This window comes from Apium graveolens, chromosome 6 (genome assembly GCF_009905375.1).
Source record: "Apium graveolens cultivar Ventura chromosome 6, ASM990537v1, whole genome shotgun sequence".
In the NCBI taxonomy this organism is placed as follows: Eukaryota; Viridiplantae; Streptophyta; class Magnoliopsida; order Apiales; family Apiaceae; genus Apium; species Apium graveolens.
The window spans coordinates 291900082-291972170 of NC_133652.1; the positions used below are offsets into that span (position 1 = coordinate 291900082).

General features: G+C 35.5%; 6 protein-coding genes across 6 annotated transcripts; 2 read left to right on the top strand and 4 right to left on the bottom strand.

Moving 5' to 3' along the window:
• The first annotated feature begins 2627 nt into the window (after nucleotides 1-2627).
• LOC141666220 (disease resistance protein RPP13-like) lies at nucleotides 2628-5270 on the top strand. Its single transcript, XM_074472215.1, has one exon. It carries the CDS (start codon nucleotides 2628-2630, stop codon nucleotides 5268-5270), a length of 2643 nt encoding a protein of 880 aa, XP_074328316.1.
• A 3587-nt stretch (nucleotides 5271-8857) lies between these two features.
• LOC141666221 (F-box protein CPR1-like) lies at nucleotides 8858-10023 on the top strand. Its single transcript, XM_074472216.1, has 2 exons — nucleotides 8858-9389; nucleotides 9488-10023. The coding sequence occupies exons 1-2, from the start codon at nucleotides 8858-8860 to the stop codon at nucleotides 10021-10023; spliced, it is 1068 nt and encodes a 355-aa protein (XP_074328317.1).
• A 430-nt stretch (nucleotides 10024-10453) lies between these two features.
• LOC141668113 (cationic peroxidase 2-like) lies at nucleotides 10454-11674 on the bottom strand. The gene is made up of 3 exons (XM_074474813.1): nucleotides 11285-11674; nucleotides 10971-11133; nucleotides 10454-10872 (listed from the first exon to the last, which is right to left on the bottom strand). Exons 1-3 carry the CDS (start codon nucleotides 11672-11674, stop codon nucleotides 10454-10456), a joined length of 972 nt encoding a protein of 323 aa, XP_074330914.1.
• A 1808-nt stretch (nucleotides 11675-13482) lies between these two features.
• Nucleotides 13483-14967, bottom strand: LOC141667293 (cationic peroxidase 2-like). Its single transcript, XM_074473719.1, has 3 exons — nucleotides 14550-14967; nucleotides 14172-14334; nucleotides 13483-14081 (listed from the first exon to the last, which is right to left on the bottom strand). Exons 1-3 carry the CDS (start codon nucleotides 14937-14939, stop codon nucleotides 13663-13665), a joined length of 972 nt encoding a protein of 323 aa, XP_074329820.1. The 5' UTR covers nucleotides 14940-14967; the 3' UTR covers nucleotides 13483-13662.
• Nucleotides 14968-26573: 11606 nt separating this feature from the next.
• Nucleotides 26574-28070, bottom strand: LOC141668679 (peroxidase N1-like). The gene is made up of 3 exons (XM_074475665.1): nucleotides 27641-28070; nucleotides 27262-27424; nucleotides 26574-27169 (listed from the first exon to the last, which is right to left on the bottom strand). Exons 1-3 carry the CDS (start codon nucleotides 28031-28033, stop codon nucleotides 26751-26753), a joined length of 975 nt encoding a protein of 324 aa, XP_074331766.1. The 5' UTR covers nucleotides 28034-28070; the 3' UTR covers nucleotides 26574-26750.
• Nucleotides 28071-52697: 24627 nt separating this feature from the next.
• On the bottom strand, nucleotides 52698-54025 carry LOC141667761 (cationic peroxidase 2-like). The gene is made up of 3 exons (XM_074474374.1): nucleotides 53617-54025; nucleotides 53319-53481; nucleotides 52698-53235 (listed from the first exon to the last, which is right to left on the bottom strand). The coding sequence occupies exons 1-3, from the start codon at nucleotides 54004-54006 to the stop codon at nucleotides 52817-52819; spliced, it is 972 nt and encodes a 323-aa protein (XP_074330475.1). The 5' UTR covers nucleotides 54007-54025; the 3' UTR covers nucleotides 52698-52816.
• Nucleotides 54026-72089: the final 18064 nt, after the last annotated feature.

Consider the following 72089-nt stretch of genomic DNA (forward strand, 5'->3'; position numbering starts at 1 on the left):
CGGTTCGAAAACGTAGAGACTGGGTTCTAAAATTCACAAATACTTATACCTTATAATTTTCGAAATCACAGTTCTTATATCTTATACGAAATCAAAAACAGAATTGAAATATCTTTTCCGAAAATTAAAAGTAAGTCAAAAGGTACTTACCTCAAAGCCTGACCAGATCTGAATTTACTCTTTTTGACCCTCTAAACGATATTTTCTTGAAAAACACGAAACACGAAAGCTGAAGATAACGAAAAGACCTTTCTGAAAAGTCCAGAATCACTGAATTCTGACTTACGATGAATTTTCTACGAATTTTATAAGACAGCTGATTTTTGCTGAGAAAGTCCTACGAATTTTAATGATAAAAACAAGGAATACGAATATGGTGTATTTATAACGATACAAAACCCTATATCTCAACTACAAGTTATCCATATTAGAATTGGATCCAAATTTTAGGCCCAATATTCTAACCCAATTTTAAATCCTAGTCCTTGTCTAATTTTAATCCTTTTTATTCTATTATTCAATTAATAATCTAATTCTAAAAATTACGGGATATTACATACTACCCTCCTTAAAAAGAATTTGGTCCCCAAATTCACAACAATCCTAAAGTTCGAGACACATCTACCACATCTACCCCCTGATCTACCAAAGGTCAAACTATGGTCCACAAGATCGAATCCTAGGGAATGTACTAGTCACATACCTAATACACTCCAAAAGACAGCCTGCTCTGGATACCAACTGTAACAGCCCGCACTTCCGGACTATTAAATTCTAAATCGAAAACTAAAAATAAAATATATTATTACTCGATAATTCTAATAGATCACGAAATTCAAAGCAGCGGTCAAACTCAATAATCAAAATCATAAAAATAGAGACGCAGCTCCACAAATCCGATAATAATTGTCTAACAGATAATTAAATTTATTCTCTAAAAACAAAATCTTTATTCTAATTCAAATAGCACAAAACGAAGCAGCACAGATCTCCACATAGTTCTCATTCCTTAATCTTAATATGCTCCAAATTCCGAACCTGAAATGTTAAAAGGGGTGAGCTACACAGCTCAGCAAATACAAATTGACTAACTTTTAAACAGAAACACAATGGGTGTTTTGATAAAACGATTTTTCTTAAAACAATAATAATTTTGTAAAACATTTTCTAAAATAAATCCAACCCAAAGTTTTATATTTTAAAATTCAGAATTTAAAACAGAACAGAGCAGAATTTATAACAGTACAGATTTTATAACAGATCTGAGCAGAATAAAACAGAACGAAACGATAATTCTTATAAATACCACAGTCTTGATCTACGGCCACACTTTGCCAGTAGCCGGCATCTAATTCTTATTCTTATTCTTTATACCACACTTTGCCAGTGGTCGGCATCTAAAGTTCAATAATTACGCGCCCTTAATAGGTATCTAAAGTTGCACACTTGTGCGCCTACTAAGGGTATCTAAGGCTAGTTCCGGAACTATAGCGTAAATTACGAACGGTTCGAAAACGTAGAGACTGGGTTCTAAAATTCACAAATACTTATACCTTATAATTTTCGAAATCACAGTTCTTATATCTTATACGAAATCAAAAACAGAATTGAAATATCTTTTCCGAAAATTAAAAGTAAGTCAAAAGGTACTTACCTCAAAGCCTGACCAGATCTGAATTTACTCTTTTTGACCCTCTAAACGATATTTTCTTGAAAAACACGAAACACGAAAGCTGAAGATAACGAAAAGACCTTTCTGAAAAGTCCAGAATCACTGAATTCTGACTTACGATGAATTTTCTACGAATTTTACAAGACAGCTGATTTTTGCTGAGAAAGTCCTACGAATTTTAATGATAAAAACAAGGAATACGAATATGGTGTATTTATAACGATACAAAACCCTATATCTCAACTACAAGTTATCCATATTAGAATTGGATCCAAATTTTAGGCCCAATATTCTAACCCAATTTTAAATCCTAGTCCTTGTCTAATTTTAATCCTTTTTATTCTATTATTCAATTAATAATCTAATTCTAAAAATTACGGGATATTACATGCATAAAAGCAAACATTATTATCTGTCGACTGTCGGTGATCGCATGTGGCCAGCCTAGAGCAACAAAACAGGTAAGACTAAAGCCACTAAGTTGTAGCATTGATTGAACGTGACTTGCAGTATTGAACTTTATTTATTCCACATGGAATAGTGTATTATCAGGGAAAATACCGGGATACTAAATTACTTCCCAAAAAAGTTACAAAATGTTACGTGTAAGGGTTTTATAGGCTATATAAAAATGGACCCCTGCATTTACATCAAAACACCAATAAAATCATTTCATACTATCACATCAGCATGACACATTATTTTGTAACAATTTTTTATAACCAAATAAACAGGAATAATCGTTTGGTTATTTCGAGTTTGGACACTTGTGTATACATCCAGCCTAACAAGAAATTTAAATCTCAAAGCCTTTAACTTTTACCACTCTCGTATATTCTCTCTTCTCTCCTCTTCTCTTCCTTTTTTTTCACTCAACTTTCCTTTTAATCCCCCTGCCTTGAGGTCCCCTGCAGCCTCACTGTCTTTCTCTACTCCATACTTCACAAGCAATACCATGGTTGATGCAGTTGTTTCTTTCGCAATCGAAAAACTCAATGAATTTCTTGTGCAAGAATTTAACATTATGTTAAGTGAGAAAGATGGCATAAGATGGCTCAAAGATGAACTGGGCTACCTCCAAATTTCCGTAAGAGCGGCAGAAGTTGTACACGATTCAGAGGTTCTCCTTTCGTGGACAAAAGAAGTCAGAAATGTAGCGAATGATGCGGTACTAGTTCTTGAAAGGTTTAAGGCGTACCTAGAAGAACATGCAGCGAGGGACCAGGGTGTTCTTGATTTTATGCACTGCTGTCCCTGCTTCAGCAAGAAAGAAGCCAAACTTTATATTGATAGCACCATGGAAATCGAGTCACTCAAGAGAAGAGTCGTTGAGATAAAGAACAGGCGAAGTGAATATCGTATTGATGAAATGGTATCTGTCTTTTACAAACGTCAAGAACAGAGGGATGTTGTTAAAAAACAGAGAAATAAAACATTACTACGATCAATTTCCTTGGAAAGCCAGGCGGATGTAGTTGGTTTTCAGGATGATTTTAACACCTTGTTGGCCGTGCTCGATGGACCGGATCCCTCCCTTGGATACATTTCCATTCACGGAATGGGGGGATTGGGCAAGACTACACTTGCAAGAAAATTGTATCAATCCAGCCAGTTGAGTCATTTTAAGAGGCGTGCATGGGTTTCTGTCTCCCTGGATTATCAAGTTAAAGATATTTTAGTGAGGATATATAGGTCTTTCAAGACAGAAGAACTCAGTCATGTAGAGGATGTGTTGAATTTGGATGAGGAAGAATTGGTGCTGCACATACGCGAGTTACTACTACATGTTGATTGCAGCTATCTGGTTGTGATTGATGATTTATGGGATTTAGGGGTCTGGGAAAAGATTAAAAGTGCTTTTCCAGACAATAAGAACGCAAGTAGAGTTATTGCAACAACAAGAATTAAAGGAGTTGCTGAGGGTGTAGATGAGACCTGTCTCGTGCACGAACTGCGACTTATGACGGAGGATGAGAGCTGGGAATTGTTTTGTAGGAGAGTAAAACCCACGCCAAATCTGGAGAACTTAGGAAGGGAAATGGTAGATAAATGTAGTGGCTTACCACTTGCAATAGTGGTACTTAGTGGCCTGTTATTACATAAGGAGAGTTATAAAGAATGGTTAGCTGTGAAAGACCATCTCTGGAGAACGTTAAAGACAAATTCAGTGGAGATTGTAGATATACTAAGCTTGGGTTACGGAAACCTGCCTTTCCAGTTAAGGCAATGTTTTGCATACCTCGCTAGGTTCCCCGAAGATTATACTTTTTCTGTTTACAAGATAAAGATGTTGTGGATTGCAGAAGAATTCATATCAGAAGCTGACGAGGGAGATGGAGTACTCATGGAGGATGTAGCGGATTATTGTTTGAATGAGCTTATTCATCACAGTATGATTCAGATAGTACCAATGGGAGGACAGGTTTCAGTTTGCCATGTCCATAATCTTGTTCGTGATCTTGCTATAGAAAAGGCTAGGGAGAACAAGATTTTGGGAATTTTCGACCCTAGCAAGCAAGTTTTAAGTCCCATCCGCTTATTGGAAGAGCAACACCGACATGCCATCTACAACGGAATTGGTGAGTACTTAAAATTATTTGGGTCTAATAATGATGGTTTAAGGTTGCGTTCATTGGCAGTGATTAATGAAACTAGATTTATGGAGTCAGAAGATATGAATTTGATGTACACCAGGTTTAAATATCTAAGCGTGCTAGATTTGACGGGTGTAGAGTCAGACGAGATGGCAAAAGAAATCGGGGATATGGTTCTCCTGAAATTCTTAGGCTTAACGGGCAATACAAATAACAAACCTTTGATAGTTCCTTCAACCATAAACAAGCTGAAGAGGCTACAAACATTGTTTGGTTCAGAGAATTCACATTACAACTTTCCTAGCGAAATTGGTGAGCTGAGAAAGCTGAGGCATCTTAAATTTTCCCATGCTACAACGAATTTGAAATTTGGTAGCCACCAAAGAGAGCTCCAGACTCTTGAAGTGATATCATACGAGGATTGGATCCAGATTGATACTGCCAGTTTTTTCAACCTTCGCACACTGTCTATAACCGCAAATGATGCATCACCAAATATCCCATATAGTCTAGACTCCATGGCTTATTTAAAGAGTCTCCGAACTTTGGCCCTCGATTTTCTTGCCTCTTCAATTATTCCAACAATCGGGCCTCTATCCGGTTGCAGACATCTCACAAGTGTCACCTTGAAGGGCATGATAGAAGATCCATCAGAGCTGAGGTTTTTGCCAGATTCTGTCACAACTTTAACACTACGCGGTAGCAAGTTCACAGAGGATCCGATGCCTACTCTGGGAAGCCACCTCTTAGGTCTTGCCTTCCTTCATTTGAATAAGGTGTACCAGGGGGGAGTGATGGTATGCGGTGATGATGTGTTTCCCTGTCTTCAAATTTTAAAAATAGACGATTTTCCCAATCTTGAAGAATGGCAGGTTGACGATGGAGCAATGCCTTCCCTGAAGGCTTTTCAAGTAGATGGTTGTGAAAAATTGAAGACGATTCCTGAACGGTTAAAGGAGGTTCCTTCAATATCTGTTACATTTCCATATTTGAAGTTTACATGAAACTGAGATAGTTTTGGTTGTTTCTGTCCAAAACAAAGTGTAATTGTTGCATCAACTTCAGTTAAGTATTCGGATTCAGATTGTTGCTTTTTCCTTGACTGTTTAATAACTGTGTTATGAGTTGGGGAACGTTTGTTCCGTTCAACTCTATTAATCAGGTTGAACATGAACTTGAAATATGTGCGATCTATAAGTGATTAATAAACGAACTTGAGCCAAGTTCTACACGCTTCAGTTTTTAATTAAAGCCACATTTCTTGAGGTTTGTTGCTCCAAGGACTCGTGAGTTCTAGGAAAATAGATGCACTCGATCAACATCTTGTACAAACATCTTCAAGATTGCAGGCTTTTCAATCTTTGTTGCTTCTGGGTGCCTAACCTTGCCAAATCATGTTACTATTAATATTACGGTGGTTGCCAATACAAAGATTTCTACTTCATCAATTTAAGAAAAATTGTGTAATAAAAATATATTAGATAAATACTCTCTCTATTTTTTATAGTCCACATTTCACTTTTTTACACCCATCTCAAAGTGTTTTGACTCTATAGTAAAAATATTATTTTTGAAATTCTTTTTTCCTGAATAAAAGTATGTAACTTGTACTAAAATTCAATTTTTTTTATTATCCGATCAAAACACTTTAAGCTAGAATTTTTTAAAAAATCCGAAACCCGAAATCCGATCCGATCCAGAAAAAAAACCCGAAAAACTTGATCCGGAAGAGCCCGGCCCGGCCCGCGGGCTTTAAATGGATCTTTTTTTTTTCTCGAAAATCCGACTTGGTCCGAAACCCGAAAAATCCGGATAAAGCCCGAATTTAACAAAGCCCGAATAAAAGTGCAGATCTAAAAAATCCTGGATAAAAGTCCGGTTCGGCCCGGATAAAAGCCCGATTAAAAAATCAAATTTTTTTATAAAATTTGAAAATATATAATGTTTTTTGTGATTTTTAAATATTACATTACAATAATAGAGCAATTAAGGTATATATGATTATTTATATCTTATATTAAAAAATAATTATTTATTTCGGTGTCTAAACTACTCTGTCTAATATATCAAGATATTATTTTTCTTCGGTATTTAAAACGTACCTTATATTTATTAGGTAGCCCGACCCTGCCTGACCCGATTTAAAAAAAAAACCGTTCCGATTCGTTTTCAAAAAAACCGGACTTTTTAAAGCCCGACCCGATTAACTTTTCGTGCATCTCTACTTTAAGCTGCACTACTTATAATTATACCATAAGTTCATATTCGATATTTAAGTGATTTATTTTAATTAATTACTGCTCATTATTTATTAGTTAGAAAATTACTAATGTGTATAAATCGTAATCTCCTAATATAATTTAGCAGCCGACAATCGATAGGGCAAAGATGCGAGAGATATGAGGGTGATTCAATTGAAAATGATTTGTACGTACCAGGATTTAGCAGCATATAATAGTGTCATTATATTATTATTAAAATATTAAATATTTTTTTAATTTTTTTATAAATTTATATTTTAATTAATTTTCATTTTTTGACCGATTCCTTTAAATACAATATTTTTTATCGTAAATAACCCGCGGCCGCTACCCTTTAAATACACAATAAATAAACCTTACGCGTTCACGTTATAGCGTACAAAGCACGTGAATCAAAGTAAACTACATTTAAATTCGGCTAAATTTTGACTCCAGCCCTTTCATAATTCTAAAATATTGATATGGGTGAAGCTCGCTCACCTCGACCCGATCCATTTCCCGTACGACCCGACCCATTATTTTTTTAACCCTAGTGGGCATCTCTTATGCTACTTAACTAATTTTACGCGACCCACCGTAATTATTGAACGTTCATAGTAAACTCTTCTTCACTCTCAAAGACAAACCTAGATCTGAAATATATATATACTTCTATACTCTACTATTTACATCTTCTTTTGCGCTTTTTTATATGTTGTTTTTTTATTATGCTCTTTGTTTTGTTTATTCTCGCTTTTTATAAGTGCTAATCGTGAATATTTGTTAGGGTTTTGTTTCGGTTTTAATTTTTTGGTACTCCTGTATTCTTTTTTTTTCGCAACTTAAAGAATTGATATGGGTGTAGATATTAGGGGAGAGCATGTACTGGTTTGGCTCGGAACGAGTTGTTTTTGGTTTATAAATAAAAAATCACAAGCGAAACTGAACCATCGGTTTCGGTTTAAAAACTTGGGTTTGGTTTAAATCGGTTCAATTCTGCTAATCGTGAATATTTAATTATTTATTAGGGTTTTGTTTCAGTTTTAATTTTTTGCTAGTACTGTATTCATGTTTTTTTTCACAATTTAAAGAATTGATATGTGTATAGATATTAGTGGAGAACATAGACTCGTTTGGCTCGGAAGAGTTGTTTTTGGTTTTAAATATAAAAAATCACAAGGGAAACTGAACCATCTGTTCGGTTTGAAAATTTGAGTTTGGTCAAATCGGTTCAGTTCTGAATACAAATAAAAAAATAAATAAAGCTTAATAAAAAAAAAATGAATATATTAAGCACAAAAAAAATTGCAACTTGAACAAATAAAGCTTAATGACCAAAATTATGTTGAACAGAGAAGCGTTAGGCCCATGCTAAATAGATAACATGGTAAATGAATTTATTAGCATTATGTTACTAAACTTAATAATATTAAGTTCCTTTCATGATAGTTACAGTGACGAGTGATAGTATCTTTTTTTTGACAATATGACTTAAAGCCTTACAAATGAGTATTTATTCTCGTAAATTTTCGGGGTGAGCGAGGATGCGAGGATTGAATCCAGGTCATGAGGTCATGACAGAGGATAAACTCTTAACCACTTGAGTTATCCAATGGTGCTTTGACGAATGATAATATAAAAATGTGAATTCTCATTTCTGTTGATAAACTTGTTGGGCAATTACAAGATAATTTAATTTCAATTTTAATTTTTTGGTACTCATATCTTCATGTTATTATGCAATATAAAGTTTTCATATGGATATAGATAATGGGGAGAGCACTCTTTGGTGTCCCAACCAACCTCAACTGAACTATCGGTTTCGGTTTGAAAGAGCCGGGTTAGGTTTATATTGGTTCAGTTCCGGTAAAAATATGAATCGCAATGACCAAACTTATGTTGAACAGAACATAGGCCCAGGCTATATAAATAACATGGTAGATGAACTTATCAGCATTATGTTAATTTTTCGAATGTCATTGCATGCTGTTGTGCAACGGCACCTAAGTACCTAGGTAGAGGCTGATGCTTTGAAACTTCACTTGCTTTTGCCCTTTTCTAATTTTAGAGCAAGTAGCAAGAAATGGCATAATATTCCAGAATGTAGCATGGCTAAAGTTCAAACGAAAAATTAAAATTATTTATTAAGTTGCTAAGCAAAAAAAGGGAAAAACTAAACCTATGTGTTGGAGTATATAGCAGTCCTAGGCAATAAGAATCGTTAAAAAAAGTTTACAAAGTATACAGTTCTCTCTCGATGATTAGTTTGGTGCATTTTTGCTTGTTAGTGATCTGATTATGATACTAACCAAAAATAAGTTCACCGGATAACATGCTTTTTAATCAGTGAAATGAAGGAAGGTGAAGGCAGACCCACTATGGATTTACCTCTAGAGATAGAGGCTAATGCTCTATCAAGATTGCCCATCAAGACAGCAGTCCACTGCAAATGTGTGTGCAAAAGATGGCGTAGTGTGCTCTCAGAACCTTACTTTGTTGATCTGCATCTGTCAAGGTTACCTGCAGGGGTTATAGTTCAAGAAAGAAACATCCTTAAGATTGGCGAACTAAATGAAAAATCTGACCAGCATGATATTCACCAAGACCCTCTAATGAGATTTCAAGTACCATTTGGCTCGGTCTTGAGTGGTTCAGTGAATGGGTTAATTATTTTAAGGGATAAGATTGACGCTGGTGCGGCTCGTATATGCAATCTAGTTACACGAGAGTATATACTCCTACCATATAACAAGAACATTGAAAAATCAATTCCTATTATTTACAATTATGATGCTTATGACTTGTCTGGTTATGGCCTTGCGAGTTATGGCTTTGGATATGTTGAAGCCAGCAATGAGTACAAGGTAGTACACTTTTATGAAGGTAAGTTTCTTTCAACTGAAATCTTGGGTAAGTCAAAGTTGGAGGTTTATAGTCTCGGAACAGGGACATGGAGAAGTTTAGGAACTTTCCCTTTTTAGTCTGTCAACAGGATGGTATATATGCCAACGGCAACCTTCACTGGCTAGCTTGTGTTCAGAAGGACAGACCTAACGATATGGTGTGTACTTTTGACTTGGAGAAAGAATCATGTCGACTAACTGCTTCTGCGCCACAAGTTGGTGGGTATGTTGATTATAGGACCTTGGGAGTGCTTGGAGGGTGCTTGTGTATCTGTGATAATAGGACAGACTCTGAACTTGTTATTTGGGTGATGAAGGATTATGGAGTGAAGGAAAGTTGGAGTAAAGATATCATCATTCAAGATGTAAATCTTGGTCTTCGTTGTCGTACGTTTTATCCCCTAAAAGTCTTGAAAGATGGGAGTATCTTGATCATGTGTAGTGCAACCTTTCTATTCACATATCATCCTGGAACTAAAGTCTGGAAAACTAATATCTGGAAAATAGATGACTGTTTTAAAGGATATCTTTTGACGACCTTTCATGCGTCAGTTTATGTCCCGAGTTTTATTAGCCTCAAGAGCTTCATGTTGGAAAATGTTTCAGTATTTTAGCTATGAAAGCATCAAATGAATGTAAGGTCCGATGTTGCAGCTCAGCTCTCTGGTTTAGTTATAAAGTTGAACTTGTTATTTTCCATCCAATGACATGTAAGGTTTGAACAGGCCACTTTGTCTTCCATTAGTAGTTTATTTATTAAGTTTAGTTGCTTTGCATTACAATGTAAGTTTTGAACATGCAGCTCTGCTCTTTTGATTTCTTTTGAGATCTCTTGCTCGTTCTAGCAATGACCTCTTGGTCCAATGAAATCTCTTGCCCCCTTTACATGATATCGAGAGTTTGAATCTTGTCAAAGAAAAGCGAAAGTGTGAGTAGTATTAACGGCTACTGTGCCTGATTCTGCTATAGCAGTTCAAGTTTATAATTATTATATTTGAAAAGATGGAAGCAAAAGCTTAAATTTGAAAAAAATCAAGTATAATATCAATTAATTGCTGAACAAACTTTACGAATTTCTCCATCAGTCCCAGTTTTCACTCCAATGTTAGTCATTCTAATCATGGCTTTTCCGAACTCAATGTTTAACTTCAATCCATCAAAACCACCAACACCAATATATCTCTGCACCAAATTCTTTGTTGTACTGTCCTGCCACAAGCTTTGATCCGATTCTAGAATTCCTCGATTACTTTCTACATTTTTGAAGATAGAGTGATCAAACTTGTCACCGCTACCATAGTCTAATGCGATGCGTTTATTGCCATCACCGTTTTGTGGACAAAGTGATTGAAGTATAGGAAGAAATGCGGGATCAATGGTAGGATCTGGCCCCCCAGAGCTTCTGAAGTTGTATAATCTGTAACTTATGAATTGGCACGCAACTGTTCCAACAGTGTGTCCTCCTGCAATTCATAGTCAAGTCTTAGAATCAGAGTAGTTCATGAATGCAAACAATTATACGAGATTGAAAGGTCAAAATATTAAATGTAGTGTAGCTCACTGACAAGAGTGACAAGATCTTTAGCGCTGAGACCTACGTCTGCAAATTTTTTCTTTTGGACAGTGACTGAATCTACGAAACTTGGCAAATTTGCAGTATCAGATGCTAATGACACTCGTCCATCCCTCCTTCCGGTTGGAACACTATAGGTCAATCCACCGACCTGTATGTAAATTAGGTTGAGTGATTTTGCAGCAAATGCTTATATTACGACTATTAGTAGCAGAATGATTTTGTGTATACATGCAACAAGTAAATATGCATTTGCACAGATATTTCAGATGGAATCTGTAAATAGGACGATATCGTTTTACCTCAATTGTAGAATCACGAGCAGCAAGAGCAAGAATATCAGCACAAGACACAACTCCAGGGCATGCAGCCTCTAGTTGTGTTTTAGCATCATCAATGACTTCGTATCCTCTCAACAGAAGATTTGGTCCAGCTGTTTTCTCAGCATTCGGTCCATCGATAAGAATCGAGGCATCACAGCCATGGACAAAACAATCGTGGAACACCATTCTAAGCAATCCCGGAGCAATTGCAGAATTGTTTAGAACATGTTTTTTAACAGTGTCTTGAACAATGGATTCGGCTTTTGGGCAAGAGGTGGAATAAAAGCCGACCTCAGTCTGTGCTAATGCACAAGGCATAGCAACTAAAAGAAGCAATAAAAGAGACAGTTTATGAAGGCAAGATTCCATTTGAGCTTGTGTTGTGTTAATGCAGTTTGTGGGAATGAAAGCAAAGGAAGATGTGATTATATATTGATAAGCAGGAGTTTTTTTTTTTGACAAAATGCTTTTTATAATTTTTTATAAATTGCATCAACCAAAATTACAACTTAATTTCAATAGGAACAAAACTCCCATCGAAAAAAACACAGTCAGGATTAAACAAATAAACGAGCTAAGCAAATAGTCGCTTATGTTTTCAGACTGTTTAACATAATGAATCTCACGATTCTTTAAATGAAAAAAGATTAAAATGGCTTCCTGATCGATCATACATGCATCAATTCTGGAACTAGTAATATCACAAATGACCTTCACATACGCACCACCTGTAGCCCAATATTCAGAAGCACCCAAGATATCTACATGTCAAAAACCAGCTATAGACAAGCCGAGAGTGAAAGATCTCAAAAGATGAACACATTTTAGTTGTGAAAAGTAAGCTCTTGTAATAATCGGAACCAGCCCAAATTTAATGCATGGAAAACAGATCTCCCACAAAACCACATAAATCATTTTCAAAGTAGCCAGATTAACCCAAGCATGACTAAACAAAAATATAACAAACACTCCAAAAGGAGAGACAGATACACACTCCAAGAGGAGAGACACACAAATACCCAAAAAAAAAAATTGGGTTTTATTGAAAAGAAATAAGCAGGAGTTTAATTGATCTGCAAGTATAATTAAAGTTTTGTCATCTACAAAAGGTATGATTAGCGTTTTAAGATAACGATAATAGTTGTTAGCCGACAGATTAGCCTACGGATTAGCAATAAAATGAAATGCATGTAGAGGCAGGAAGATTGAACTAGCTAAATTATTAACATATAGTTACTAAAATTTTAACAAAATTATTTTTTTCTCTAAAAATGAATAATAGAATATGCTAACTTTAATATATGTTAACATTTTATGTCAAAAAATATTTATAAATTCGATATTATTCTTTAAATTTAGTATGTATTACAAATATAACATGACATATTTCAAACAGCTACTTTAAAGTTATTAAAATCATAATTGATAATATAAAAGTCATTGGATAAGAAACTTTTATCATAAATTGGTACTTTTAAATACTTTCTAAATTGTAAAATATGTAAAAGTGTAGCACTATATTTGAAAGTTAAGACCAACATTTGACACTCAAAATTTTATTAAAAAGTGATCAATTAGCATTAAATATAAGAGTTATTAAATTTTAATATTTCATAATTAAAAAAAAAAATCAATATTTGTGCAACTTGAACCCTATAATTTACATAAATTTGAAGAATCGCTAATAAATTCTACCAAAAAAAATATTTCAAATTATCAACTCACCTGTATCACAACAAAATTTGGACCAAATTTGATATATTTAATAAAATTGTACGCTGACTTCTACAAAAATCTGCGTGCTAATTGAATCCGTAATAACAGGGAGGTAAAATTGTCAACTACTTCGTGTACATGCTAAGATTTGAGTTGACATGACAACCAATCAAACAATAAAATTTTATCTCAAAGCAATCTAAAACTACTTGGTGTTTGTCGCGATATTAGTGATTGTGATGTAGGAGAGTTAGGAAAGTTTTCAGGTGAGTCTGAGGCTGTAATGTAGGTTAGAAGGTGAGAATCGCATGATCATGACGAAAAAGAGAGTAGAGCAGTTAAGAAGCATTGCGTGATCATGCTAGTGAATTGTCTGATATCAAAGTAATTAGATGCTAAAAACTTGTTATCATACATAGCTAGTACTAATTAGTAGCAAGTATCTTATATTCATTAATAAATTATGATAACATCATTACATATAGAAGTCTAACAACTTGTGATTCACCTTTATATGTTAGTAAAATGTAAAAATTAATTTGATGTTTGTTTGACAAAGACTAGATTAATCGCAGGCTTACATTCCATCAACCTAAGAAATTTTCAAGTAGTAACCCTTAAAACTACAACAGATCTTTAATCTAATTAACTGCTGAACAAACTTTACGAATTTCACCATCAGTTCCGGTTTTCACTCCAACATTAGTCATTCTAATCATGGCTTTCCCAAACTCAACGTTTAACGTCAATCCAGCCAACCCTCTAATCCCTATAAACCTCTGCACAAAGTTCTTGGTTGTACTGTCCTGCCACAGGCTTTGATCAGATTCCAGAATTCCGCGGTTATTTTGCACATTTTTGAAGAAAGAATGATCGAATTTGTCACCGCTTCCGTAATCTAATGCAATACGTTTATTACCATCTCCGTTCTGGGGACATAGAGATTGGAGTGTTGGGAGAAATGCAGGATCAATGGTAGGATCAGCACCGCCAGAGTTCGTGAAGTTGTAGAGTCTGTAGCTTACGAATTGGCATGCGACTGTTCCAATTGTGTGTCCTCCTATAATACATATTTACAAATGTTTTAGAAATTTTATTACACAAATTCATTTGACAGGTTCGAAATATATTATGTAATATAATTGCTTACCAACAAGGGTGACAAGATCTTGAGCGCTAAGGCCTACATCTGCAAATTTTTTCTTTTGCACAGTTACTGAATCTGTGAAACTCGGCAAATTAGCTGTATCGGAAGCTAATGAAACTCTTCCGTCTCTCCGGCCTGTTGGCACACGGTATGTCAATCCACCGACCTGCACGTAACAAGCAAAATGATGATTAGTTACGTAATATTGTAATTAATTCGGAAGCAATACTTAATTCTTTTCTAAAATGTTAGTTTGTGTCATTAATACACGCATCATATTTTAAGCGGGAAATTACTGTAAATAGCCCTTTTTTTAACAATTAGGCTTATACGCCTTACAAATAAGTGTTTTTTGTAACTGTGAATAGCACATTAACTTACCGCAACTGTAGAGTCACGACCAGCAAGAGCAAGAATATCAGCACAAGACACTACACCAGGGCATGCTGCCTCTAGTTGTGTTTTAGCATCATCAATGACTTCATATCCTCTCAACAGAAGATTTGGTGGAGCTGTTTTCTCAGCATTGCTGCCATCGATAAGAATCGAAGCATCGCAACCATGAACAAAGCAATCATGGAAGATCATTCTTAGCAATCCAGGAGCCACAGCAGTGTTGGCCTTAACATGTTTATTAACTGTCGCTGTAACAATTGATTCGGCTTTAGGACAAGAAGTCGAATAAAAGCCGACCCTAGTCTGTGCCAATGCCAAGGGTGCTACAAGTAAAAGAAGCACCAGCAGAGAGACTTTGTTAAGATAAGAATCCATTTGAGCTTGTAAGTTTTAATGTGTTGTTATGAGTTGATTGTGAGGATTATTGGCAAGGAGGATTGTGCATTTATAGTGATGATAATAAGTAGTATAAAAGAGTAGAACGCGTGGAGAATACAAGTACTACAATATTGTCAATTAAGGTTGCATGGGAAGAAATTTGAAAAGTTCGTCTGGCGGTGAGCTGGTGGAGCTCATTTGGCTAGGGCTGAGTCGGCTGACCCAAATAATTTGATCGTATGCTCTCTTTTGAACAGTTCAATCATATACACCCACGTATGTTCACACAGTTTATAATTAATTATGGTTGGGGTTTGAAATGATAGACGTTATGTGGGGGCTTGATAATGACATCACCGGTCGATTTATAAGTCAAAAATAGATATTATTTTTAATAATAATTAGTTACTAGTATATAACTCGTACAATTCATAGTCGTTTTAATTATTATATATTAGAAATTATAATTTTAATAATATATTACTTGTATAATTCGATCTTATATTACTTGAATAAAATTTTTAAAATTTTATCTAACGGTTCTTATCAATTTGATCTGAAGACTCTAGATTAAGTGACTAAAGACTAACAACCAGCCCGCAAGGGTTGGCTCAGTTTGTTAAATAGAGGATAACTATCCTCTTGGTCACAGGTTCGAATCCCACGGGAGGAGAATTTATGATTATGCCTCCTGAGTCAGAGCATGTCCCTTAAATGCGGTTTACCTTGGTTCACGTGGTTTGCAGGTTATTGCGTAAGCCCGTTTTACCCAGTGCGCACCCGAAGGATAACGGCTGCGGGTTACCTACAATAAAAAAAAGACCAACAACCAAATTTTTAATATTTCGTATTTAATATAATATTATAGATAAGTATAGATAGATAGGTAGATGGTATACATAGATGTATTTACATAATTATATTGCGATATTAGTTTATTAAGAAGAGTGTTTTATGTTAAATATAATTACCGATTTGGAGTTACCAAAATAAACGTGACCAAGGATCAATAACCAAATTTTTAATATTTCGTGTTTAATATAATAGTATTGATAATATATTTGATGGACGGGAAAATATATTAACCTTTGAGTATATAATAGCCCAATACAATTTATAAGGAAAATGGTAAATTCAAAAGCTCATTTATTTAAATTTAAAACAAAAATACTAGATTAGTACTAACCACTAAATTTAACATCAACTTAGATAAAATTTGATGATAAAATCAGCAACCGCTTCACGCATAAACTGAAAATCAGTTTTTTTTTCAAAGGAGCAGTTTTTAGGTCAAAAGCAAATTTTAAATTTTACTAAGAAATAATTTTTTAACGGGAAATTCCCTCCACTTTTTAACCGATAGTAAGTAAGTTCAATTAATAAAAATTCGATTAAAAAATACACATAAATTTGACTGCGGTAAATTCAAAAAAAATTTACCAATATCTTTTAAATTTGTCTGATTTAAGTTGAATTTAGTGGTGGTCAAATTTAGCTAAACTAAAAAGCCCTAACTTCTTATAGGGTTTAAAAAAGTACATAATTGAATTAATCATGCATGTGAAGCTCATCAATTATGTTATTAGAAAGCAAATATCATGTTCAAAATATAAAATAAATCTTCTGATTATCATATCCTGCATATTCTCTCACGTTCGACATTAATCGTTAAAAACATATATATAATGCATGCATTTTATACAATTTCCGGTGTAACATGCAAAATGACCTACTGATACAAGCAATGAAACTTAATACTAAAGAGAAAATTATAAAGTATTATTCAAGAAGAAGAAGATGAATTGAAGACTCGTTGTTACAGAGAAGTTGTAGAGAAAAAAGAAGAACTAACGCTATGATACAATTTGTGTGTTCTTATATCTGAAAGTGACTCTCTCTTTCATCTAACAAACTTTTCCGCTCTTTTTCTATTCCAGCTGTACATTGACCATTCCAGCTATTCTTTGACTTTGACACATGTCAAATTGTGAGGCATCCTTGTTGTCCTCCTGATCTGAGGTGTCAGTCTGAGTACTAATATACTTAACACCCCCCCTCAAGTTAGTAGTTTGAAAAAGATTGCAAACTCCTAACTTGGAGAGAAGATTAGTAAGTTGATAGCTAGGTAATGCCTTAGTAAACAAATCTGCAGGTTGTTCATTAGTTGAAATATGATGAGTAACAATTAAACCTTGCTGCAATTTTTGTCGAACCAGGTGGCAATCGATTTCAATATGCTTTGTCCTTTCATGAAACACAGAGTTGGAAGCAATATGTAAAGCAGATTTATTGTCACAGTATAGAGAGACATGTACAAGAGATGGTATGTGTAATTCTTTACACAAAGCAGTAAGCCATGATATCTCACAACAAGCATCTGCCATAGCTCTGTATTCAGTTTCTGCTGAAGATCTGGATATAGTGGGTTGTCTTTTACACTTCCAGGAGATCAATGAATTACCAAGGAGGGCACAAAAACCAGTAATTGACTGTCTTGTCTGTTGACAACTACCCCAGTCTGCATCAGCAAAGACTCTTAAATCAAAAGAAGCAGTACTCGAGAAAAGAATGCCTTGCCCACAAGTGTGTTTGATGTATTTTACCAACTTTAAGGCAGCCAACCAATGTACTTCCTGAGGTTTATTCATAAACTGGGCTAATATAAGAACAGAGTATGATAAGTCAGGCCTAGTTATAGTCAAATAGATTAGTCTACCAATCAATCTTCTATATGCGGAAACATCAGTTAATACAACAGACTCAGATTCAGCAGTAAGACCATGATTTTGATCCATTAGTACTTTTATTGGTTTTGCATCCAAATAACCAACATCTTTAACAATATCCAAAGAGTATTTTCTCCGATTCAGATAAATTCCAGCACTAGATCTTGCAATTTCTATTCCTAGAAAATACTTAAGAGCACCAAGATCTTTGATCTTAAATTGACTGGCCAGAAACACAATTACCTGATCCATGAGCTCAGGTGCATTACCAGTGAGTACCATATCATCAACATAAACTAGCATGACCACAATCTGAGATTCTTTCTTAAACACAAACAAGCCAGAATCACTAAATGTTTGTGTAAAACCAAACTGCAGTAATGCTTCTGACAAAGTTGTATACCACTCTCTCGGTGCCTATCTTAGACCATACAGTGATTTTATTAATTTGCATACTAATCTTTGACCAGAAAATTGAGCTTGAATTGAGTCAGGAATTTTATGACCAGGAGGTATGTCCATATAGACCTCCTCATGAAGAGAACCATGCAAAAAAGTATTAGTTACATCAAGTTGAGTTAGTTTTCAATTATTCATGGCAGCTAAGGCTAGTAAGACTCTGGAAGTAGTCATCTTTGCAACAGGTGCAAATGTATCAAAGAAATCCAAGCCCTCTGTTTTTGTGAAACCCTTTGCTACTAGTCTAACTTTATATCTATCCACTTGACCATCAGGGTGGTACTTGACTTTATATAGCCATTTACAACCAACAACCTTTTTAGAGGGAGGTAAAGATACAATTTTCCAGGTTTGATTGGCCTCCAAAGCCGCAATTTCAATATTCATGGTAGTGCACCACTCAGGGGACTGAACTGCTTGCTTATAGTGTGTAGGTTCAGGAATTTTAGTGATGTTTGCAAGAAATTGTGTATAAGGAAGTTTGAAGTTTGAGTAAGACACAGAAGAGAGTTCAGATCTGGCTGAAGGATGTGTTCTGTATGAGAGAAATTAGAAACTAAGTGTGATGGAATACCAGTATAGTCACTATAGTTTGAAGGGAGATGCCTGTGTCTCTGAGGTCTGACAAAAATCTGTGAGTGAGAGGGAACAGAATTCCGAGTTGCAGAAAACTCCACAGTAGAATCTGTAGAAATATGAGGTGAGTGTTCTACAGATGGTTCATTAGAATCAGGAGGAGAAGGATGTTCAGGTGGTAGAGTGATAGGATCACTATCATAGGGATACTGAGAAACTGATGGAAATAGTGTAGGTAAAGTTGCAGGTTCTGTAGCAGTAACAGTATCAAAAGGAAATGAGGTCTCAACAAATTTGACATCTCTAGACACAAATACTTGTTTTGTGTCTAAATTCAAAATCTTATATCCTTTCTTAGCATAAGGATATCCTAAGAAAACTCCTTTAATACTTTTAGGTCCAAATTTATCACTATTATGAGGAACAATAGTAGCATAACATAGTCATCCAAAGACTCTTAAAAAAGAATAATCAGGTGGTGTATTGAATAAGATTTCATAGGGAGATACACCATTGAGTAAGGGAGTTGGTGTTCTGTTAATCAAATAACAGGCAGTAAGAACACAATCACCCCACAGACTAATTGGAAGTTTGGCTTGAAATCTGAGCGCTCTTGCTACATTTAACAAGTGTCTATGTCTTCTTTCTACTATACCATTTTGCTGAGGAGAATAAGGACATGATGTTTGATGTACTATACCATTTGATCTAAGCAAGGAATTTACAGATTGATTCACAAACTCGGTGCCATTATCCGACCTTAAGGTTTTGATAGTGACATTAAAATGATTCTGAATGTAAGCAATAAAATCAGTCAAGTGTAAATGTACAGAAGATTTATCACTTAACAAGAATAACCAGGTTGCTCTGGACTTATCATCCACAAGAGTCAAGAAATAGGTACAATTTCCATGAGTTTTAGTTCTATAAGGACCCCATAAGTCCATATGAACTAAGTCAAACAGATGAGAACTACAAGAGACACTAGGAGGAAATGGATTCCTAACTTGTTTTGACAAATGACAGACATCACATTCATGTGATAGTTTAGCCTTACAAGAAAAAGGAAACAGTTGCAAAACTAAAACAGGTACATGACCAGTCCTGGCATGCCAAAGATCTGCATCTGATGAAGAAGAAACAAGCAGAACAGTAGAAAAAGCTGAATGAAAAGAGGAAGTGTTGAGAATGTACAGACCATCTGATGAATTCATCAATGAAGGGTCCTGAAGAGAACACACATGGTCATTAAATACCACAATCATGAATGTTGATTTTAAGAATTTTGAAAAAGACAATAAGTTGTACTGAAAACTAGGTACGCAGAGCACATTATGTAATATGATCTGAGGAGTAAGTACCACAGTACCAATATGTGTAACAGTAGCAGTGTTACCATTGGGAAGATGTAACAGTGACTGTCAAGACACAGGATTACTTAATAAATGAAAATGTGGAGTTACATGGTCTGTAGCTCCTGTATCTATGATCCAATTAACAGAGTCAGTAGACTGTAAGGCAACAGGACTAGCAAAGTGCAGAGCAGTACCTGCAAATTTTGCACTGTTCACAGAAGAGGTAGATGCAGCATCTGATGTCAGAGATGTTGATTTCATAGTTTGTTGCAACATCTGAATGATTTGTTTACACTGATTATCAGATTACTGAATAGCATCTGAAGTATTGTCTGAACCATATCTTTTTGAGCCAGATTGATCCAAAGTTGGTGTATTCTGCACCTGTGCAGTAACATTCCTAGCAGATAGAAACTTTGGCTTTGGCTTTGGCTTGGGCTTGCCAAACATTTTATGCCATGTTGGATAACCATGTAGACAATAACACTTGTCTTTGACGTGCCCAATCATGTGACAGTAATCACAATACACAGGGGAAGAATTAGTACTTTTCTTGTAATTCCTGTTAAAACCAGCTGCGTGTTTTACTGGCATTGCCATATTTTCAGAATTCAGCTGTTGTTGACCACTAACCTCTCTCTGATTTTCATCCTGTAGTAACATTGCATAACATTGACTTAAAGAAGGGAAAGGCTGCATAAGAAGGATTTGCCCTCTGTTACTTGTGAAGTGATCATTTAGACCCATTAAGAATTGTGTCAGCTATATTGTCTGATCATGAGATTCCAGCTTTGTGTTGATATTACAAGTACAGATTGCACAGGTACACCTTGGATTAGCAGCTATGCACTCAAGTTCATCATGTATAGTTTTGAACTTAGTAAAATATGCAGCAATAGACAATGTGCCTTGAGTAAGATGAGAAATCTCCTTTCTAAGACTGAATAGTTTTGGAACATTAGTTTGTGCATAACGCACCTGTAAATCATCTCAAATAGCCTTTGCAGATCTCATGTACACAGTGTTATTTATGATAGTGACAGAAACAGAGTTAAGTATCCAAGAAGTCACCATATTATTACACCTTAGCCAATGAGCATACAACGGAGAGTTAGCAGCAGGCTGAGCATGTGAACCATCAACAAATCCAATTTTCAGCTTTGACGCCAAGGCAATTTCCATAGATCGCTTCCATTGACTATATTTTTGCTCATCTAAGATGACTGTAGTAAGAATGAGTCCTGGATTATCTGAAGGATGCAGATAATAAGGATGATTCACGTCTAAGAGTGTTGAACTGGATGTAGATCCCATGGTAGCAGCGGAATATGAAGCCGCAGTAGTAGTCATGATAGGATTTAGTATGTATGAACAATATACACACAGATGAAAAAAAACAAATTATCAAACAGTTGATGTGCACATCACACACATAAATTTGATTTTCTCACTAGAATATGATTGTTTAGACAATCAGTAACAAGAATTGATCACTGAAGTTATTTGCACACATGATTGACAATTAATCAAAGAGATAACAAAAACTGAATTGATGTATAAAATTTGTAAAGTTAATGAGTAATAACAATGCGAAATGAGTAATAACAAGATGATTAGTTGTGTATCTAATGAGAAAAGTGCTGTTAAATCAAACTTATCTTGTATGTTTCACCATTGATGACAAGTAACGAAGATCTTGAAGATTTCACAGTGATGAAGAACAAGTTCTGCTTGTAACGGATCGAAAAACACTTAAGCAAGATTTCACAGGCTCTGATGCCATGATACAAGCAATGAAACTTAATACTAAACAGAAAATTATCAAGTATTATTCAAGAAGAAGATGAATTGAAGACTCATTGTTACAGAGAAGTTGCAGAGAAAAAAGAAGAACTAACGCTATGAAACAATCTGTGTTCTTATATTTGAAAGTGACTCTCTCTTTCATCTAACAAACTTTCCCACTCTTTTTCTATTCCAGTTGTACATTGACCCATTCCAGCTGTTCTTTGACTTTGACACATGTCAAGTTGTGAGGCATCCTTGTTATCCTCCTGATCTGAGATGTTAGTCTGAGTACTAATATACTTAACACCTACCGTATATGCTTATATAGTGATTTTATTAGAATATAAAAACATATACGCTATAAAAAATGACATATATAATTTGGACTGTGCTTAATTAGTTAGTAATCAGTAAATAATATATATTTGTAGAATTTGAAAAGATGGGTCTCGGGGTTATTCAAAATTTATTTCAAGCAATTTCAGCTTGGAGCACAAGGAAATTTTAAATAAAAAAAACACATAAATGTCAAATGATACCAAATTTGTATAGGACTCTTTTGGTTAAAATATTAATGTGAAGCAACTCGGTGGAATAATGCTTAAGGTGAAGGTCAGCTTGAAAACAGCTCATGAATCAACTCTATTTGTTTTGTAATTCATTAATAATTCTACATTTGTACTCTAAATAAAAAATTATGGAAAATAAGTTTATCTTGACTTGAAGCGCGATTTGAGGGAGTTTGTTAGGGTTTCAGAATATCCGGTGTCTTGTATTCTGAGATTTGAAGTTCCCTTTTCTCTTTACAATGAGATCACCAGATGACTGTAATTCAACAAATGGGAAATTAAATTATACTGTAGTTGTTAGTATTTTTTTTATTAATATAACTTATAATTTTGACTCACATAATTTATAACCTAACAATTGAGTTAAATATCTGTTCTAAATTATTGTTAATATTTGACATATGATAGTTGATAAGAATAAAATGCATGTATATTTACATACACTACAATAAATATGATCATTTATGACGGTTTTTTTGAACTGAAATCGTCGTAATTGAGCCATTTATGACAGAAAAAAATCGTCGTTTCTGATCGAGTAGTAAGTTCATTTTTTCGTCACAAGATAAAATTGCGTCGCAAGTTAAGAAGTAGAGACCCACATACTCAATAAAATAATAAATCTATTTACGACGAAATATTTTGTCGTATGTTATGAACTTAAGACGGAACATATCGTCGTATGTTAACTACTTGTACTAAAAAAAAATCTCGCCGGAAAAATGGAAAAATTTCAGATTCCGGTGATATTTCCATTTTTCGGCAAACCATAACAAGTTCAAATCAGTGTTTTTCAGCTCGTTTATGCACACCAAACAAATCAAAACTACTTATACAGTACATAACATCATATTACCAACAAATCGTTAGTTCTAATATTACACAAACAGGGCCATTTCTGAACCAAACAAAATATCAGAAAATAAAGCTATATTATATGTTCAATTTATAAACGCTAACACAGAAACAAACAATTTATCACGATATCAAAAAACAAAATATGAAACTCGGTTCAAAATATTTATAACGGGGATTTTCACTATACGAGCTCGGCTGGAACGCCTTTAATATATTATTCAGTATTTCATGACCATCATATATTTTTTACAGAGTACATAATTGCATTCACGATATGTTATTAGGAACATGACTGTATAATAATTAGGAGCAAAATTAGCAAAATTTATCAGTATTAGTTTTTTCTAAACTTTTTATACATATTTTACAGTTTATGAAATAAACATTAATACTACTACGTAATACATACCGCTTCTACTGAATTTTAAATTATTTCACTTTTTAGCACACATTTTTAAGTAATCAGATTATATTATTTTCTATTTAAAACTAATATTTTTATTTAAATCCCTTTTCTATTTAATTTAAAACCAAAAATCACTTTTAAACTCAGTGTAGGCGCGGTAAGACAGGGCTCCAATATATGTTTTGTATTTCTTTTGAACTTGGATTTTTCTTTGATATATGTTTAAGTGCACGTCCTATGATTTAAATCGAATAAGTGACTGATAAGTGACAAATTGGTAAATGCTTATAAGTTATACAAGTATTTGGATAATTAAATTTATTAGTCAGATTTTTTTTATTTAAATGAACTAAAATAAATAATTTTTAAATATAATTATCTTAATTCTTATATTTCAAATTTGATTAACATTTTAAAAATATATTTTAAAATAAAAATTGAGAAAAAAATGAAAAAATGAAAAATAAGTTAAGAAAAAGTACGTCGTTACTAACATTCAACTTATCAGCTTATAAATTGTATATTCAACTTATAAGTCGGGTCGCCAAACATTCGTCAATAAGCTGTTATATGTTTATAAGCCAATAAGCTGCTTATAAGGTATCCGATTGGGAAATCTTAAAATAAGTAACTTATAACTTAAAATTAATAAGTGACTTAAAAGTGATAAGTAGATGAATACTTATAAGTTATGTAAGTGTTTGGTTAATTTTACTTATAAGCCAGATTTTTTTTAACTTAAATGAACTAAAATAAATAATTTTTAAATATTATTATCTTAATTCATGACTTTTAAATTAACTTAACATTTAAAAACATACATTTAAAAACTAAAATTAATAAAAAAGTGAAAACTCAAAATAAGTTGAGAAAAAATATGTTGTTACTAACATTCAACTTATTAGCTTATAAATCATAAATTTGAATTATAAATTGTGTCGACAAACAGTTCGAGATAAGTACTTACGAGCTTATCAGAAACTTATAAGCCCGTACACAAGCTGACCCAAGATTTGCCAAATAGACCCTAAATGCTTGGTTGCGACATGTGACGCGGCACGGTTTGTAGCTGTATTGGCCGCGGAGTGGAAGACAAATGCGATTTGCAAGGTGCAAGCAAAGACAGCGGGATGGGGTTGGTAAAGTCAATTCTGACAGGATATATCGAGCAAAGATAAGTCAATATTGACGTAGTCAGGATATATGGAGTAACATGGTACTGCAGTCTGCAATGACCAATCTTTTATTTATTACTCTCTCCGTCCGGTCAATTCTTTACGTTTGGTTTGGGCACGGAGGCTAAAAGAGAAAGAAAAGTGAGTGAAGTGGTGAGACCCATTGATTTTTAATATATAAAAGGGAGATAGTGGAGTAAAAATAGTATGGAAATGGAGAAAAAACGGGAAAGTGGTGGGACCCATTAACTATTTTGAGTAAGTTTTGAAATATAAAAAATTGGATGGGATATCCAAAAAATGAAAGTGTAAAGAAATGGTTGGGACAAGGAAGTAGAAGTTTGTTCATCTTTTTTGGTTAAACAAAAAAAAATCATTTGTTTCTTTATTTGATAATTGAGAAGTAAATGAGTTACGAGCGTGTCATGTGTGTGACTACGAGGCGACACGGATTCGTAAAAAATAAGCATTAATTCTCGTAAAAAAATTTATTTACGCAATTTTTTAAACACATTTAATTCAAAAGACAATTCCTGAATTCATAAGAAATAATTACTGAAATTAAGAATTCTTGAATTCATAAGAAATAATCATTGAATTTACGAGAAAAAAAAGATTTTTTTGAAATTTTTGATTTAATAAATATTTTCTTCATATATTACATCCTAATATTGTTTATACAGTAATAGAAAATTCTAAAATAAAATAAAAATAAATTGGAGCTAAAATAAATAGTAATTAAAAGTAAGGTGATTATGCATGTTTGAGCATGAACATGCAAAATCTACATCTTGATACTCAAAACTACTGTTAGGTCTTTCAAGTTTGAAAGGTCATGCAATCCATTGATGTGTTCATGCCATTATATATTCCTAGCTGTAATTGTTTACATTTTTTACAGAGTGTCCGACACGTATTTTAAGATGCATATGAAGTATAATTCTGTAAATTTTTTTTACAAATTTTTTTTTCTGAATAAAAATTAAAACATTTAACTTTTATTCAGAAAAAAAAATTATTAAAATAAATTACATAACTATACTTTTTATGCAACTTAAAATACGTGCCGGATACTTTCCAGAAATATAAACAATTGGAAGGGACCGAGGGAGTAATTCTTAGCTCCATCATTTTTTTACCCTTCTCGTATTGATCACATCTTCGATATGTACTGAAAATTTCTCCAACATCTTCGATATAACCTCAATTTTCAAAGTGGGTAATTATAAACAATGTCCTCAAATTTACTTTGAAAATAGGAAGCAGATACTTAATATCATACACACTGTAATATCATACACACTCATAAATATTAAATATATTTTAGACGTTATACAATATTTATTAATAAAAAAATTATCAAAATTTTAATTAATATATTTAAATGGTATTAAAAAAATTTAGAAAATGACGTGTGTTATGCTAGTTTGATTTGAAAATAGGAAGCAGATACGTGGTGTGAAGAAAGAAATATTATTTTGTAAAAGAAAGAATAATTTTCGTTTAGGCTTTGAGACGGGCTTTGGAATCTTATCAAAAAAATTTATCAAAAGTTTCATTTTCTTTGATTGCCATTTTAGTTGTATGAGAAAATCGTTTTAGGAAGAGTTTTGAGACATCATCAAAAGATTAAAGAGCATGGTTTCCTATATGGTTTGATATAAAATTAACGATCATTAAGCTTAAGTATCCATATTTAACTACTAAACATAAAATATGTGAAATCAAAAAACAAGATTGTGAAAATAGAACAGGTGTGTCAAATTAAAACTATTATCAGTTTTACATCGTAAATCAAACATCTTTTACGTAATGATATACAACTGCAGGCTTATTTTGCATCTGCCTCCTTAAGTTTTCAAAATAATCCTATAACTAGAAAATAAGAGCTTAACTTTAATTAATTTTAGAACAAACTTTACGAATTTCACCGGCCGTACCAGTTTTCACCCCAATATTAGTCATTTTAATCATGGATTTTCCAAACTCCAAGTTCAATGTCAGTCCAGCCAAGCCTCTAATACCCATAAACCTCTGTGCAAAATTCCTTGTTGTACTGTCCTGCCATAAGCTTTGATCTGACTCCAGAATTCCCCGATTATCGCGCACATTCTTGAAGAACGAACGATCGAAATTGTTGCCACTTCCATAGTCCAAAGCGATTCGTTTGTTTCCATCACCGTTTTGAGGACAGAGAGATTGGAGTGTAGGAAGGAATGAGGGATCAATGGTCGGATCAGCACCTCCGGAGTTGGTGAAGTTGTAGAGTCTGTAGCTTACGAATTGGCAAGCAACTGTTCCAATTGTGTGTCCTCCTACAATATAAATGTTTAAATTGTTTGAGTTAGACTGTACTATAATGGTCTTTTGCAGAATCAGAATATTGCATGCATGTAATATTGCTTACCAACAAGAGTGACAAGATCTTGAGCACTCAGACCAACATCTGCAAATTTCTTTTTTTGGACAGTTACCGAATCTCTGAAACTCGGCAAATTTGATGTATCAGACGCTAATGACACTCGTCCGTCTCTCCTTCCTGTTGGCACTTTATAAGTTAATGCACCGACCTGCATGAAACACATTAGCAAAAGTTAAATAACTACTCCCTCCGACCCTCCCAATTATTATCGTCCGACACGCATTTTAAGATGAATTAAAAGTATAGTTTTATAATTTTTTCTTAATTTTTTTTTTCTGAATAAAAGTTTGATCTTATATTGCTTAGCAATATTAATATTACTCGATAAATGTTCTATATGTGTTTGAATTTGAATTCATCTTACTTCGACGGTAGCATCACGAGCAGCAAGAGCCAGAATATCAGCACAAGAAACAACGCCAGGGCATGCTGCCTCTAGCTGTGTCTTAGCGTCTTCAATGACATCATAGCCTCTCAACAGAAGATTTGGTGGAGCAGTTTTCTCAGCATTGCTGCCATCGATAAGAATCGAGGCATCGCAACCATGAACAAAGCAATCATGGAAGACCATTCTAAGCAATCCGGGAGCAACAGCAGAATTGGACTTAACATGTTTCTTAACGGTGGCCTGAACAATCGATTCCGCTTTCGGGCAAGACCTAGAATAAAACCCGACCTTAGTTTGCGCTAAGGCCAAGGGTGTGGCAACTAAGAGAATAAGTACTAGTAGAGAAAACTTGTTAAGAAAAGAATCCATTTGAGATAGCTTGCAATGTGTGTGTGTTAGGTTGATTGTGGGTATTAAAGCAAAGGTGGAAGATGTATTTATAGTGAAATGAAAGTGCTAAAAATGGATAAACGTGTGGAGACTACGAGGGTCAATGTATGGCAACAGAATTCAAAAGTTTGTTCTGTGCATAGTGAGTTGGAGTCCACTCTAGGGCTGCCCCATATTGTTTGATTCGAACTATTGAAAATTCAAGACCAAGTGAATTCATGTTCACACAGTTGCATTACACAAGATGGCATGGGACTCGATTTTTTTAGCAATTTGTTTATTTTTTAAATTTGATATTTAAGTTTCCGGGCCAGTTTATCAACAAGTCGAATAATTTTAAAGAACAATACAATAAAATATTTCACCGCCGTTACCCCTATTTAAATCTGTGTATATATCTAAAATTAAAAATAAAATATCGGTAAGCCCCTAAAATCCGGCTGATTTCAAAACTAGCTGGCTAACTTAAATTTTTGCATTACACAGTTCTTAACAGTGGTGTAAACTAGTAGTTTTGGCTTTTATGTAATAAATTAATGCTCATCTGCTGTAACATAAAGTCGGTTAATAAACTAATATATCTTGTTAAACCAAGTTAAATATTTCTACAAAGTTGTTTAGAAAAGTAACCCTTTATCTTTTCAACAAGGTGTGTTATATCTTTTTAACTTTTAACTTCTTACGAAGGTACTATGTTTGTCTGTTTACGTAGTTGTTCACCGTCAATTAATTACTAAGGTAGTGAATATTGTATATTATTATCTGCTATGATATTTTCTTAATTTGAAAATTGACTTTATTTAAAAATTATGGGAACGGCAAAACAAAGTGTGTCTAACCCCACAAATGTTCTAGTTGGTTTAAAGTGCGACTTTAGGGGATTATCATCCCAAGATTATAAGTTTGAATTCACTTAGAGACACGGAACGGAAGTAAATAAATTACAATATTTGATGGATACGAGTATGTCAGCATCCTTCCAGATTAGTTGAGGTACGCGAAAGTTGATCCTGATGACAAATAAAAAAAAAGAAGAAGGATAAAGTGTGAAACGCACATTTAAAAGCAGGGGAATCGCTTGATGTTAAACATTGAACTTTCTGGCAAGGTTAATTCAATTATTTTGAGTATTGAAAACGATGAAGATGTTTTATTTCCTGTTAATGAAAGTAATTATCATATTTTTTAAATCACAAAGTTGGTAGAGAGGGCCGAGGGGGGGTACATGCATGCAGTGCATGAAAAAAGTAAGTGGAAACTGTTGACTCGGGTTTTTTCAAAACAAGAATCCATAGAATGCGTGTGGGGTCGCGAAACGCGAATTGCTTTTTAGGTGGTTTTGGAAACTTCCTAACCAGTGTGTCCAGGTTTACTTGGTTTATATGAAGCATCTCACTGCTTACCGGACCAATCTTAGGGCACGTTTTACAAATCTCATAAGCCGACTTATTGATTTATAAATCCGTTATAATTTATTGACGAATATTTATTGACCCGATTTAAAAGTTGAATTTATAACTTATAAGTTAATAAGTTGAATGTTAGTAATGACATATTTTTCTTAATTTATTTTTTATTTTTCATTTTTTTATGAATTTTAGTTTTAATTTTTTTTTAAACGTTAATCTAACTTAAAATATAAGAATCAAGATAATTATATTTAAAAATTATTTATTTTAGTTCATTTAAATAAAAAAAATTCTAACTCATAAGTTAAATTATCCAAACACTTGTATAACTTATAAGCATTTATCAACTTATCACTTATTAATCACTTATTCAGTTTGAGTTATAAGTTACTTATTTTAAAATTTCCCCAATGGACACTTACTTTCCTTTCAATCTGTTTGGCTAAACTTAGAAGTCTACTTATCATTTATAATCTCCTAACAGATTAAAGAGTTTTTGTCGATCTTATTTTTTAGTTCAATTTATAATTTATAAATTGATAGATTTAATGTTAGAAATGACGTCTATTTCCCAATTTATTTTAACTTTTCGCTTTTTATTAACTTTAGTTTTAAAATATATATTTTCAAATGTTAAACAAACTTAAAATTCAATATTTAAAATAATTATATTCAGAAGTTATTTATTTTAGTTCATTTAAGTAATTTTTTATTCATAAGTGAAATTATCCAAACACTTGTCTGCTTATCGCTTATAAGTCACTTATTAATTTTTAAGTCATAATTACTTAATTTACGATCGTCTGCTTATCGTTTATAAGTCATTTATTATTTTATTTTTTTGACAAAATGCGAATTTTTATTACTCCAAACTTTCTTGCAAATTACAGTTTCTAGTATCGATTGGAATAGACCTCCAATCAAGATCACGATCAGGATACATATGTGCAACCCGAGCTAACTCATGAGCTGCCATATTCGCGGATCGTTTAATGAAGTACAACCTGATGTTGTTTGCCTGCTTGAGTAGTAGTCGACAGTCTTCAATTACCCTTTCCAGCCGGGAACACATAGAATTGTCGCTTCTAATTAGCTGCACCACCACTAGGCAATCAGTTTCCACTGTGACTATATTCCAGTTTCTCTCTTTAGCCCAGCTCAAGGCCTCTCTAACTGCTATAGCTTCGACTAAAGTTGGGTTTAAGATCTCCATAAAGCTTCTGGTTTTCGCTAGTAACAGTTGGCCTTCATGGTTCCGTGCAATGAATCCTATACCAGAAACCCCCTAGTCTTTCAACCCTGCCGCGTCAGCCGTTATCTTTACTTCGTTTAGGTGTGGCTTTACCCAGAACAAGGCACCATCTCCTGCAACAGGAGGATTGACAGGTACCCCAAGTCTCCTATCTTGGGCAAGAGTCCACTGTGAAAGATACTCCCATGCTTTCTCTAAAATCTTGATTGACTTCCATCTCTTTCTGTTCCAAACCCAGTCATTTCTGGCCCTTCAAATTGACCAACACAATGTGATCGTTCTAGCTCAGTCCTGCATTGTTTGACTTGCAAGGGTCCTCTCTAGCCATACAGTAAAATTCGGGGTGTCCTCTATGTTGATACTTGGGTCGAATATATGCCAACATGAAGCTGCCACTTTGCATTGAACAAGACTATGCAGAATAGATTCAATCCCTTCATTGAAAACTAAACACGAATTATCTATCTGGACATGCTTGCTCTGCAACATCGTCTTGGTTGGTAAGCAACATGTAGCAGCTCCCCACACCAAATTAACAACTTTAGGAGGAGATTTAGCATTCCAAACTTTTTTCCAAAAGTCAGTGTTTATATTTGTATTCCATGCTCCTTTCATTTCTTGCATAAGCTTGTACGCGGATTTAACTGAATATATACCTGAGTTCTCCAGCTTCCAGCATAATATGTATGTGTTCAACTCTGTTTTAACCCTCGTGTTTTCAATGCAGTGTTGGTCCCGAATGTTAAAAGTATCCCTGATAATGTCCATATTCCACTCTTTAGTACCAGGCAGGAACAATGAGGCAACGTTTTGATCCGCTACTGAGACCGAAATAGTGGAGATGTAAGGATTGTCCCTGTCATTTAGCCATGGTTGATCCACAATTTTTATTTTAGTCCCTGTCCCAATTCTCCAATACGAGCCTGCCGAAATAAATTTTCTTGCCTCTAGCACACTGCGCCAAATAAAACTGGGGCTACTTCCTAGTGATGTTGCCATAAAATCTGAGTTCGCATAATACTTTGCCTTGTACACTCGAGCCACCAAGCTATCAGTATTAGTAATGAGGCGCCAACACTGTTTTCCCAACATCGCCAAATTTACATCCTGTAAACATTTGAAACCTAAACCCCCAGCATGTTTATGTCTAGACATCCGTTCCCACGCCATCCAGGTTATTGTAGAATTTTTTTTCTGATTTGACTTCCAGAAAAACTGAGCCATAGCTTTCTCCATGTCTCGAGTTAGCTCTAACGGTAAAAGAAAAACACTCATGGTATAGGTAGGCAGTGTCAGAGCTACTGTCTTGATTAAGAGTTCTTTAGATGGTCGCGACACATTCTTCTCCGTCCACCCTTGAATACTGGCTGTCACCTTGTCTCTTAAGTACCCAAAAATCATTGATTTATTTCGACCTAAGATATTTGGAAGTCCCAGGTATTTGGAGCTGTCACTTGCTTCCTTAATTTGCATTTCATAGCAAATTGAATCCTTGTTGTACTATAAGACATTTATACTGAAGAATATTGAAGACTTCTCCCTATTTACGTGTTGCCCCGAAGCTTTCTCGTACATAGTTAACATCTCCAACACCTTACTTGTGTCTCCTGAATCGACCTTACGGAATATGTAGCTATCATCAGCAAATAGAATGTGGCTGATTCGAGGGGCTCTTCTGCAAATACTCACCCCATGCAACCAACCTTGAGTTTCGTAGTGTTTGATAAGAGCTAATAGGCCTTCAGCACATATAATAAAGAGATAGGGAGACAGGGGATCTCCCTGTCTTAGGACTCTGCTTGGACGGATAAGACCGATTTCAAAATCCCCATGAACAATATTATACTCTACTGTCGACACACATCTTAAAATCAAGTGCGTCCACTAGTCATTAAAACCCATCCTCAACAATACTTCCTTAAGAAATTTCCCCTCTATTCGATCATAGGCTTTGGACATATCTATCTTTAAAGCCATATAACCTTCTTTCCCGATTTTTTTCCTCTTTAAGTAATGCATAACCTCAAATGATATCATTATATTATCGGAAATTAACATGCCCGGTAAGAAAGCACTCTGCGAATCTGAGATGACCGAATCCAAAACTTTCTTCAGCCGATTTGCGAGAACCTTTGTTATTATTTTCATCACTACGTTGCACAGAGCAATGGGCCTTAGTTCTGTCAAATTTGAAGGGTTCTTTTTCTTGGGGATGAGGACAATATTGGTCATATTAATATTATCAATAAGATTTCCTGTTTCAAAAATTGTCTCACCATTTCAACTACATCTCTGCCAACCACACTCCAATTTTTCTAGAAAAAAGCTGGGGTCATGCCGTCTAGCCCCGGTGCCTTATTTGGATGCATGTTAAAAATCGCCATCTTGACTTCATCTTCAGAGACTCTCTCTAGAAGTATATTATTCTGTTGATCAGAGACAGATTGTGGGATGCACCTCAAGATTTCCTCTATACTAGAATATTCCTCCGTAAACAGCCTTTGATTAGCTCTTGCAAACCACAATTCCAATCCACCCATTCACCATCTTCATTACGTAGTCTCTGAATATAATTATTACGCTTCCTTTTATTGCAGGATGAATGGAAAATTTTTGTGTTTTTTTCACCCAGTTGGAGCCAGAGCTGCTTGGACCTCTGTCGCCAAAAGATTTCTTTTTGGTCCAGAACTAAAAATAATTGTTGCTTGTCCTTGTCATACTCTGCTATAGAATTAGGATCTCGTTTACCTCTTAAAGACTTTTGCCAGAGCTTACAAATCCCTCATGCATTTGCTGAAACAACTTGTGATTTCTTTTCCCCATACGTCTAATCCCTCTGCACAACTCTTAACTCTTCTCATCACATTGCTATCTTCCTCTCCTTCCCATTTATCTTTAATAATTTGGAAGCACACCGGCTCAGTTAACCATGATTCTCGAAGCGGAACTGACGTCTCTTATTGACCTTAGCTTGCTCTTCTGGAATTAGCAGTAACGGACTGTGATCAGATGGTGACCCCTCCAGATTATATACTTTAGACATTTCAAACAACCTTAACCACTGAGGATTAGCTAGAACCCTGTCTAACCTTATCTCTATCCAATGATCTATATTCCTTCCTCTTTCCCATGTGTATTGATGCCCGATTATATCGAGATCCTGCAGCTCAGTATCCTGTAAACATGCATTAAAACCCTCAACTAAGTGATTAGGATAAAGGTGGCCTCCTTTCTTATCAGCCCGAGACTTAACATTGTTGAAATCGCCAAGAAGGCACCATGGTAAATTTGCATCCCTTGATAGGTTCCTTAACAGCTCCCAAGTTTTATGTCTTTGAGCTCTCCCCGACTCGCCATATATCCCTGTCAATCTCCAGCTAAAGAAGTTTGATTTTTTAACAACCACATCAATGTATGATCGAGACATGCTGAGAAGGTTTACTTTTTCTGCATTTTTCCAAAACATGGTGATGCCCCCACTTTTTCCTTGTGGCTCCACTTCTATTAGACCTTCATAACCCAGTTTATGACAAAGCTTATCCATCTTCTCATAGCTACTTATCGTTTCGCAAAGAAAAACAAAATCAGGCTTCTCACTACGGGTTATGCTTTGGAGGAACTGAATTTTTCAGGGGAACCCAGACCCTGGCAGTTCCAAGCTAGAACATTCATAATGAGAGGCGGGCCTGCATTGCAGAACCCGCCAATAAATCATTTTTTGAGCTGCTTGAACCTTCCTCCTGTAACTTCATTTCTATATCCTGTTGTTGTGTTGAGACAATAGATGCCTTCTGTTTTTGTTCTGTTCTCCTGCACTTGGGGTCCACCAGATTTAAAACCGAAGTAGTTTGATCATTATTTCCAACCTCTAAATCAGTATTTGATTGGTTACTAGGCGTAATAATAGGCTGGATATGCTTTAATAAATTTCCGTCTGTTATGACTGACGACCTCCTTTGATTATGTTTAGTCATTGAGTCAACCCCTACATTGGTGGTATCCTGATTATCTTCATGAATCACGGGACTTTCGTTATCCATACTTCCCTCGCCATTTCCACCAGAATTCTTCGCCTGAAAATTTCCGCCACTTTTGAGCCATCTTGCCCCTATTGTGTGCGTTTTTCTTTTAGAATCTGCACGAACCCAGGCACCATACGGTTTTTTGATACTTTCCATTGGCCCTTCAAAGATTCATTCATAAAACCTTTCCCCATGACCTATTAATGTGCAGATAAAATAGAATGTAGGAATAGACTCATATTTGAACGTCACCCAGCACCAATCCGTCTCTGACTTCTTTACTTTCATTCTTCGTTTAATAGGTATATCTAGAGGTAGCGATACACGGATACGTAGGTACTCCCTCCATACTCCTATAAAGTTATTTGGATCTCCATCAATGTATCTTCCTATATAGTTACCAATGTCTGTGGCCACACGTTGTGACATGAAGCCTGGCCTCATTTCATGCAACTGAACCCAAAGATCTCCACTGTCCTAGGGTCATCTCCATCTTTTAATCTCTCCATCACCAAATGGAACTTCCCAAACGTCCATGGGCTTCCGTCTATAACTCTCTGGATATCAATTTCATGGTAGAATTGGAACATGAATCTATTATTCTCCAACTGCTTTATGTACAACCCTCTTCCCAGCCTCCACAAAGACGCCATTTTGTGTTGCATGGCTTGGAAATCGATTGAGGAATCTGTCAAGAAACGTCCTACTAAACACCACCTAGTGTCAATATCGCCTAGATCCTCCGTTGTATCTTCATAGCTAATTCCTCCTTGTTCCTCATCTTCAATCTGAAATGTTGCAAAGGCTTCCTCCATCTCTTATATATGTGTTTTCTGTCTATTCATCTTGATAAAAGATTGGCTCCGTTATTAACCCTACGACCAGAACAAAGGACTGAAAACTTTAAACAATCAAAGAGAATTTTATCTCAAAGAAATAAACATGTCATAAGACAAGAGTACCTGTTTTTTTAGTCATTTATTAATTTTGAAGTCATATATAATTACTTAATTTACGAATCCCTAAACGGGCATTACATGATACTGTGGCGCCCTCCAAACCCGGGTCAGAAGTTTGGGGTCCACACACACACACACCTTATTTATAACCTGCTTATAGCAATAATAAAGATAACAATAATATGCAGTGACCCTATTTACCAACTACCACGGATCGCAACAGGTTAAAGTATGCACACAAGCCACAAATCTACTTATATTACATACTGTTCAAATCCCAACTATTCCAAACTCAAAACTGAGTATTAAACATTATTACAAACTTTTACAGACTTAAATTATCCCAAAAGAAACCTACTAGCTTAGCTTGATCAACCTGAACCCCTAGCTCTCGTGCTGGACTGGGGATCCGCGGTACCAACTGGTTCCTTCTTAACTGGAAAAGAACAGAAACAATATCGCACAAATGAGCTAACTAGCTCAGCAAGTCACAATGACAAAACTGAGAATAATGATCATCAAGTGAACATGTTTATGATATCAAGTGAACAATGGATTATGATTTAGAATTGGATATTATATTTTCAGGTTAAAAACCAAGGTTAGGCTGCTGATCAGTCACGCACTAACCCCGAGCAAAGCACACAGCACTGCTCTAACTACTGGATCCAAGGCACACATTGGCCTAACTTGACCATTATATGGTCTGACCACGAATCTGGTCCACAATTTTATAAAAACAATCCAATTCTAACATAATAACAAAATAAGCAATAATAATTAATAACCAGAATCATTAACAACAATGAGTGTTTAACAATGAAAGGGTTTCAATCCTTGTAAGGATCAATAAGGTAATTTCAAAACTTGGATGCTGGGTAATGAAAGAATTGGATAACAAAGGAATCAATGTTTTAGGGTTTCAAGGATTTGGTCTTTCAAAGCATAAAGTACAAAGATTTGATTGTGTAAGCAATCTGGTTCAGTGTTTAATATTTAGTTTGTATGTATTTGTGGAGTAGGATCGTATACTTGAGGTTCGTGTTTGGGTATACAACAATCAATGGTCTAGAAAGAATCAGGTTACGGCTCAAGATCAATAACTGAAATCAAGGTTTAGGGTACAGTGCTTCAAAGCACTTGCAATATCAATAAGACTATCAAGTACTACAATATCTCGAGAAAGTTCAGAACACTTGCCTGGTATTAGCTTACTACACTGCACTCGCTTCCAATCACAATCGTCTTACTCCTCAACTACCTGTTTTCCTTTCCTACGCCTTTCCTCTTCTGCTCACATATCATAAACATCTATCAATATTCGACTCATAGAGTTCTATTCAACACATACTTCTATCTACCCTTCGTTTTACCCAAATCCGATTAACGGATTGAAAGTTATGCAATAATCAAGTAAACACCGAATATATAGACTGATAGTCAATCAACAAGTCACATATAGCACATAATACATCACGTAATCAATGATATATTATTTATAAAGAAGTCTCGGGTCATAAATAGGCTTTCTGATATTTAAAATGATTTTTAAAACATTTTTCGGAATTAAAATGGGTCATTGGATCAATTTCGGGTTAATAAACAGGGTTCAGTAGGCCAATTCTGGCTCCGAAACAATTTTATACTAATTATCGAGCTTTGGAAATAATTTAGAATAATATTTTAAAGCTCGAAACTATTTTTCGGAATTTTTAAATCATTTTTAAATAATTAAATCTAATTAAATAATTGATTAAAATCAATTAATAATTAATTAAATCAATTAATCAATTAATTTTCGAATTAATTGACCAATTAATTAATTAAAAATTAACTGAAATTAATTAACTAATTAAGTTAGATTTATTTTTGAATTAAAAATAATTTTCAGAATTAAAATAATAATTTTCAGAATTTTCAGAAATTAAAAATGAATTTTTATAATAAAAATAAATAGGAAATATGATTTTTAAATATTTTATAAACATGAATCCTATTTTTGAAAACTTTGCAAACTACAGGGACTAAACTTCACCATCTTCAAAAATACAGGGACTAAACTGCAATTTTGATGTTTCAGTCGCCGGAAAATCGGGGGTGGCCGGAGAACTCACCTCCGACATCCTCCCACCACCATCACCTCCAGAATTAAACTACACAACACCAGGAACCTATATCTGCAATCAAAATTCATCAATAACCCCAGACTTGGCCGGAATTTGATCAAGAAACTCGCCGGTTTCCGGCGGGTTCGACGTAAACTTCAAAACACAACTCACTTCTCTACAGACCTCGTTGATTCATGAAACTTGTACGACTAGATTGCAAATTTCACAGAGAATACAATACACTATACCACAACATCAATCTATTTCAGAATAAGAAACCCCCAAATTTCAATTAAGAACATTCATATGGGTTATAAACCCTAATTTTAAAATTCGAAAATCAAACTCAAATTTGAACATGTTATTAAACTCCAAATCAGACGTATAATATATCAAAATCATCAGGAAAACAAGCTCTACAACATGCAATCATCAAATCATACAAACAATCATCCGAACAAAAATTCATATTTTTAATAAATTTAATTCGAAAATAAATAAATTTCCAGCAAATAAACCTTTGATTCTGCAGTGAAACAAAGCTCAGAATCTGATAGAACACTTCAAATCCTTCATTTTGGTTACTCAAGCTTTGAAAACAGAGATCGGTAACGCATTCGTTTTGCTGTTTGATTCTTAGAACAGTTTATATAATTAGGGTTTTTCTCTGAAAATTATAGAATTAACTATCTGCAAATGATTTTGATACGAAATAAAATACGGAAAAAGGCTATTTATATTTACGGAATATTAGTATCCAGTTGGATCATTCCGGATATAAAACGATACGTTTATTTGTAAAAACTGATCCAAACGGTATCGATTTTCGGGATAATTATCAAATATCAGTACAATTTGTACTGTGGTCTTGGTCTCAGCGCCTGGTTACACGTATTACGAAATGATAATTGTTATAGTTTAATAAAAAGCTCCCGTTTATCGAAAATACATGTTTTATTGATTTACCGAAACGAATATTGTATCGAAAATGTTGCGCCGGGACCCGCGCAGGACAAACCGTACGCCGGATCGAAAAAGTCAAAACATGGAATATGCTCGAAATATTACAATTAGGTTATGAAGGAGTTCTCGGAAGAGTTTCAGGTTCCAAAAACGTAACAATGGTTGACGTCGGTTGGTTCCCGTTTTTATAAAATAGATTTTAAATACTCGGAAAAAGATTTTATAAATTTCATATGATCCTTATAAATCCATAAATCAACATAAAAATAATTAGGAAGATATGACAATTATCTATGTTTTATTTTGGACATATAAAAATTAAAATACTCAATTAATATTATTTTTGAATATCCAAGTACAGATAACATTTAACAATTAACTCACAGAATAGATACTGAACTCACATAATAATTATTTAATAGCAAAATAATTACACGATATATCCCGGATATTACAGATACAGTTCAATATTAGATTATAAATTAAATAATTCAATTTATATTTGATTCGAATTTATAAATAAGTCGAACATAAATATAGTTTTAAAGTTGGATTTATGGATAAACTGAGCACCGATGATATATTTCGTCTAGGGAACAATTTCGATTTTTGGCAACCTTTGACGTGTCAAACATGTTCATCTTATAAAAATAATTATTTTTAATTTTTTTATTTAAATCACATTTAGTACCATTCAACTCCAATAATTGGCATATTTTGTGAGGTGCCTAGATAGTCCCAAATATATAATATAAAAAGATAGATGTAATATAACGAATATGTTAGATATATTTGTGATGTCATGTCTAATAGTGATTTGTGTTTAGTTTTCAGATCTTGACTAACAGGACAAATCAGGACTTAACTGAAAATCAGTACTTATACTGAATTCAGAACTTAAGATATCAGAACTTAAGTTATCAGAACTTAAGATATCAGAAGATATTTATCAGGAGATAATATCAGGACTTAAGAAGACTTTCAGATAAGAAAGGCGGCTGATTGAAAGGAAAGAAGATCAAAACTAAAATAAGAAGAGATATGCATGGAGAAGAATTCTATGAAGAATAGAATACTTGGAAGAAAAGATAACTAGTTGATATATTTTAGGATGCAGAATCATATTCGATATCAATTAGAAGATTATCTTGTAACTGTGTAGTATATGAACACAGCATAGGGTTTACACTATAAGTGTTATCTTAATTGAGAATATTATTCATTGTAACCCTAACAGCTCTTGTGATAATTTGTCCATCACTGAGAGAGAACAGTTCTTTGTAACAGAGTTTATTGTGTTGAATAAAATCTGTGTTCTTTTATTTGAGTTCTTATATTCGATTTGATTGTAGTAAACACTGTATTCAACCCCCTTATACAGTGTGTGTGACCTAACAAGTGGTATCAGAGCCTATCTGTTAACACATATACAGTTTAAGATCCAAATACAATCATGTATGAAGAAGCAGAAACTCCAATCAAGCCCACCAATACTGAAGAAACTCCAAAGACTTAAATCCATAGTCAATATGAGACTATTAGGGTTCCCATACTGATACATTCTGAGTATCCCATATGGAAAGTGAGGATGACTATGTTTCTGGAAGTTACAGATCCAAAATACCTTGACAGAATTAATGAAGGACCACATAAGCCAACCAAGCTCTCTGTTGTAGTTGCAGATCAGCCAGCAAAGGTCGTACCAAAGGAGAAAAGTGAGTATACAGCTGAAGATATCTCATCTATTGCCAAGGATGCAAAGGTAAGGCATTTGCTGCATAGTGCCATTGATAATGTAATGTCAAACAGGGTAATCAACTGCAAGACTGCAAAGGAGATATGGGATGCTTTAGAGACAAGATGCCAGAGAACTGATGCAATTAAGAAGAACAAGAAGATAATACTCACTCAAGAGTATGAGCACTTTGACTCAAAACCTGATGAGTCATTAACTGACTTATATGACAGATTTGTCAAACTCTTGAATGATCTGTCACTGTTGGATAAGGAATATGATCTTGAAGATACTAATCTTAAATTCCTTGTAGCTCTTCCTGAAAGTTGGGATTTGAAGGCAACTACTATAAGAGACAACTATACTCTTGATGAAACTACTCTTGCTGAAATTTTGGTATGCTCAAGACTCATGAACTTGGGATGGATCAAAGAAGCAAGAGACAAGGGAGAAAGTCAAGGACAGTTGCTCTTAAGGCTGAGGAGGAATTCCCCAAAGTGGCTGCCTCAAAGAAAGGCAAAGTAAAGGCTCTCATCACAAAGTCTGATACAAAGTCATCAAGTTCTGATAATGATGAGTATTCAGAAACTGAAAGTCTATCTGAGATAGATGCTGATGAAGAGATGATGAAATTGTGTGCTCTTATGGTGAAGGGTATCACAAAGATAGCCTACAGGAAATTCAGAAGGGGAAAAAAGTTTTCCAGGAAAAGTGAAAGTTCTGATAAGAAGGGCTTCAGAAAATCTGAAGGCAAAGGAGGAAAGTCTGACATAGGAGATAACTCAAATGTCAAATTCTACAACTATGGTGAGAAAGGCCACATATCTCCTGATTGCAAGAAAGGAAAAAGTGACAAAGGCAAGGCACTTGTCACAAAGAAGAAAAACTGGACAGACACTTTAGATTCCGAAGATGAGGTGAACTATGCCTTGATGGAAAATGTTGATAGCAGTTCTGATGCTGCTGAGTTAAAGGTACCTCAAACAACTTATTCTTTTCATACTGATAATATTACCGAGTTGAGATCTTATCTTAAAACCATGTTCATTAGCTATAGAGATCAGACTTTAACATGTGATAGGTTAACTTCTGAAAATCTGGCTTTTAAGAAAAGGAATGATTATTTAGAAAAAGAGTTAGTTATGTTCCATCAAACTCAGAAGGATAGAGATGATGCTTTCTATGTTAGAGATGAAGTGTTAAAATTGAATCAATCTCTAAAAACTGAGTTTTAAAAGGAAAGAGAGATTATCAGGACTTGGACTAACTCTGGTAGAGCAACTCAGGATATACTAAGTAGTGGAAACTGGAAAGAGGGCTTAGGTTATGGAGATGACAAAAATGAAAAAGGAACTGAACAAATTAAGCCAACTGTTGTTAAGCAAACTGTTAAGCCAAAGGTAAATCCTGTTAAGTTTGTAGCTAAAACTGTAAAATCTGATTCTGAAAAGATGAAAGATACTGAGACAGAAGTTAAGGTAGATTTAACTTCTGATAAATTAAAACAGGATAAGCCAATTGAAGTTAATATAGGCTTAATGACAAAGAAGCAACTTAAGTATAAGCTGAAAGAGATTAAGAATATAAATAAGGTAAAGCCACCTAGGAAAAATAGGAATGGAAAGGAAGGTGTGAATAAAGGCAATAATTTTATGCATGTTCCTAATGCTCCTAGAAAGAAATGCTATAACTGTGGAAATTCTAACCATCTGGCTTCTTTTTGCAGGAAGAATAAGAATATAAACTCCTTACCTTTTAAGTCAGGAGTTAAGAGTCAGTCTGTTAGGTTTAAGCCACAAAATCCTTGTTTTCATTGTGGTAGTGTATGGCATTCTATTTATACTTGTAAGGAATATCATAGCTTGTACTATAATTATTATCAAATAAAACCTTCTTTGAAGAAAGTTGCTTTAATTCCTTCTAGTGTAAGTTCTGATGCAAAGTCTGATACTGTAAATTCTGATAAGAAAAATGTTAACATAAACTCTGATGAAAAATCCGCTACAAATGTTAACAAACTTAATAAGGCCAAAGGATCCAAGAAAGTCTGGGTCCTCAAAACTAATCATTAGTGGTCTTTGTGATTGCAGGGCAACAGAAAAAATATCCTAGTTCTGGATAGTGGATGTTCAGGACATATGACTGGAAATAAAGCCCTGCTATCAGACTTTGTAGAGAAAGCTGGCCCAGGAGTTTCTTTTGGAGATGGCAACATGGGAAAAACTCTGGGATATGGCAATATCAACCTTGGGAATGTCATCATTGAAAAGTAGCTCTAGTCTCAGGACTTAAACACAATCTGCTGAGTGTGAGTCAAATATGTGACAGAGGTTATCATGTGGATTTCTTTGAAGAATACTGTGAAGTTGTAAGCAAATCTACAGAAAAAGTTGTTCTCAAAGGATACAAGCATGGTAACATTTATGAAGCCAAGCTTTCAACAAGTTCTGATGGTTCTGCAATCTGTCTGTTAAGCAGAGCATCAATTGAAGAAAGCTGGGATTGGCACAAGAAACTCTCTCATTTAAATTTTAACAATATAAATGAACTAGTCAAGAAAGATCTTGTGAGAGGACTGCCAAAATCAGTATTTGCTCCTGATGGCCTTTGTGATTCATGTCAGAAGGCAAAACAAAGAAAATCTTCATTCAAGAGCAAGACTGAATCTTCAATTCTTGAGCCTTATCACCTACTACATGTTGATCAATTTGGTCCAGTGAATGTCATGTCTATTGCAAAGAAGAAATATGCTATGGTCATAGTAGATGAGTTTACCAGATACACATGGGTGTATTTCTTGCACACAAAAAGTGAAACTGCATCTATCTTGATTGATCATGTCAAACAACTGGATAAATTGGTCAAAGACTCTGTGAAAATTATAAGAAGTGATAATGGTACTGAGTTCAAGAATTTGATCATGGAAGAGTTCTGGAAAGACTATGAAATAAAGCAGGAATTCTCTGCTCCTGGAACTCCACAGCAAAATGGAGTTGTTGAAAGAAAGAATAGAACTCTTATTGAAGCTACACGAACTATGCTTGATGAAGCAAAGTTACCAACCTACTTTTGGGCTGAAGCTGTGCAGACTGCTTGTTTTACTCAGAATGCAACACTTATCAACAAGCATGAAAAAATAACATATGAGATGGTGAAGAAAAAGAAGCCAAATCTAAAGTATTTTCATGTATTTGGATGCAAGTGTTTTGTTCTTAAGACTCATCCTGAACAGCTATCCAAATTTGATCTAAAAGCTGATGAAGGAATTTTTGTTGGATATCCACTTTCCACAAAATCCTTCAGAGTCTACAATTTAAGAACAAGGATTGTCATGGAATCTATCAATGTTTCGTTTGATGATAAGAAGATTACTGGACTTGAAAATTTCAATGATCATGATCAGCTGAGATTTGAGAATGAAATTTTAAATTCTGATTCTGTAAATTCTGATATAGTAAATTCTGATAGTCTAATACTGCAAATTCTGATGGGTCAAACTCTGATGTTATTGAAACTGTGGTGACTACGCCAAAGGAAAATGCACATGTGCAGGGGGGCATATTGAAGATCCAACCACATCTCAAGAAGCATCAGAACCTAGAACAGGCTCTTCAAGTTCTGATTCATCAAATTCTGATGGCCCAAGTTCTGATAATTCTGGAAACTCAAATTCTAAAGGATCCAACTCAGAAATCATAATTTCAGGGGGAGCATCAGAAAATGCTGATGGAGACAGCATGGATCATGGGGGAGCATCCAGTTCTAGAGATCAACTTCCATCTGCAAGGAAGTGGACTAAAGCACATACACCTGACTTGATTACTGGAAATCCTGAAGCAGGTGTTAGAACTAGAACAACAACATCAAATGAATGTCTCTATCTTCTTTTCTTTCTCAGACTGAACCAAAGAAAGTGGAAGAAGCTCTTCAAGATGCTAATTGGGTGCAAGCAATGCAGAAATAGTTAAATGAATTTGAAAGAAATAAAGTCTGGACCCTAGTGCCAAGACCAAAGAACAGATCAGTTGTTGGTACAAAATGGGTGTTCAGAAATAAAACTAATAGTGATGGCATAATTACAAGGAATAAAGTAAGGCTGGTTGCAAAAGGATATTCTCAACAGGAGGGAATTGATTATGATGAAACATTTGCACCAGTTGCAAGATTGGAAGCCATAAGGAAATTTTTGGCTTATGCTGCTCACAAAAAGTTTACAGTCTTTCAAATGGATGTAAAAAGTGCTTTTCTTAATGGAGAATTGGAAGAAGAAGTATATGTTGAACAACCTCCAGGTTTTGTAGATTCAAAATTTTCTCATCATGTCTACAGGCTTGATAAAGCACTTTATGGCCTTAAGCAAGCTCCAAGAGCATGGTATGAGACCTTAGCTCAGTTTCTTCTGGAAAGTGGATTTAATAGAGGGACTATTGATAAAACACTGTTTTATCTCAACCATGGAAATGACTTACTTTTGGTGCAGATATATGTTGATGATATCATTTTTGGTTCTACAAATGACAGACTTTATAAAAAGTTTGCCAAGCTCATGCAGTCAAGATATCAAATGAGTATGATGGGAGAACTTAGCTATTTTCTGGGCCTTCAAGTCAAGCAGAATGAAGAAGGAACTTTTATTTGTCAATCTAAGTACACCAGAAATTTGTTGAAGAAATTTGGAATGCAAGACTGTTTAAGTGCATCCACTCCTATGGCAACTGCAACAAAATTGGATAAGGATATTGGTACATCAGTAGATATTACTGATTACAGAGGTATGATTGGCTCACTACTCTATCTAACTGCAAGTAGACCTGATATCATGTATGCTACCTGTCTTTGTGCAAGATTTCAAGCAGATCCAAGAGAACCTCACTTAACAGCTGTGAAAAGAATTTTCAAGTACCTTATGGGTACAGCTGATCTGGGATTGTGGTATCCTAGGGAATCGGACTTTAAGCTAATAGGTTACTCAGATGCAGATTTTGCAGGGTGCAAAATTGACAGGAAAAGCACAAGTGGAAGCTGCCAATTTCTTGGAGGCAGATTAGTTTCTTGGTTTAGCAAGAAACAAAAGTCAATTTCCATATCAACTGCAGAGGCAGAGTACATTGCTGCAGGAAGCTGTAGTGCATAGATTCTTTGGATGAAGAATCAATTACTGGATTATGGGTTAGGATTTTCTAAAATCCATATTTACTGTGATAATCAAAGTGTTATTGCTATGACAGGTAATCCAGTTCAGCACTCAATGACAAAGCACATCAGCATTAGGTACCACTTCATAAGGGAACATGTGGATGAAGGTACAGTGGAATTGCATTTTGTTCCAACAGATCAACAACTAGCAGATATCTTCACAAAACCACTGTGTGAAGCTACTTTTACAAGATTGGTAAATGAACTTGGCATGGTTTTAGGTTCTTTCTCTAAGTCTGCTTAGTTTATGTTCTGATACATCAGACTATATGATCAGTATTTACAGATATTACTATCTTTATGTAATCTGTGCTTTAATTGAAATTTACTTAAGTGCTGATTGTTGTCTGATGTGAATTTCTAAACTCTGATAGTGATATGAATGTTTCTGTGACTATTCAATCCAATGAGGATAACTGTGCTAGATGCTGACCTAGTAGTCTCTAATATACTAAAGATCCCATGTTTGAAGTAATTTTTTATGTGGAAATCTTTTAACACAAGCAAATTCTGATATTGAGCTTGGTTAGGTTTACTTTGTGTATCTTATTACTAAGTCAAAAACTAGAATAGTACTTTTTATCCGTTAAGTTCTGATGTTGGTAAATCTTATGGATGTACTAAGTGCTGATAAACCTCACTTATCAAAAGAAAAAGAAAAGAAATAAATATCAGATACTCCTTTGAGATCTAGAGAAAAATTTTATGTGGAAGGGAAGACCCAAGTTCATTGCTGGTATTAAGTAATATGCATTAGAAAAGCAAAATAAAATTTTCTTGGTGACTTTTCACATTCTCTAATTACTGGAGAAATACTCTAATAATAGCATAAATTTTGATAGCAGTTGTGACTCACTTACACTGAGAATCCACTGTAAAAAAGAATGTTAAAAGATGCATAGAATGAGCACAAAACAGTTGAGGTGGACTCATGCATGAACTCATTTTATAGTAGACTTCAGAATAATGACAGATTTTGAGCAAAGTTCTTAGTTATGCCTTATTTCTAAGATTATCTGAAGTGAATCAGGCTTTACTCTTTGTCTGATATTTAGCTTAAAGCACACACTTACACTCCATATGAATGATAAAAATTACTGTGGTGATACATGTTATTTTAGATAAACAGTTTAAGTGTCAGTTGCATAAATTCTGAGGACAAGTTCTGATGGAAGTTCTGCTGATTAAGTTCTGTTGAAACCATATCAATATTTGTGTGAAGAATTACAGAAATAAATATTCACTTTTCGAGTCAAGAAGCCATATTCTGATGACTTTTAAATTCTGATAATAATCAAGTTCTGATGCTGACGTGGCAGTATTTATTTACTTAGTTTACTTTTAAGTCATTACTTAAATGGTTATATTTTCAGAATATTGGTTTATGTGAGATAAAGCAGTAATAATCATTTGTTTAGTGGGAACAGTTTCTTTTTGAAAAACTGAACGTGCAAAGTAATCATTACTTATTTACCGTGCCCATTTACTTTTCTCTTAACTGCTGCATGGCTGACAGGTGTAAGGTCTGTTCCACTTCTCAATAACTGTTGTCACGTGGGTTGTCTAAGTAAAAGAGATAAAAGATTTTCAAATCTTTTATTCACATATCTATTCTATTCAATCTCTCTCTTTTTCTTATTCTCTCACATTTTCTGACTGTTTTCTATACAGACATTTCATCAAACACCTTTTCGGCAATCTTATCCCTCACTTATTTCTGATGGCGCCCAAGGATTTAATTGTTGATGGAGCCAAGTTTGTACCAAATAACTATGCTGCAATCCTGAACAAGGCTGAAGCTCCATTAGATCTGCACTTTGTGCAAGATTTCTTAGCCAATAGTGAGATTGGGTACTCTTTGACCCAACCTCAAACTATTTCCAGCAAACAAGTGCTGACATTTTGGCGAACTAGGTTTTTTGATAATGGTGGTGCTACTGGTACTCCAAGCATTATTTTCACATCAGGAGATGTCGAGCATGTTGTTACTCCTGGAGCAGTTCGTAAAGCTCTCCACTTACCTGAAGGTTGTACATTCTCATCAGTGGAGGAGCCGGTTTTACAGCAGCTTATGGAAAGTTTGGGCTATGAGCAAAGTTTGGGAAAGCTGGGTCAACTGAAACGGCCATATATCAGAAATAAATGGAGCTTTTTCTTTGATTGTATCACTAAGGCATTCGCCAATAAATGCTCCAACTTTGATGCTATTCCCATCACGAGTCAGCAAATGGGGTATGCCCTTATTCATCAAACTCATTTTGATTTTGCAAGTGATGTGCTAGGTTTTATAGGGGATAGGATGACAAAGGATAGGAATGTAGTATATTTTTCTAGATTCTGTCAGCTTATATATAGTTTCTGTTGTGATAATGAACCCCAACTAGCCAGTGATTTAATTCCACCCTTTAAGCTTGCAAAAAGGGCCTTTAATGATTTGTTAAATGCCGACAATAAGAAACAAGTGCTGAGACCCTTACAAATTCCTCAGTCAGTAAAACAAATCTTGGTAAATGCTGATCCACAAATATATACATCTATCTATCCTGATGTCCAACCCACCAACTCATCACAACCAACACAACAGCCATCAAAATATACCATCTCTCACCAACCTCAAACTCAACCTTCAGCACAACCAGTGAAGCCTTCATCTTTAAAACCCAAGAGGACTAAGATAGTACCTCAGTCTCAACTGAAGAGAAGGAGAATTATTCTGAGAGATGAGTCAGATAATGAGGAACAAGTTCTTATATCAGAACCTGTAGTTCTAGAAGCTGAGAAGATCTCTTCTTAGAAAGATACTGAAACTGGGAGTTCTAGGCCCCTCAAAAGGCTTAGAAAGCTAAACTCTGATGATGAAGCTCCCAAAATCTCTACTTCAATAAAGAGACTTAAAAAGCAAAGTGCCAGGAGGGCTGTAAGTAAATCATCTCACTCTGAAGAAATCCTGGAAGCATCAGCTAAGGAAGGGGGTCAGGAATCTCTGATCCCAACATAACCTATAGTAATTGAATTACTTCCCACTGCTGAGTCAGCCCACAAGTCTCCTATTCAAGAACAAGAGGATATTCCAGAGAAAGTGCCTACACCTCCCGTGTCTCCTGTAATTGATCCAGTACATGCTGAAGACTCAGGTAAAAATGATGAAATAGATATTGACAACTTAGTTGTGCCTGAGGTTCTGTACTTGGAAGCTACACCTACTCAAGTCACTCCACCAACAACACCAATTTTGGATGCTGATTTTAATGCAGATATTCCAACAATACTAGTTCTGAATCTAGATGATGAAGATCAGATTATAGGTGGGCATCAAAAATTTGATGTTGATCAGAACTTAGTTGCAGATCAGAATTTAGAGGATGATGTTGAAACCTCTATAGCCTCACATACTGTTATTCTATCAGAGGATGCTAATACTGCAGGCTCTGTAAGTTCTGATACTGACAATGCTGAAATTACTGGTGAAGCTGCTACAAATATAGATGCTGATACAGCTGGTCTTTCTGGACATGCACCTCAACAAGTTCCTTGCAAAGCTAATCTAATCAAGCAATTTGTTAGAGAGGATAAACCAGTACCTTGGAGTGAAACTCCTAGAGGAAAGGAGTGGATTAAGGAGTGGAACAAAGTTACTTTTGTTCCTACTAAAAAAATTTCTTGCTGAGCACCTGGCCAAAGCTGATGAAATGCTGATAAATGATGATTTCAAGGCACAATTGAGAGTTACTGCATTGAGTAAAAGGCACCTTCAGGGTCAACACTCAATAACTCATGACAAGGTGAACAAAATTCAAGAATCACTGATCCAGCAAGATATGAATGTAAAATTGGAAAAGAACAGATTTTTTAAGCCAGCCTTTGACCGAATTGGGTATATTGAAAAGACTCAGAAGAAGCAACAAGATCAGATTTCTGAAATTCTAAAGAATCAAGCTTCTCAGCAAACTCAACTCAATGAGATCCAATCCTCAGTGAAATTGCTTGTCTCTTTTCTTCTACCTGCTAATGCCAAAAAGGGGGAGAAAGTGATTAAGTCCAATTGCAAATCTATTCAACCACTGAATGGAAAGGATGATGAACATGAAGACCAGGGAAACTCTGAAAGGAGTAGAGGTCAAGGTCAAGGCATAAATTTTTTATCAAGGAAAGCTAGAACTTCAAGCCAAAGATTAAGTTCTGGTAAACAAGTTCTGACCAAACTTGAAGCTCTGATACAAGGTGGAAGTCAAGAATCTCAACAGTTTATGCCGACACTGAAGCTCAAGGGGAAGGAAACAACTGTTTATTATCAAGACCCCAAGCTACAGAAGCTGGATGAAGATATTTCAAAGAGATTATTTCTTAAAGACAATCCAGGTATGAACCTTGAAAGTCTGAAGGAAAAAGAAGCCAGACTTAAAGCAGAAAATGTCAAATCCAAGTCTAAAGCTTCTATTGTTGAAAAAAAACTTCCAAAGCCTAAGGGCATTGTGATAAAAGATAAGACAATTTCTGAGGCAACCAAGGCCAAATCACAAGTGGAGGTAGATCCAAGGTTCAAGGGCAAAGCTAAAGTTGATGATTTTGTAAAAATCTATCTGCCAACCATGGATGAAGAAATGATTGTTGATGAAGATACTATTGTGATTTTGAAGAAGAAGAAGAATATTCAAACAACCTTTGACAGAGCTCATGTTGTTCAAGATCAGGACTTAGTAAATTCTGATATGCCAATGAAGCAAGCAACCTCTGACATAACTCAAGTTGGCTTGATATCAGAAGATAAGAAGAAGGGCACATTAACCTCTGATAGTGCTCATGTTAAATCTACCACAAGTCTACTACCAGGATTCACCAAAGCTCAACAGACTCAACCTTTGAAGACTACATCAAGTGGTTTTGAAGCAAGAGTTGTTCAAGGAAAGGAAGCAAGAGACAAATCAGGATTGGGTAGTTCTAAAGAGAAGATAATACACAACACTACCAATGATCCAACTTTCTTAAGTGAACCAGGAGTAGGTGCAACTCCTGAGAGATTGAATCAACTTGAATCTGTACAAATGGTTTACCATTCTGTGTTGAAAGAAGATGTCATGTTATACTTTATGACATATGGGAGGGTATTCCAGATCAGGAAGAATGTTATTCCATTGAGGTATTTTGAAGAACTGGAACATGTTCTATTTCTACTTCAAGTGAAAAATAGATCAACATATGGTGTTGCAGGTTATTTAAAATCAAATATTCAAAGACAGAAGAGGCTTTACTCTGTAAAGTCTGACAGCCCATACTGTCCTAAGTACAGATCTCACAGTGGAGATATTGTTGAAATGAAGTCTAATACTGCAAAGATCAATACATTTCTGGGTATTAAGGGACTTGAATTCAATATAGAGTCTGATAAAGCTTATGTCATCAGACTGGATTAGGAGTTAAGAAAATGCAAAATCAATGATCTCAGATATGCTATCTTCCAAACTGGTGAAGATACTGCAGAGCTTAGAGAAGCAAAAAGGAGGATGATTAAGAAACTTGAATATGTTGAGAGAACACTTTTGAAGAACTATCTCAGAACAACTCCTGACATCAAAGAGATCAGAAACTGAAGTCAATTCTAAGATCTACAACTGCTTAAATTCTGAATAATATACAGACTGAAGCTGATATCAGACTTTAAGGATGGTAAAGCTGTAAGGACTGTAAGTTGTAGTTATCTAGTCAAATTCTCATGCATTTGTACTTAATGTTTTTGACATCATCAAATATCTATTGAACTTGTATATTATGCTAATTTACAAGTTGGGAGAGATTGTTAGATATATTTGTGATGTCATGTCTAATAGTGATTTGTGTTTAGTTTTCAGATCTTGACTAATAGGACAAATCAGGACTTAACTGGAAATCAGTACTTATACTGAAGTCAGAACTTAAGATATCAGAACTTAAGTTATCAGAACTTAAGATATCAGAAGATATTTATCAGGAGATAATATCAGGACTTAAGAAGACTTTCAGATAAGGAAGGCGGCTGATTGAAATGAAAGAAGATCAAGATTAAAACAAGAAGAGATATACATGGAGAAGAATTCTATGAAAAATAGAATACTTGGAAGAAAAGATAGCTAGTTGATATATTTTAGGATACAGAATCATATTCGATATCAATTAGAAGATTATCTTGTAACTGTGTAGTATATAAACACAACATAGGGTTTACACTATTAGTGTTATCTTAATTGAGAATATTATTTATTGTAACCCTAGCAGCTCTCGTGATAATTTGTCCATCACTGAGAGAGAACAGTTCTTTGTAACAGAGTTTATTGTGTTGATAAAATCTGTGTTCTGGTACTTGAGTTCTTATATTCGATTTGATTGTAGTAAATAATATATTCAACCCCCTTTTACAGTGTGTGATCTAACAGAATATGAGCAATATATGTATTGTGTTTTTTATATTTAGAGGAGATGTCAAAAGAATGACAAAAGTTAATAATTTTTCTTGACATCCATCGAAAACCCTTGTGACTCCAATAGTAAGACACCAAATTAGAGTACCCAGCGAGAAAAAAAATCCTTATTTAATAAATTTCTCTTACAAGATTCTCCTCAGCTGAGAGGAACAGTGGTTTAACAAACTTCAATTTTTAAGCAATTGGAGAACCGTTGTTATTAGCTTTTGTTTGGAGAACAATGATTTAACAAACTTCAATTTAAAGCGGGAAAACAAAATTTTCGTTTTATAATAAAACATGTCTTACACAATCTTTATACACAGTGATTTACTTGTATATTTGGGTCCGTTAACTTATCTTAAAAATAATTTAAGATTTTAAATTAAATAGTTTTTATAAATTATGTGGAAAGAAAAAAGTTTGAGGTCGGATTTAGTCTTAGACTTCAGATTTCCTTTTAATCCAGTTCCACTGTCAATTTGTTGAGGTTTTAATCAGGTTCAAATATAATTTTTCAAATCCTATCAGAACAATAGCAGGCACTGTTCTTTCGTCTGGAAAACATTATCATATCATTACACAAGTCAAAAAACTTGCATGTTACATCTAGTAGATTAAATTTAAAAGCTCTCTTTAACATTAGCAATAATTGCATGCTTAATATATTACATTAGCCTACATTCAATTAATTTTAGAACAAATTTTGCGAATTTCACCAGTGGTGCCAGTTTTCACTCCAACGTTAGTCATTTTAATCATGGCCTTTCCAAATTCGACGTTCAAAGTCAATCCAGCCAAGCCTCTAATGCCAATAAACCTCTGTGCATAATTTTTTGTTGTGCTGTCTTGCCACAAACTCTGATCAGATTCGAGAATTCCACGGTTGTTTTGTACATTTTTGAAGAAAGACCGATCAAAATTGTCACCACTTCCATAATCTAATGGAATACGTTTATTTCCATCGCCATTTTGGGGGCAAAGAGACTGCAGTGTTGGGAGAATTTTGGGATTAATGGTAGGATCTGCCCCGGAAGTGTTTTTGAAGTTGTAGAGTCTGTAGCTTACGAATTGGCATGCAACTGTTCCAATTGTGTGTCCTCCTGCGTTACATGATCAGAATAGTTTATGAATGCAGACAATTATACAAAATTGAAAGGTTTAAAATAAATGCAGTGTTGCTTACCAACAAGAGTGACAAGATCTTGAGCGCTGAGACCAACGTCTGCAAATTTTTTCTTTTGAACTGTGACCGAATCTGTGAAACTTGGCAAATTAGAGGTGTCAGAAGCTAGTGACACTCGTCCGTCTCGCCTTCCTGTTGGCACACGGTATGTTAATGCACCGACCTGCATGCAACATATAAGCAAACAATCAGTAACTAAAGATTAATGGAGTAATTACGGTTCAATTTAGCTGTCAGACTTCGTTTGCTGCATGTAAGATTAATGTTTATTTTGAAAAACATGGAACAATGAACTTACTTCAACTGTGGCATCACGAGCAGCAAGAGCAAGAATATCAGCACAAGACACAACTCCGGGGCATGTTGCCTCGAGTTGTGTTTTGGCATCATCAATGACTTCATATCCTCTCAATAGAAGATTCGGTCTCGCTGTTCTCTCAGCGTTGCTGCCATTGATAAGAATCGAGGCATCACAGCCATGGACAAAACAATCGTGGAACACCATTCTAAGCAATCCCGGAGCAACCGTAGAATCGGATTTAACATGTTTCTTAACGGTCGATTGAACTATCGATTCAGCTCTCGGACATGACTTGGAATAAAACCCGACCTTAGTTTGCGCCAATGCCAAGGGGGTGACAAGTAAAAGAAACACTAGAAGAGAATATTTGTTAAGAAAAGAATCCATTTGAGCTTAGTATGTGTTATTGTATGTTGATTGTGGGAATTAAAGCAAAGAAAAATGATGTATTTATATGGATACCTAAGGGCAAAAATAATCCGAGTAACTCAACTGGTTGACACTCAAATTTTATGATTTGTCGGGACTTTAGGAGATCGATCACTCTAAAATCCTAATTTCAAATTTTATGATTTGTCGGGACTTTAGGAGATCGATCACTCTAAAATTCTAATTTCGATTTTAAGTAAATACACGAATTTATGTAAAAGTTCGGGTCAAACCCCTCCAGAAATAATTGAGGTAGGCGAAAGGTGGTCCGGACACCTGACCAAACGTGTGAAGACTGCAAGGGTCAAAAGTTTGTCCAATGGTGAGTTGGAGTCCATCTAGGGCTGCCCTAAATATTAAATTCGTCACCTAATGATAATTTTAAACAAGTACGTACAATGCGTGTTATTGTGTAAACTCAATTACATTACCTAATGAGTTTTACTAATGTCAGGTTCCTTCATCTACTTTGTCATTTACAACGAAAACAGAAGCAATAATGTGTTAAAATTCCATGAAATTGAATTTCCTCGCTATATATATGTCAGAATTAATATTGAAGGTGAGTGTTGTAAAAATTATATAACCAAAGTTAAAGTACTTTTCGCAAAAAAAAATAATCAATATCGGTCTTTCTTGTTTAAGTGTGAATATTTCCTTACAAAAAAAATTATAAGCAACACAGTCTCAGTAGAAAAATATTTTTCAGTGCTGTTGCTGTGTTAGCCTTAACTAGCATAATTCATGCAATTATAATATTTTTAATTATTTTCTTATTTGTAAATGTTGTACAATATCTAACGTATATCAAATATAAGTTGATTGTTTAACAATGTGTATTATTTTTATAAAAGATAATACTAAATTACACAACGTTTCAAATATAACTCATTAGCGATATATATATATATATATTCTTGTTTGTGTTGTATAATTTGTATTTAATTAATGAATATAAATAGGAAAGTCAATGCACGTTTAAAACGAAACGATTATACTTAATCTGTAGAATGCCGTTAGTATATTTACAAATAAAAAGTTAAAAAATAACAATTATGTAGAATATAAAGTTAACCAAAAATTTTGAATTTTATTTAAATAAACTGTTATACCCAAAATTTGGCATTGGATTAATGCGGGTCAAACGCAGGTTGATTAGAGTCAAACTCGGCGCTGAGTTGTAAAAGAGGTGACACGGCCAAATAAGTAGGACGCGTCCACATTGGAAGTGCTTATCAAAGTGGTTCTTTGACAAGGAAGGTGGAAGACGCGCCCATGAATGTAGGACGCGCCCACTTGTTGTGGAAATGTTTATAAAGACTAATTTTGCGGAAAGGAGGTTTAGAGGCACCTACCTGGTGTAGAGCGCGTCCAAGGATGAAGGACGCGTCCATATTTGACGATTATAGTTGTTTGGCTAATAAAGGTTAGAGCACGCGCCTAGAGGGTGAGGATGCGTCCTGTCTTTATGGAATGTTATGAGAAGTATTTGTAGAGAAAATAATACAGGCTTCATGGAGTTCAGGACGCGCTCAATGTCTTAGGACGCGTCCTATGTGTGGTTAGTGTATTTTCATAAGGAGAGCTCAGGGCAAAGCATGCATGGAAAGGAGTGATGGATGATTATTTCTACTAACATATTTGTTGCAGGTACTCTTTGAAGAATTCCCTCCTTGAGATGGTCAAGGAGGGGGATGTCCGTGAAAAGTTAGAAGGCCTCCAGGGGTATGCCTGATGATTGAAGGCCTCTTCTTATATTCAACGGGTGTCCTCGTTGGGGATGTGGGGTTAACTTTGGTGTGTGCTTTGGGAACTCTGTTCTTGTATTCAACGGGTGTCCTCGTTGGAGAACTTTGGAGTCATCCTGCACTTTGCACCCAAGAGCTTGGGATCACCTGTCGTGCTATCTGGTGGGTTATCCTCATTCAGGGGACAGGGACGCGTCCGGCATTTGGGGTGAACCGTGACTATACATGCGTCCGTAAATCAAGGGAGATAGCTGTAGCGAAGTGTTATCCTTGCATAGGGAGATGCACTGTCCGTGAAGTCCTGCGATTACGGACGAGCCTTGGGTCTTCGCGGTTGGGCCTCATAGTTGGACATTCCTAAAGCTAGCAGAAGATGGATTCTGGATGGGCTTCTACCGGGCCTAGGAATAAGAAGTCTAAGCCCATTAGATTTCTTGTTCGCCAAGAACTACGTCAGGCTTGATCTCTATATAAAGGGTACGTAGGCACATTGAGAGGGGTAAGAATTTGAGAGCTGAAAAGGAGCTACCACTTTCCCTAATCAATCTCAGCCACCAATTAACATACAGCCACCACACACCACTTGATTTTCCAGCGAAAAACCACCGTCATTGATCTTAATTCCGGCGAGAAACCTCAAACTTTGTTATTACCAGATTCCTCCGTCAACAAATTGGCGCTAGAAGGAGGGCCACTGATTAAGATCATAATCTTGGGAGGAAAAGATGTCTTACAATCATGATGGAAGTTCTTATGATGGAAGTGATAGCAGATCTGACGGAGAAGGCGAGGGAGGCTACACTCGCCACAAACCCTACGTACCCTGAAACATGGCAGACCCACCGAGAGCTCCAGATGTTGGAGGAACACCTCCAGTTCTCATCAGCAACGCTGATATCTTGGAGCAGTTGTACCACATAGGGGATACTCTTAACAGTTTTCACTCAAGGCTGAATACGGTGGAGTGTCGCAGAACGAGGAGGGGTCGTCGTTTTCCCCATCGCGGCCACGCCGTAGGGAAGGCGCCCGTAATTGAAGGAGATGCTCAGGCCAGCGGAGAAAACCTGCGAATCACTCCGCGGTGTTTGGAATATTCTGATGATGTAGAACCTATTGTGGAGCTTGTTGATGAGGACATTGACGGTAGAAAAAGGCCTCGTCTTGTCAATCAGGTTGTGCCGCACCCACATAGGTCTGGGCGTATGATGGACGAGCGTCGTTGTGCGGAAAATACTCAGAATCAGGATGAGGAAGAGATAGATTTTTCAAGCTTAAAGAAGAGGCTTGGCATTAAGGTTAGAAGACGACGATTTGAGAATGCTGCTGGTAGAATGGCAAAAGGAAGGAAGCGCTGGAGAAACGAGGCCCCGTGATACAACGCGTGTGCCCCCTACATACCCAAGGGATGATAGGGTGCGGCACCGCGAGCACGAGCGTGCCCCTCCGCGAGGAAGGTTTGGAAATTACGGCCGAGGTTACCAAAGGAATGGACGAGGAAGGATGTGATACCAGTATGGAAGGGTGCCATATAATGGGAGACGAGAGGGCGCGCCCTCAACTGATGAAGAACCAATTGTTGTTCCCGTGGCTTCACACAGTGCTACAGGCAACGGATCCAGAACGCGTCCTCATGACCGGGGCGGCGTCCAAGTTCAAGAAAGGTTGCAGAATAATAATGAGATACCGGGGCGCGGCCAGGAGGAACCTCGTGCGCAAATGAATGTCCAAAATCAAGAGGGCAACATACCACAGTCGCAGCCTCAGGGCGAGGGGCGGCAAGATCCACCGGTACACCCGAGGGGTAACCAATGGGAATAACAGCAAGTTGCGGAGCAACCCCAACAACCCAACGTTCAAACCATTCCTGGAGTAGGGACGTTTAATGTGAACGATCTTAAGAGGTTGCTCAATGTTAATCCCTAACAATACAAAAAGAATTACAGAAGGGGGGGGTTGAATGTAATTCTGGCTACTTTTGGAGATTAATGAAAAATGGTTCTATCTTAATAATATATAAGTGTTTGATTTGTAAAGTGCGGAATGAAGAATTAGATAAATCAAAACACAAGTAATAAAAACACAAGTCTTTAAAACTTTTTGATGGATTTGAATGTATCCACCGGATATATATATATATATATATATATATATATATCAAGAGAACCCTGTGAAGCTTGAATAACTCACAGCTGCTTACAAATATGAACAACTAAACTTGCAGAGAAATGCTACAGGATTCAGCTTACAATTATTTCTCTGAGAATGTATTTGCTTAGTCTTGTTGTTGTTCTACTTGCTACTCTTGGTTTATATATCACCAAGATTACATTGTAATAAGACAAGATAATAAAACAATACATATCAAGTCTAATACCATGCTGTTTCACTACTCTATTCCAACATCTTTGAATATCTTCATAATAGCATGGAAATGGTAATGCTTCTTTGTTCTCAAAAACCCAGCTAACTAGGCTGCCATATTCCTTTTGCAAACACTCGACGCATGTGACTGTGTTTTCACTGTCAACAGATATTTGAATTGATTATCCGTTGGGTACATGCTTGTTATCTGTCGGGTAGCCTTGTTAATCATCCGTCGGGTAGCTTTGTTGATCATCCGCCGGGTAGCAATTTATCACTTGACTCCATTTCATTTGTGTAGAATTACAAGACATCTTATATTTACATTTAATCAACCTATTCTGCACATCTACTAGCAGTCTACATGATTCATAAGCTACTACAGAATCGATACAAAGTTGTTTGCAGAAATGTGCTACATTACTTATTGTTACATAAGCTACTCACCCGGTGGATATCAATTAGTCATTCGTCGGGACTATATTGAATCATCCGTCGGAACTATAATTGATTATCCGTCGGGTGCTACAAAATTCACTAAGTTAAATCTACTAGGATGTTTTGTTTAGCTTATCATCAAGTACAAAACATATTCCTAACAATCTCCCCCAATTTATGTCTACTGGAATTGTAGCCATAAATTAAGAGAAGCTTGATGATAACAAAACATTCTAAAGAAACAGATTGATAAATAGTAGATAAAACTGATAAGTGCTGCAAATTTGCTGAAAGTTAAACAATGCAAAATACACAAAGAAATTGCTCACAATTGTTATCAAGATGCTCCTCTAGTCTGAGCAGATAGATCTATTTTCTTGATTGTCTGGATTTCTTCCCAAGCTTTCTTTTGTTTTCTTCAATTTGATTTTGAAGTTGTCTGTGGAATTCAAGTTCATCAGCTTCTGAGAAATCTAGCATTTCTTGCATTTCCAATAGAATCTCATTGCTAGAGATACTCAATTGGTCCTCTAATCTGAAAAATCTTTTAACACCATTTCATCCCTGAACTCCATCAGCCAATAGGGCCTCAGATGCACTCTCTTTCCTATAAAGGGAATAGACAGAGTTCTTGGAAGTGCATCTTTGGCTCTAATACTCCTTAGCTCCTCAATCTTCTTTAGAACTTGTAACCAAAGTTCTTTTTGAATGATGAGTAGACCTTTATCAGCACATATTGGCTTTCTAGGAGAATCCTGTGAAGTGGCCATGTGAACTCTCTTCCTCCCTTGTATTTGAATACTAGTCCTTTAGGAAGATGTCTGTAAGCATCAATTCCTCTAACTTCTTCCAATTCATTTAAGTAAAGGTTGATGTCAGAAAACTCATTGATGTCACAGATGTACAACATGTCTCCCTTGTTTACTGTAGGTTGGGATTTGGTTAAAGCTTTGGATTTGAGAGATACAGGCTTCACTTTCTTGCTAGCTCTAGTCTTTTTCTTCTTTGGCATGAAGATGGGTAAATTTAGCTCAGGAATTGGTAAACTATCCCAGTCTACTGGCTCATCCTTAGGAATAATTGGTTCATCATGAATATTTCTTGTTGGATCAACCACTTTGAATTTTTCAAATACCACTGAGGGTTTTGATGTCTGAGTTGTAGTTGTAGGCTTTTTGGGAAATTGGTCTTCCAATTCCTCATCATTAAAGTTCACTTTCCTTTTGGAATGCAGTTTATATCTAAATCTTCTTTTCAGCTGTGATTCTTCTTGCATTTTCAGATCCTTAGGCTCAGTAATTACAGTTGGTTTTACAGTGAGTTCTGTTGTGGTTTTTACAGCTTGATGTTTGGCCAATATAACAGCTTGTTCTTTCTTTTGCTTTTGCTTCTTAGCATCCAAAGTAGCTTGTTTCTTTTCTAGCCTGATTCTTTCTTTCTCTTCCTTCTTAGCTTCCACAAATAGTGGGTGTCCAACCACCACACAAATCTCCTTACCATTTCTGCAAATTTTAGCAATTCTCTTTTTAAGCACTGAATCAGTTGGATCCTTGTAGAATGTAATAGACCTAGCCAGCAGCTTCTTCTCATCTAGCCTAGGTGTTTCAAACACTGTATCCATAGGATTCTTGTCTGAAAGCTTAGAGTAGTTCTTTTTGGCCTTCAAAATGAGATATTTCTTTGGAAAATTGATGCAGGAAGTTTGACCCCTTTCCAGATAGTTCATACTCAAATCATTCACAGAAATTTTCATGACTTTAGAGTGATAATTGAAGACTTTGTCTGGCTTCTGAATTGGCCCAAATGTTTGTTGAATATTTGCATCAATTTTCCTCCATTTCTCTCTTATTTCCTTCTCTAGAGCTATAACATCAAGCATTTTAGGATTTGATTTTGACTCATGCTTTTCAGCAGCTAGATAAATTAGATCAATGCTATTCAGCTGTGGTGGCTTTGTGAAAGCAATTGTTGGCACAATCACTTTGCTGACTTGTATGTTTTGCACTTTTTGCTCCCCCTCACTTCCTGAACCCCTTGACTGAATGGGACAATTGAGCTTACTTTTTCCCCTTTTTGTTATCAGCAAGTTGAGTAGAAGACAGGGTTTGTGCTGCCACTAGCCTTTGAAGCAAGTCTGTGCCTGATGTAGATGGATGGCAGTCAGAGATGCTTCTATTGATATCATTCTTTTCTCCAAGGAATCCACCTTGGATGCAAGATCAAAATTCTTCCTAAGCTGTCTCTTAATGTCAATCATTGTGGCTTCAGGAAGTTTGGCATCCAACCTTTCAGAGACATCCCTTTTCATTTGATCAATCTAACCTTTGATAGAGGTGACATCCTGATAGTGTTGGAAGCCTTGGATTTGTTACAATTGGAGAGAAGCAAGATGTGCTTGCAGAAGCTGCTTGGTGCTGACATTTTTGTTGATTGAAGATCAGAGTGTGTTTGACTGATAAGTTGGATGAGTGTTGTTTTGAAATGGTGTTCATCACATTTCTTTGAGAAGGCCCATGATGGCATGCCTGATCTGGAACTAGGGCCTACTTCTCCCCCTATGTCCAATGGCCCTTCTTCACTTTCTGTATCCTCATCACCAAAGAAATCTTCTGAATCACCGGTCTCATAGTCAATATCACCAGCTGTAGAAGGCAGAGCTGTGATTGCATCCTTTGCTCTTTGTATAGACTGTGTGGTGTGCACCAAATTTAACATCCTTTCTGCATTGTCATTGTCTTGTCTAGCTAGAAGTTGATATGCTGAAATAGGGTGAGTAAATGTCTTAGCATCCAAGGAGGTAGAATCTATAACAACTTGACTTTGCTGAGATAGGCCCCCCCTGTTTGCATCCTGGACATTCATTAACTCACTTGTAATGAAATCCACCCTTATATCTCCTGTACCTGCATTTCTCTCATTATCTCTCTTTTCTTGCATCAAGGTCTCACCTTGGCTCCCCACCCTTACACCCTCACCTTCACCATCTAAGGTGGGACTCCTCTCACTCACTTTTTCCAGTCTTGAAGAAATGGACTGCATTGGATCACTCTTTTTCTCTCCTTTTTCCTGGGAGCAACCCAGACTCTCACTCAATTCACTCCCTTCCCTCAGTCCTAGGAGTGATTGTACTACTACTAAGTCTTTTGCACTTGTAAGAATTGAAGAAACATGAATTTGTGTAGAGACACCCGACGGATGAGGAATATCCACCGGGTTAGCAGTTTGACTATCCGACGGATGACTACTGTTAAGCTTATCCATCGGGATACAATCACTACTCGACGGATGATGAATATCCATCAGGATAAAATAAATAATTGAGTTTGGAGTGGAGACTATTGTAGAATCTGTGCAGATTGATGAAAATTTTGGCACAGATGTCTCAACAGTCTTAGAAAGAAATGGCAAGTGAGCCAACAAATCATCTAGAAGATGATGCTCACTTGCATGGATTTTTGGCTTCTCCAAGAGAGTTAAAGATGGAGAATTTGGAAGTGATGTATTTATCATGTCAACATTCAATGAGTGTGTGGGAAAATTTGGTGTATTGGGTGCTTCAATTATTAGGGATTTTGGATGTGACTCCACATTTATTGGAGCCACATCAACCTGACTTTGAGAAGGTGCAGTGAATGGGTCTTTAGCACCAGTTTGCACAATGTGTGATCCCTGTGCATCCCCAAGGGTTTTTGTTTTCTTCTTTCTGATATAAGTTTGGGGTGAGCTTGTGTCCCTTACCCTTTTGGCTTGTGCTCTTGGCTGAGAGCTTTGTTCAATAGTCATATCCTTTTGGGAGGATGCAACTAGTAATGAGCTTGAATTCTTTTTAAGCACCGCAGTTTGTTGAGAAACTGCAGTGTGGCTAGGCTGGGAAACACTCACCTCTCCAACCTTATCCTTAGGGCTTCTTTGATTTTCACCCTGTCCCTCACCTTTCTTTCCCACCTTCACCCTCCCCTCTTTGGCTTTAGTGGATTTTACAACTGATTTCTTTTGAGAAAATCAGAGGGGGCTTTCTTAGCTTTGGATTTAAAAGCTTTTGGAGGTTTGGTAGCTTGGGTAGGTATCTGTTTGGTCATTGGCACATATACCATTGCTACACTTGAATGCAAAGAAATGTGTGAGGTTGGAAGAATAGAGACAGTAGAAACTACCTTGCTTACCCGAGGTCCCTCCATTATTGGAAAATAGAATAAGGGTACCTTTTTATTATGATCTGCTCTATTAAGATCTGCAATTATTCTTCTTTCTTGAAACCAACAATTCAGCTTGTTGGTTGGGTTCTCAATCACAATATTCTCAACAAGATGGTTAGCAAGCATCATAAAGAATCTAGCATAGTAGACACTTTTACCTCTCTTATTGATCTCTCCTAACTTATAGCCTAACTCAAATAAAACCAAATCACTGAAATTAAAGTACTTATCAATAACTAGCATGTAAATCATGTTAAGCATATAAATGTTAATAGAATCAAAGTTGCTAATCTTACCAGAAAACACTTTAGTGACCACATCACACAAATAACTCCATTCTTTCCTAAGACCCAACCTACTAATTTCACTTAATTTAGAAGTAGAGAATACATAGCTCATGGAATTAAGCATATTAACAATGTCAGTGTCTGTGTGTGATGTAGTTACAGTATTATCAGGAATCTTGAAGCATGCTTTAACAATATCACTATTTACGCAAAATTGCTTACCTTTCAGAGTGAATGTGATGGTCTTGTCTATCGAGTTGTATACTGCAGTTGCCCATATCTCTTCAACAACCTCACAGTAAATGATGGGTGATTCCAGCATGACATAGTTGAGTTTGTAGTTCTTCATAAAATCCATCATTTTGTGATAGTCACCAGACAGCTGAATCTCCTCGTTCACCAAGGCTGAGAAGTTGTTTTTCTCATAGATGTAACCGGTTTGAGACATGATTTTCACTACAGGTGCCATTGTTAGAGGTTTAGAATTTGCAGAGAGAGAGTTTGTTTTTGAGAAGAAAGAAATTAGAGCAATTGAATCTTGAGAATGATAAAAGTAATGAATAAAAGTGAATTTGCTTTTATACTATCTCAGAAATTAACTGACAATAATAATAAAGTAAAATAAAATAACCAATAAGAATTGCCCAAAATAGCCATTTAAAAATAAATAAACTGTGAAAATTCTGTCACTTATCCGTCGTGTCATGCTTATAGAATGTAAGTATACTCGATGGATAATATTCAGGGAATTAAACGCTAGGATTGAGATAATTCGACGGATGAGGATAAATCATCTATCCGTCGAGTTATAGAATATTCCAGAAACATAATTAATTTTATTGACAAATTATATTCCGACGGATGATCAAATTCGATGGATAATGATCATCCGTCGGGATGTAAATTTTGACTTAGCCAAAATTTCATCCAAAACAGAAAAGTCAATTAAATTTCTGGCTACATTTTATAACTTGCACAAATATCTAAAATGATTCATGAAAAATTAAGCATACCTAACTCACTTACCAACATTGAAAAGGTGGATTCATCAAGTGGCTTGGTAAAGATATCTGCAAGCTGCTTTTCACTTGGAACAAAATGAAGCTCCACAGTACCATTCATCACATGTTCCCTTATGAAGTGGTACTTAATGTCTATGTGCTTTGTCCTTGAATGCTGTACTGGATTTTTAGTGATGGCAATTGCACTTGTGTTATCACAGAAAATGGGAATCCTATTCACTTGTAGACCATAGTCCAACAAATGATTTTTCATCCAAAAAATTTGTGCACAGCAACTGCCAACAACAATATATTCAGCTTCCGCTGTAGAAGTAGAGGCTGAATTTTGCTTTTTACTGAACCAAGACACAAGCTTGTTCCCTAGAAATTGACATACTTTTTCTGTCTATTTTACAACCTGCATAATCCGCATTTGAATAACCAGTTAGATTAAAACCAGAATCTCTAGGGTACCAAATGCCAAGTTTTGGTGTTCCCTTGAGATATCTGAAAATTCTCTTTATAGCTACTAAATGAGATTCTCTAGGATCAACCTGAAATCTAGCACATAAACAAGTAGCAAACATTATATCTGGCCTACTAGCTGTTAAGTACAGAAGTGAGCCAACCATGCCTCTATAACTTGAAATATCCACAGACTTTTCAGTAGTGTTTAATTCAAGCTTAGTTGCAGTGGCCATGGGAGTTTTTGCAGATGTGCAATCCATTTGATCAAACTTCTTTAAAAGATCATGAATGTATTTAGTTTGACTAATGAATATTCCATCACTAACTTGCTTAACTTGTAAACTAAGAAAGTAAGTTAATTCTCCCATCATGCTCATTTCATACTTACTTTGCATCAATTTTGCAAACTTTTTGCAAAGTTTTTCATCTGTAGAGCCAAATATAATATCATCTACATAAATTTGCACAAGTATACTAGAGCCATTAACATTTCTAAAGAATAAAGTTTTATCCACAGTACCTCTTGTGAAGTGATTTTCCAAAAGGAACTTTGATAAATTGTCATACCAGGCTCTAGGTGCTTGCTTCAGTCCATATAGTGCTTTCAAAAGATAGTAGACATGATTTGGGAAATTTGGATCTTCAAAACCAGGAGGCTGACTAACATAGACTTCCTCTTCCAGATCTCCATTTAGAAAAGCACTCTTGACATCCATTTGATAGACCTTGAAATTGGCATGGGCTGCATAGGCTAAGAAAATTCTGATGGCTTCAAGTCTTGCAACAGGAGCAAAAGTTTCATCAAAATCTATTCCTTCTTGTTGACAGTAGCCTTTAGCAACCAATCTAGCTTTGTTCCTGACAACTATGCCATTTTCATCCATCTTATTTCTGAATACCCATTTGGTGTCAATTGGATTCTTTCCTTTAGGATTGGGTACCAGCTTCCATACTTTATTCCTTTCAAATTGGTTTAGCTCCTCCTGCATAGCTAAAATCCAATCAGGATCCAACAAAGCTTCTTCTACCTTCTTTGGTTCTTCCTTAGATAGGAAGCTGCTATATAGACATTCTTCTTCAGTTGCTCTCCTTGTTTGAACTCTAGAAGATGCATCACCAATGATGAGCTCAAAGGGGTGATCTTTTGTCCATTTTCTTTGTTGAGGTAGATTAGCTCTAGATGAAGAGGCCTCATTGTTTTCTAGATGTGTAACTGAGTCTTGATTATTAGAAACTCCCCCTGAGTTCATGGATCTTTGATTTGAGAAAGGGGAACTTTCTGTAAGTGATCTATTCTGACTTTCAGCTTCTTTTGATGACCCGACGGATGGTGCATTTTGAGTTCCGACGAATGAAGCTGATTGTCTCCCGACGGATAAGGCAGATTGTCTTCCGACGGATGAAGCATTTTGCAACTCGATAGATGTTGAATTTTGTGCTTCATTGGTGGTAGATTTTTCTGCATTATCCTTTGATATTGTTTCTTGATCACTTTCATCATCACTAATCATCTCCACATTATCAAATTTGAGACTTTCATGAGAATCTTCATCTTATAGTCCTTCAATCTTTTTATCATCAAACACAACATGTATTGATTCCATAAAAATGTTGGTTCTAAAATTGTAGACTCTATATGCTTTTCCCACAGCATATCCAACAAAAATTCCTTCATCTGCTTTAGCATATTCTCACTTAAAAACAAATTGTTTTCTTTAATTTTAGCATTTTCTTTAGTGAGTGACTTAAGTGTAACACGCAAATGATATAATTCAGTAGACATGTCATTGATAGCATCACTACACTCAGCTTTAGATAAATGTGCTAGGTTAGTGGTGATTACCTGATTACTTGAAGAACTTATTTCTGTTTCATCAGACTTGGCCATAAGGGCTAGATTGACATAGCTGGCATCTTCATCTTCATCCAATCCATCTGCTGCCCAGTCATTCTCTTGTGTAATGAAAGCCCTTTCCTTTTGTTTGAGCAATTCAAAATACTTCTGTTTATAATCCAAAGGCTCAAACTTCTTTTTGCTGGAATCTGACTTTCTACACTCACTGGCAAAATGCCCTGTTAAGCCACATTTGAAACACTTGAATTTTGATTTATCCACCATGTTTCTACTTGGCTTAGCTGCTCCAAAGTTCTTCTTGAACTTAAGCTTGGCAAATCTTCTGGAAAGAAATGCAAGATGTTCATCAATATCATCCATATCATATTGGCTCAAAGAATCTTCATTCTTAGCTACCAGCCCCTTGCCCTTGTTTTCACAGACCTTTGTAGTAGACTCAACAGATTCTACCTTCACCTCTTTCTCTTTCTCCAACTCAGCAACCAGTGTTATGGACCCTCCTTCTTCCTTCCTTTCTCCATCCTCTCATCTTGCTCTATTTCAAGCTCATAAGTTTTCAGGATGCCATACAGTCTCTCCAAGGTAAACTCCTTGTAATCCTGAGAATTTCTCAGTGAGACTGTCATTGGTTTCCATTCCTTTAGAAGAGATCTAAGGAACTTGAGATTGGAGTCTTTAGTCTGATAGACTCTTTCATGCAACTTCAGAGCATTTAGTAGTTTTTGAAACCTATTAAATATGTCAGTGAGAGTTTCACTGTCTACACAATGGAAATGCTCATATTGCTGAATTAGCAGCTGCATCTTATTTTCTCTAACTTGCTCAGTACCATCACATATAATTTGGATGGTGTCCCAAACCTCCTTAGTTGTCTTGCAACTGATGATGTTGTCAAACATGTCACCATCAACTCTATTGAATAAGATATTCATGGTCTTTTTGTCCTTCCTGACTTGCTCAATATCAGGTTCTGACCATTCATGCCTAGGCTTGGGGGCTGAAGGCTCATTGCCAGTAGCAGCTCTCATTGGAATGTGAGGACATCTTTCTATGCAATCAACATAGGCCTCATCTTAAGAAAGAAGATGTAGGTGCATCTTCACCTTCCAGTGATGATAATTGTCTTTATCCAGAAATGGAATTTTGACTCCAACATCCTTCTTGTTCATCTTGTTGTTTTGTTGTGATTTTTAAACTCTTTGTACTTCAAGAGGTTGCTCTGATACCAATTGTTAATCCCTGACAATACAACAAGAATTACAGAATGGGGGGTTGAATGTAATTCTGGCTACTTTTTGAGATTAATGAAAAATGGTTCTATCTTAATAATATATAAGTATTTGATTTGCAAAATGCGGAATGAAGAATTAGATAAATCAAAACACAAGTAATAAAAACACAAGTCTTTAAAACTTTTTGATGGATTTGAATGTATCCACCATATATATATATATATATATCAAGAGAACCCTGTGAAGCTTGAATAGCTCACAACTGCTTACAAATATGAACAACTAAACTTGCAGAGAAATGCTACATGATTCAACTTATAATTGTTTCTCTGAGAATGTATTTGCTTAGTCTTGTTGTTGTTCTACTTGCTACTCTTGGTTTATATATCACCAAGATTACATAGTAATTGTAATAATCCCAAAATTTTGGACTTTTTGTAAACCTTATGAATAGTGATTTTGCTGATTATGCTGAATAAAAAAACTTTTCATGCCACACTTTGTAGAGGTTCTTTTATTGTTATTCTGAGATCTTATTAGTACTCTATATGGTATATAAGTGTATCTAAAGATCGTCAGAATCCAAATTCGAAACACTTTGATTTTTCCCGAAAATCCACCAGATACCGAAAGAATTGAGTATAAGGTAACAGGATAAAAAAAGGATTTAAATTCAAGGAGTATAAGAGAGGATCATAAAAGGAATATAATGTATTGAGAAAGGTTAAGGAAACCTGTTAGATATATTTGATAATGTCATGGCTAATATGTTTTATGTTTAGCTTTCAGATCTTGTTTGAACAGGATAAATCAGTACTTAACTGTTGATCAGTACTTATACTGGAAGTCAGGACTTAAGGATATCAGTACTTATGTTATCATGAGATAATCATCAGAAGATAGATATCAGAACTTAAGTGCTGAAGGACGATCAGATAAGGATAGTAGCTGATTAAAGGAAAGAAGATCAAGATAAACAGAAGAAGAGATATGCATGGAGAAGGAATTCCGTGAAGAATGGAATACTTGGAAGAAAAGATATCTGATTGATATATTTTAGGAAGCAGAATTATATTCCATATCAATTAGCGATTATCTTGTAACTGTGTAGTATATAAACACAGACATAGGGTTTACACTATAAGTGTTATCATTATTCGAGAAGATTATTCATTGTAACCCTAGCAGCTCTCGTGATATTGTTCATCACTGAGAGGTAACAGTTTCATACTGTAACAGAGTTTATTGTTTCAATAAAGTTTGTTTTCTGTTACTTAAGTTCTTAAAGTTCGATTTAAGTGTACTATACACTGTATTCACCCCCTCTACAGTGTGTGTGTGACCTAACAAGTGGTATCAGAGCCTATCTGTTAACACACATACAGTTAAAGATCCAAACACAATCATGTCAGACACAGAAACTCCAACTAAGCCTACCAAAACCGAGGAACCACCAAAGACACAAATTCAGAGTCGGTATGAGACCATCAGAGTTCCCATACTGAGACCATCTGAATATCCCATATGGAAGTAAGGATGACCATGTTCCTGGAAGTAACAGATCCAGAATACCTTGATAGAATCAAGGAAGGCCCTCACAAACCAACCAAGCTCGCTGTTGCAGTTGCAGGTGAAGCAGCAAAGACCGTACCAAAGGAGAAGAGTGATTATACTGCTGAAGATATAGCATCAATTGATAAGGATGCCAAGGTACGACACTTACTGCATAGTGCCATTGATAATGTAATGTCAAACAGGGTAATCAACTGCAAGACTGCTAAGGAGATATGGGATGCTCTGGAAACAAGGTGTCAGGGAACGGAGACAATTAAGAAGAACAGGAAAACAATACTCACTCAAGAGTATGAACACTTTGACTCAAAGATTAATGAGTCATTGAATGATTTATATGATAGATTTTTCAAAATTTTGAATGATTTGTCATTGGTTGATAAAGAGTATGATCTTGAAGATTCAAACCTTAAGTTCCTGTTAGCTCTTCCTGAATGCTGGGATTTGAAGGCAACGACAATAAGAGACAACTACAATCTTGATGAAACAACTCTTGACGAAATCTATGGAATGCTCAAGACTCATGAGCTTGAGATGGAACAAAGAAGCAAGAGGAATGGAGGAAAGTCAAGGACAGTTGCTCTTAAGGCTGAAGAAAAATCCCCCAAAGCAGCTTCCTCAAAGAAAGACAAGGGTAAAGCTCTTTTCATAAAGTCTGATACTGAGTCATCAAGTTCTGAGAGTGATGATGACTCAGATTCTGAAAGCTTGCTTGAGACTGATGCTGATGAGGAGATGATAAAGTTGTGTGCTCTTATGGTGAAAGGAATCACAAAGATTGCATACAGGAATTTCAGGAAGGGAAAGAAGTTTTCCAGGAAAGGCATAAGTTCTGATAAGAAAAATTTCAGAAGATCTGAAGGCAGAGGAGGAAAGTCTGACAGAGGAGATTACACCAATGTTAAATGCTATAACTGTGGTGAGAAAGACCACATATCTCCTGATTGCAAGAAGGTAAAGGGTGACAAAGGCAAGGCTCTTGTCACAAAGCAGAAAAGCTGGACAGACACCTCAGACTCTGAAAGTGAGGAAAACTATGCATTGATGGCAAATACTGATAAAGAAAGTGCTGAGAGCAGTTCTGAAGCTGCTGAAACAAAGGTACCTCAGACTACTTATGTTTTTCATATTGCTGATATTAATGAGTTGAGAAGATATCTTAAAACCATGTTTGTTAGTTATAGAGATCAAACTTTAACATGTGAAAGATTAACTTCTAAAAATCTTGCATTTAAGAAAAGAAATGATTTTTTAGAAAAAGAGATGATGCTTTTTATGTTAGGGATGAAGTGCTAAAAATGAATGAATCTCTAAAGACTGAGTTAGAAAAGGAAAGAGAGATTATCAGGACTTGGACTAACTCTGGAAAAACAACTCAAAATTTTCTAAGTAGTGGAAACTGGAAAGAGGGCTTAGGTTATGGAGAAGATAAGAATGATAAAGGAACTGAAGAAATTAAGCCTGTTGATAAGCAAAAGCCAAAGTTAAAACCTGTTAAGTTTGTAACTGTAAAGTCTGAAAATGAGAAATCATAAGTTACAAAGGAATTAACTTCTGACAAACTAAAACAGGAAAAGACAGCTGAAGTGAACATAGGCTTAATGACAAAGAAGTAGCTTAAGTATAAGCTGAAAGATGTTAAGAATGCAAACAAGGTAAAATCACCTAGAAAAAATAGGAATGGAAAGGAAGGTGTGAATAAAAGCAATAATTATAAACCTGTTCCTGATGCTTCTAGGAAAACATGTCATAACCGTGGAAGTTCTAAACATCTGGCTTCTTTTTGCAGGAAGAATAAGAATATTAACTCCTTACCTTCAAAATCAGGAGTTAAGAGTCAGTCTGTTAGATACAAACCACAAAATCCTTGTTTTCATTTTGGTAGTTTATGGCATTCCATTTATACTTGTAAGGAATATCATAGCTTGTACTATGATTATTATCAAATAAAACCTTCTTTGAAGAAAGTTTCCATTGTTCCTTCTAGTGTAAATTCTGATTCAAAGTCTGATAGTGTAAGTTCTGATAAGAAAAATGTTAACATAAACTCTGATGCTAAATCCGCTGCAAATGTTAACAAACTTAATAAGGCCAAATGATCCAAGCAAGTCCGGGTCCTTAAAACTAATAATTAGTGGTCTTTGTGATTGCAGGGCAACAGGAAAAATATTCTAGTTCTGGACAGTGGATGTTCAGGACATATGACTGGAAATAAGGCCCTGCTATCAGACTTTGTGGAGAAAGCTGGCCCAAGTGTTTCTTATGGAGATGGCAACATTGGGATATGGCAATATCAATCTTGGAAATGTCATCATTAAAGAAGTAGCTCTGGTCTCAGGACTTAAACATAACCTACTGTGTATAAGTCAAATCTGTGACAGAGGTTATCATGTTGATTTCTTTGAAGAACACTGTGAAATTGTGAGTAAATCTAAAGGCAAAGTTGTTCTGAAAGGATACATGTATGGTAACATTTATGAAGCTAAGCTTTCAACAAATACTGATGGTTCTGCAATCTGTCTGATGAGTAGAGCATCAATTGAAGAAAGCTGGAATTGGCATAAGAAACTCTCTCATTTAAATTTTAACAATATAAATGAACTGGTCAAGAAAAATCTTGTGAGAGGACTGCCAAAGTCAGTATTTGCTCCTGATGGTCTTTGTGATTCATGTCAGAAGGCCAAACAAAGAAAATCTTCATTCAAGAGCAAGACTGAATCATCAATTCTTGAGCCTTATCATCTACTACATGTTGATCTATTTGGTCCAGTAAATGTCATGTCTATTGCAAAGAATAAGTATGCGTTGGTCATAGTGGATGAGTTCACCAGATACACTTGGGTGTATTTCTTGCACACAAAAAGTGAAACTGCATCTATCTTG

What these genes read in the sequence shown, in the direction of transcription:
- LOC141667293 (XM_074473719.1), bottom strand. Translation starts at nt 14,939, where the DNA reads ATGGATTCTTATCTTAACAAAGTCTCTCTGCTGGTGCTTCTTTTACTT. An exon ending in GTCGTGACTCTACAGTTGCG is followed by an intron (nt 14,335 to 14,549) that starts GTAAGTTAATGT and finishes TGTTACGTGCAG; the next exon opens with GTCGGTGGATTGACATACCG. An exon ending in AGATCTTGTCACCCTTGTTG is followed by an intron (nt 14,082 to 14,171) that starts GTAAGCAATTAT and finishes TATGTATTATAG; the next exon opens with GAGGACACACAATTGGAACA.
- LOC141666221 (XM_074472216.1), top strand. Translation starts at nt 8,858, where the DNA reads ATGAAGGAAGGTGAAGGCAGACCCACTATGGATTTACCTCTAGAGATA. An exon ending in GGTAGTACACTTTTATGAAG is followed by an intron (nt 9,390 to 9,487) that starts GTAAGTTTCTTT and finishes TTCCCTTTTTAG; the next exon opens with TCTGTCAACAGGATGGTATA.
- LOC141667761 (XM_074474374.1), bottom strand. Translation starts at nt 54,006, where the DNA reads ATGGATTCTTTTCTTAACAAATATTCTCTTCTAGTGTTTCTTTTACTT. An exon ending in CTCGTGATGCCACAGTTGAA is followed by an intron (nt 53,482 to 53,616) that starts GTAAGTTCATTG and finishes TGTTGCATGCAG; the next exon opens with GTCGGTGCATTAACATACCG. An exon ending in AGATCTTGTCACTCTTGTTG is followed by an intron (nt 53,236 to 53,318) that starts GTAAGCAACACT and finishes CATGTAACGCAG; the next exon opens with GAGGACACACAATTGGAACA.
- LOC141668113 (XM_074474813.1), bottom strand. Translation starts at nt 11,674, where the DNA reads ATGGAATCTTGCCTTCATAAACTGTCTCTTTTATTGCTTCTTTTAGTT. An exon ending in CTCGTGATTCTACAATTGAG is followed by an intron (nt 11,134 to 11,284) that starts GTAAAACGATAT and finishes ATTTACATACAG; the next exon opens with GTCGGTGGATTGACCTATAG. An exon ending in AGATCTTGTCACTCTTGTCA is followed by an intron (nt 10,873 to 10,970) that starts GTGAGCTACACT and finishes TATGAATTGCAG; the next exon opens with GAGGACACACTGTTGGAACA.
- LOC141666220 (XM_074472215.1), top strand. Translation starts at nt 2,628, where the DNA reads ATGGTTGATGCAGTTGTTTCTTTCGCAATCGAAAAACTCAATGAATTT.
- LOC141668679 (XM_074475665.1), bottom strand. Translation starts at nt 28,033, where the DNA reads ATGGATTCTTTTCTTAACAAGTTTTCTCTACTAGTACTTATTCTCTTA. An exon ending in CTCGTGATGCTACCGTCGAA is followed by an intron (nt 27,425 to 27,640) that starts GTAAGATGAATT and finishes TGTTTCATGCAG; the next exon opens with GTCGGTGCATTAACTTATAA. An exon ending in AGATCTTGTCACTCTTGTTG is followed by an intron (nt 27,170 to 27,261) that starts GTAAGCAATATT and finishes TTTATATTGTAG; the next exon opens with GAGGACACACAATTGGAACA.